Below are 60,972 nucleotides of genomic sequence, written 5' to 3' on the forward strand. Positions count from 1 at the left end.
AAAGGGCTAGTTTGTCCTGATGTTTGCTCATAGAACCTAGGACTCCAGCAAAGATTACTGTCACTGTCCTCTTGGATTTTTAGAAACCATTGTCCCCTCGATCATATTATTTTTCTTCTACTCATCTTCTTTTTTGTCACTAGTATAATACCCGTGCTAACGCTACGGCTTCATTTCAGTGATGCACATAAAAATAACTATCAATTCATCCCAAATTATAAGTTGTTTAACTTTTTTGACCTCAAGTTTAACCACTCGTCTTATTTAAAATTTAAGCACATTTGTAAACCAACGAGCAGTGTGGGTGCAAGAAAAACCAGCATAGTTTTGCATCATAAATTTGATCTTCACTGCATACAATGTAAGCAATAAAGGCATGCTTCTAAATACATTTGAAAGAACGTATATTAAAACTAACAAAGGAGAAAATTTGTTGCTTACAGTAGCCATAGCTGTATATTTTAGGTTTGGTTCCAGGCGCATATACTAAAGTACATATACATTTGAAAATTTGTTGCAGCGCCATTGTCCTCAAGTTTGAAGTCCATATGGTCAGCTCCTGGATGTTGAACCTGGTCAATTCCTAATTCATTATGACATCGAAAAAATTGAGGTTTTAAATGGCTGTTTACAAAACACATAACAATATAACTAACCTGGACAGCAACGTCTGTCTTTGATAATTTAAGCCTTGCTCGATGCACCTAACAAATATGAACCAAAATAAAACTTGGAAATTGTCTAAAAAATTAGTGAGAAAATACTTAAGGTTGTTTCCTTCTTCTTCCTGGTTAGTCAACACTTACACTTGACACCTACTCCCTCCGTCCCAAAAAGAGTGACGTTTTTGACTTTGAGACATCGCGTTTGACCGTTCGTCTTATTCAAAAATTTTATGTAAATTACAAAATAAATTAATCATGAGCAAAGTATCTCTAATGATAAAATAAGTCTTAACAAAATATATAATATTTTTGTAAAAAATTTGAATAAGACAAATGATCAAATAAGATGTCTGAAATTCTAAAACGACACTCTTTTTGGGACGGAGAAAGTATACAGTAACACTGCCGTTGCCTGCAGTGTCGCATTGCAGCTAAAGGTCGGCGTGGAAACAACTGCAGAATAGCATCACAACAGCTAAATTACCCTCATCTGGGCCAGTACTTTTGTGAGTTTGGAACAATGCAATTGTGGTGCCAACAAAAATAATGTGGCCACCAAGACTGACATCACACTTATTAGTTCCTGTAAAAAAAAATAGTTCAGAAATAGTTTAAAGGGTGAACTGTTCACCCTTCAGAAGTAATTTTGACTGAAAAAGTAAAGATGCACAATACTAACATACCACTTTGATAAGAGAACAAAGACCTGACATCCAAAGTACATGTTGTATATTTATTCCTCAAAGGTGTCCTTCTAACATACCACTTTGGCAAGCATTAGTACATGTTGTATATTCATTCATGAAAGGTTACCTTTTAACAATGTGGTAAAGCCTACCTGGGGTATATAGAGGCGCCTTGGATCTCTCAATATCACATATAGCAATGTGGAAACAAAATTCCAATAAACCAATAGCAAACTGCTATTGATATTAAAAAACCAAATATTGGGGTTGCAAATCCATGAGCACTAACAAAATCAGCTCAAGAGCTCTCTTTTGACATAGATTTGGGGAAACAAAATCTTGAATGTTTAACAGATTTACTGAAAGAACACAGATAGTAGAAAATCATTTGTCAGAAACGCTGCCCAAAGTTAAGACAGAACTTATTCTTTTTATGTGATTGTGTGCCAAACCTTCATTGCAAAAATTCTAAAAACTTGTGATTATACTATGGCCTCCAAACCTACAGGTTTGTAAACTACTTATTGTTTATCCGAAGTCATTCTTATCAGGTAAAACCAGTAGAGGAAAACACCCTCTCAACTTAGAGGAAATCACGTGACCACATATTTTCACCGCTAAAAAAAATTCATATCAGGAGTTCCAGAACTCCTCTAAAGATCTATTTTGCCAATCTAGAATATATATTTCATTGCTGCAAGTATAATATGCTTCAAAAAAAATTACAGCATGCACTCAGAAAGGAAAATAAACTAAGCATGATACAAGCAGAAGTTTACTTCTCTAATGGCAGATGGTGATCTTCCTCATCTTTATTCCTCTTTCAGCAAAGAAAGCTCCAGCTGACCTCACCTTTCCACCCCTTAACAAGCAAGCACTGTAGAGAAGAGTGCCCGTGCTACTTGAAAATGTTTATTGTCAGTTCATTTTGTTTTTCATCATTCCATGCAAGTCAATCTATGGGAACAGAGAAAAGTTTTTTGAGAAAAAAATTCCTGCAACCAATCAGTTAATTAACGAATCAGTACAGTTACCATTGACAGAATGCTAACTCCTTCAATTACCAATAGGAAAGCGATTAGAAAATTTAATCAGGCTACTTGGCAAGACACAGATGAGACCTGACAGCAACGACAAAGTATTAGTAATGAAATGGAATCGATAATCATCTAGAGATTTACAAGTCCGAGAAGTTGGTGCTGCTAAAGAACTCGAGGCCACTGCTGGTGGCCAGCAATGGGAAGGTGGGCATGGACAGCATCAAGCTGCTACGCGGGCTCGGCGCGAACGGCGCCTGGCCCAGCCTGGCTATGGCGGCACAGGTGCCGGCATTGGGGAGGAATGGGCTCAGCTCACTCAGCCACGACAAGCAGCTCGGGTTGAACGGCATCAGCGAGAAAAGCCTCGTGGAGGCCGCCGAAGGGAGCACCGCGGGAGAGAGGATACAGGGTCGGCCGGCGGCGGTCCACTACTCGCACCCTCCCTGTCATACCGAATCGGAGCTCTAGGGGATTTAGAATGGGAGTAGAGGTACCTTGGTTAGCAGCCATGGAGTAGGCTGCGCTCGCTGCAGAGGCCTCGTCTGTCATCGGTACTGTGCCCACCGCGTACCCAGCCCAGCATCGGCTCCATGGCACCGCGTGCAAGGACCTAATTCCATGCTACCAAAGCAGAACCGGGCCTTGCTTGGCAGCCAGCAACCTTGCCCTGCCCCGGCGGTCGGCGCTCACCATGCCCTGGTGCCTTGGAGCCCTGGCAGCCGGCTAGAACCTGCCATGCCCTGGTGGCCTGGCGCCCTTGGGGAGAGGAGTTGCTGAGTGTGCTGGGGAGAGGAGGAGTCGCGAGGAGGCACGCGTGTGTTGGGGAGTGGAGTCGCTGAGTGCGTGGGGAGAGGAGCCGCGCGGGGCGGGCTGAGGCCTGAGGGTGAGGGGTGAGGTGAGTGTGTTTATGACCGTTGGATGTGATTGAGTTAGTGGAATATGAGATTAGAGTTAATCTTGTTCCTTGATTTTAAAAGACACAGCTTCCTGGGTGCAATTTTTTGGGTGTAATTAGTGTAGCTTATGACTGTAATAGTAGATTATGGGGTGCATTTAGCTAAGTTTAGAACTGGTGGATTATATAGTAGTGGAGATCCTTATAATTTTTCCTTATGTACCTATCTATTAAGATGCGACAATCTCCAATCATGTGGTTACCGTGTGGATGCCATATGCGGTGCATATTCTTAATGTCGTCAAACTTCTTGGATTTGGAAAAAAGCTTCTTTGCTTATCTGTCATAGTCATCACTACTACAAAAAATCTTAACGGCAACCTTTTATTTTGGCCCTCGGAGGCGGATGGGCTGGTGAAAGGTCCTAATATGGTTAGAGGGGGGTGAGTAGCCTATTAAAAAATTCTACAAACTCACTAGAGCAAGAGGTTAGTAAAAAAAAGCGAAGCTTTTTGCTCTAGCTCTAATGGGATGTTTGCAAGCCACCTATCCAACAATTCTAGTTGATATAATCACTAGGCACACAAGAGCTATGTCACTACTTACACTAGAAAGCTACCTAAAGTTTCTATACAAGTAAGTAAGCTACTCTAGTTTGCGGGAATGTAAAAGAGATGGTTTGAACTTTATACCGCCGCGTAGAGGGGATGAACCAATCAATAAAATGAAGTCCAATCACCGGGAGAAATCCAATGAACAATCACAATGGAGACACACAATTTTTCTCTCGAGGTTCACGTGTTTGCCGGCACGCTACATCCCCGTTGTGTCGACCAACACTTGGTGGTTCGGTGGCTAAGAGGTGTAGCACGAACCTCGTCCTCACTAGGACACCACAAGAACCTACCCACAAGTGAGGTAACTCAATGACACAAGCACTTTACTAGAGTTACCTTTCGGCTCTCCGCCGGGGAAGGTACAAGACCCCTCACAATCACCGGGAGATGGCCACGAACAATCACCAACTCGTGCCAATCCTTCTCCGCTGCTTCAAGCCGTCTAGGTGGCGGCAACCACCAAGAGTAACAAGAAAACCACAGCCAAATCGATCCCCAAGTGCCACTAGATGCAATCACTCAAGCAAATGCACTTGGAATCACTCCCAATCTCACAAAGATATATAATCTATGAAGGAGATGAGTGGGAGGTGTTTGCTTAGGCTCACAAGGATGTTATGTCTGTTAGAATGCCAAGAGAGTGAGCCCCAAGCCGGCCAAACACGTATTTATAGCCCCTCAAGCAAATAGAGTCGTTGGCTCTTTCATTGGGCAAACTGCGGGGTCACCGGACGGTCTTAAAGGGGCACCGGACGCTCAACACTAGCGTCCGGTGCTCCAACGTCAGTCGCGTGTCAGAGTCTAACGGTAACCTGCAGAGCACCGGACGATGAGCAAGTTAGCACCGGACGCGTCCGGTGCACACCGGACTCATGCGCAGAGAGTTCCGCAAACCTGCGGGTCACCGGACGCTAAGCACCAGTAGCGTCCGGTGCTCACCGGACCCATGCGCAGAGAGGGTCGCAAAACGCCCGCACACCGGACGCTCAAGCCTGCGTCCGGTGCCTGTCATCCGGTGCCTTACCCTAGCTGGGCCAGGCACTGTCTGCACCGGACGCTCAGACGCAGCGTCCGGTGCTCCAGAAGCCAGCGTCCGGTGAGTGTTTTCTCAGCGAGAAACACTCCCGCGACTTCTCCAAATTTCCCACCGGCGCAATAGAGAATATGCACTTCATTTTGTCGAAAAGCGCCGAATCCCGCCGAGGAACCCATCCTCTCTCTACCCTTGAAACTCCACCTCCTTCTCAAAGTGTGCCAACACCACAACGTGTAAACCAACAAGTGCACGTGTGTTAGCATTTTCACAAACAATTTCTTTGAAGGAATTAAGTTAGCTCACTAGGTTCTAAATGCATGCACATGAACAATGACACCTAGTGGCACTTGATAACCGCTTAGCCAAAGAATTCCCCTCTTTATAGTACGGCTATCTATCCTAAATGTGATCACACCCTCTATGGTGTCTTGATCACTAAAACCAAAACCCTAAGCAATACCTTTGCCTTGAACTCCATAGGGTTTTGTTTTTCTCTTTCTTCTTTTCAAGTTGAGCACTTGATCATCTTGTGGTCATCACCATCATCACAATGACCACCACTTGCTCCTTCACTTGGCATGTACCAACCTCATTAAGTCTACACACACTTAGCATAAAGGTTAGTACTAGGGTTTCATCAATTATCCAAAACCAAACTCGGGCTTTCAGCTGGTGGCCCACCTCGATTAATCCAGGTTAGGCTATCAGCCTATCACCGCCTCAGTTAATAAGTTAACCGAGGTGGTCACTATAACATAACCGCCACAGTTAATCATATGTAGAGATGTTATGGTTTGTAAGCATCATACATGACAACATGCATGAATAAGGATGAAAACGGAACGGAAATATCCCGAACCGAACCGCACCGTTTTCTAAATTTGACCCGATCGAATTCGTATTGTCGGACAAAATACGGAATATTAAATTTGAAATCAAAATACGGAATACTAAATTCGAAATCAGAACAAATTCGGTTTAGGCTTTTTTCGACCGATTTCTACTTTTCTACATTATATTCGGAGTGTACCGTTTTATTAATTCGGTTTGAACCGAATTTGGTCCAGTATGCAAAGCACAAATTAGTAGCCCACTATGGCCCATCCCAATAACATGTTGACAACCCTAGACTGAGCCAATGCCTCCCTGACTCCTCGAGTCCTCCCCGTATGCTCCGTTGCTCCCCTCCCTATCGGATTCCTGGCGGCTGGCGGCGCCCCTTGCCCTCGCAAACGCAACTCGGCGAAGTCGACAACCAGCGCCTCCAGTGGTCCAGCCTCCAGCGGCGCCGACTCCAAGGTCGCCGGCTCACCCCGCCTCCTCTCATCCTCTCCAGTCTCCAGTCTCCACCCGTCCCCGATCCCAACAAGGCAGCGGCGCAGCACGACAGCACTGCCCCCAGGCCCCAGCCCATCGATGGCGCCCGCTGGAGGAGGTGTCTCTGCTCCTGGAACAAAGGGCAAGGGCAAGAACAAGACCAAGAGCGTGCGCCACCTTCTTGCCCCGCCAGGTAAAGGTAATTACCTATGTTATGTATTAGCCTGTGTTTCATTTGGTAGATGTATAAGACTAACTGGTGGTATAGGTTAATAACAGATGTATTAGCCTATGTAATTACCACAATCTTAATAGGTGTATAGGTTATGCATTACTCTGTACATAGAAAAGTAGGGGACCTTGTGTCTTGTGCATATCTGGATGCATTTTATAGGAATAGGAACATAGAAACTATGGAAGAATGGGAAAGCTCTGTACGAGCTTTAACCTACTGATGAATGGGAAAGCTTTAACCTCATTTTTTAACCTAGAACTTAATATATTTTCTTTTTACAATCTGAAATTTTCATTTCACTCTTGGCAGGATCAAGGGGCAAAAGGTCTGCATCTCAAAGTATTACTTCTACTGCAACTTGTGAAAGTCCAACTACAGAAGCATCAGTAGCAGCTTCAGTGTCAGTGATTGGTTCCTATGCACCAAATGTTGAAACCAGTTGCACCGGCAGTGGCGCTGGACCCGCTTGTGCACCAGCAACAACCGCAACTCCATGTACCACAACACCAATTAATGTTGACAATGATGACCGAGAGGATGGCGAGGATGAAGAGGAGGCTCACCTTTCTGGCAAGAGGTACAAGAAATGCACATCATGGGTCTGGAATTATTTCAGCAAGAAAAAAGAGTATGTAGTGGTGGAAGGAAAGCAAATTCAGGAGATTTGGGGATACTGCAATTTCTCTAGGTGTGATCAGAAGTACAGAGCCGAGGGCGTCTGTGGGACGACTGCATTCAAGAATTCTTTATGCACACTTGAAAACTTTAAAGTGTCGCTTTAGTGCAACAATGGATATGTGGACCTCATGCCAAAACAAAGGATACATGTGTGTTACAATTCATTGGATAGATGATAATTGGCATATGCAAAAGAGAATTATTGGTTTCTTCAATGTAAAAGGTAGGCATACTGGTGCAAAGTTGTCAGAGACATTCACAGAAGTTATGGTGAAATGGTACATTGAAAATAGACTGTTTGCTTTGACTTTGGATAATGCTAGTTCAAATGAAGTGGCTGTCAATGATATAATTTCAGATCTGAAAGAGAATGGTAATGGTTCCTTAGTGTGTGATGGGATGTTTTTTCATGTTAGATGTGCCTGCCATATTCTCAATTTGGTTGCTAGAGATGGGTTGAAAGTCATTTCAGGAACACTTAGCAAGGTCAAATCACTTGTACTAGCTGTGAAAGGGTCTCCATTGCAGTGGGAAGAGCTTATGAAGTGTGCCACCGAAGCTGGGTTGGATACAAAGAGGGGTATTCAAATGGATGTTTCAACAAGGTGGAATTCCACCTATCTAATGCTAAGAGATGCCTTGTACTACAAGGATGCATTTATTAGGATGAAGTCTTCAAATCGACGTAGGTATGTCAATATTTCTCCATCTTCTGATGAATGGGACAATGCATTGACAATTTATAGTTGCTTGAAGAAATTTTATGATCTCACTTAAATTCTCTCTGGCACTTCATATCCTACTGCAAACTTATTTTATAGAGGTTTTTGTGATATAAAGCTCTTGCTTGATGACTGGTGCTTTAGTGAAGATGCTACAATTAGAGAAATGGCAGTTGCTATGAGTAAAAAATTTGAGAAATATTGGGAGCAGTCCAATATTGCTCTAGCTGTGGCCTGTTTTCTTGACCCTAGGTACAAGAAAAGGCTCATAGAGTACTACATGAAGAAGTTCCATGGGGTTCGTTATGAAGCTGAACTTGATGAGTTTGTTAGTGTGGTAAAGAAACTTTACCACTTTTATGTTATTAGTTCTGCTCCTGCATCATCAAAGACACCTAGTGAAGTGGCTGCACCTGCACCTAGTAACCTAGCTGATATATTAATGGCAAATATAGACCATGACCTAGAAAAATTCTTATATGATGAGAGTGAACATGCTGTGGCTGAGTCAAATGATTTGGAGAGGTATATGTTGGAACCACTATTGAAGATTGCTGGTGAGTTTGACATCTTAGCATGGTGGAAAAACAAGAGAGAAGAGTATCCTATCCTTTCGCAAGTTGTTAGGGATGTAATGGCTGTACAAGTATCAACAGTAGCATCCGAGTCTGCTTTTAGTGCTGCTGGTCGTGTTGTTGATCCCTATCGTAGTCGTCTTGATCCCGAGATGGTAAAAGCATTAATTTGCACAAAGGATTGGGTTGCTGCAGCAAATAAAGGTACTCATTTTATCTGTTTTTTTTCAGTTACACACTTGTAATTGCAGAAGAATAATGCTTTGATTATTTTCCTTTCTATTTTTTGTTTAGATTCTAAATTGGTTGGATCAATTGTGAGTGATCTTGAGGTTGACGCTTTGACTAATGTTGTGGCTAAGCTGAAAATTGAGGTATATTTATTGACTGCTTGTTATGAAATATTCTATTTGCTAGCTCACTGCTACATCTAATTTTAATTCACTTTGTAAACTTGTAGGACAATAATGAGGAGGAAGAGGACGCCGAGGAGGACAATGAGGAAGAAAAAAACATGGAAAGTGATCCTGATAACATGGATGATGCTGATCAACTGTAGACGTTCATGTTCTGTTAATTTTTTGTTCTGGACTTGTGTATTTCATCATGCACTTGTTTAATGCTATGCACTTGAACAGTTGAAGTAGATCATGCACTTGTTAGTTGTGAACTTGTTATGTATTTGGTCGGGTACTTTCGCACTTGTTTAATGCTATATACTGTGCATCGGTATTTCGTATTGAATTTTCGTATACCGACCGTGTTCGACATAATTCCGCTCGAATTATTTCGTTTCCAAAATTCTAGATATTCCGTAAGTTCGTGTTCGTTTTTGTGTTCGGCTTGTCCGCTTTCGTTTTCGCTTTCGTATTTCAAATGTAGAAGTAGAAAACGGTTGAGGAGTTTTTCGACCGAGTTCGACCGTTTTCATCCTTATGCATGAAACCTTCTCAAATTTTTATCATAGTCTCCACATACGATATCACGGCATCTCCAAAGTTTCGTGTGTTTTTGGACTTTGTTTGATTTTTATAGAATTTAAAAACACTTTGCTTGCAATAAGTTCCTGATCATGTTTTGTGAACAAGAATGTTTGATATTTCCGGTCAGTTCCTCGATATGGCCACACACTATACTCGATACATGAATACCATTTTTTGAATCACTAGATTTCATTATTCGATGCACATATAGTTCAAAATTTGCATTTTTTTGAAAGAATTCAATGAAATAAAATAAAATTTAAAAATATAGCAAAAAGCCATAAAAAGTGCACCAGATTTGAACATATAGTTGCAAGTAATGTCGGAGGGCTACAAAAAATTTTTGGGTTCAAAAAAGAAAAAAAACTTTGGCGAGTGTCTGGACCAAGGCACTCGACAAATAAATTACTTAAAAAACAAAAAAGATATTTGGCCTGTTTTACCGAATGCTGTTCTTTGCCGAGTGCGGCACTCGACAAATAGAAGACCACAGTCAGCAAAGAGAAGCTTTGCAGAGTGCTCGATATTTGACGCTCGGCAAACCAAATTGCATTCGGCAAAGGTGCTGTGTCCGATAGTGAGAGGGAATTGCAGGGGCTAAGCAAGAAACTAGTAGGTAGAGCAAAATCATTCATACATAAGTAATAGATATCCATGCTTGTGTATGTGAGCCGTAAGATGCTATGGGCGTGCTCTGAGTATATATAGTGATATATTTCAATAGAAGGATGATATAATTTATACTAGGTACATAGTAATGGTAGTTCGTCAAATCGTGCCAATTATAATGACATATAGACCTAATAAATTAGAATGAAAGAGATTCTTTTTATATCATTTCGAACTTATAGGAATATAGGTTTGGTGAAAAAACTCGAATAACAACTTATTATGTATTTTAGATTTTTTGCGGATACAAAAGCATCGATTTTTTTCCACTTAAATGGTTCTCTAAACAATAATTTAGATCTTTAACTTTACCTTTAGGGCCTGTTTGGTTAGCTCCTCCTAAAGTTTGGTCAGCTAAATCTAGTCTCATTTAGTCACTTTTCACCTAAACATATGACTAAGTCTAAATGAGTTTTAGCCATCTAATCACCAAAATGTTGCTAAATAGGACTAAACTTCATCTTTTGGTTAGGGTGCCTCACTTTTTAGTCACTTTAGAGCCAAACACTCTGACTAAAAGGACTAAAAAGAGGCTAAAAGGCCTCTTTTAGTCTCTTTAAGTCACCCAAACCAAACATTCAGTGACTAAAGTTTAGTCCGAGTTTAGGTGACTAAAGTTTAGGAGGGGAAAACTAAACAGGGCAACTTTATAAAGACTCACATAGGGTTTAGCCTATCCCCGCAAGCTAATCCCTAGTTGTTTTGGTTGGCTATATTTTCTAGACCTAGCTAGCAAATGATGTGTTTGGTTGCCTAGTTTGTTTTAGATAGAATCACTTCTTTTTTGTGTTGGTAAGTTTCAAGTCCGCTTCAGTACCCTTCTAGGTCTGCTTTAGTACATTTCTAGACCCGTTTCAGTATCCTTCATCGCTCGGCCTTCACCGGCAGAGGGGACAGAGTGCATGCAGGAGAAGACGAGGTGTAGCCGCACTAGAGCCGTCGCCATTGAGAGTAGGAGCTTTGTCGGTGAAGAAGGACAGGAGAGAGTGACGTTGGCGAGGCCGGTTCAGCGGTGGGAGCTGCGTGAGGAGGTGACAAGAATCTCTATGAGAGCTGATTCAAACTTGGTCTCACACACTCTTCCACTGCATTTTTGTGGAGCCTAGAGGAGACCAATTTGACTTATTGAGGCCTGGCTAGAAAACATGTTCACACAACCAAACATGTCGAATTAGCTTTGTAGCTAAGGCAAGGACATAGATGCTCTAAGCTAATGACATGTCTGGCATTTGTGAAAGTCAACTTTTATAAGCAATTTCTTTTTACTTATTTTTCATTTTTTTTATTTTCTCAAAAATCAACGCTTTGTCTCGTCCTAATAACCCGAAAGGGTTTTCTTTCCTTTTTCCCCCTGATGCCAATGCCATATGGATTTCTCTATCGACACAGGAAAGAAGAGTCCCGCAAAAATAATCAGCTCGTTTCTCTCTCTCTCTCTCTCTCTCTCTCTCTGCGCCTCCGACTCCGAAGCTCCGTTCTCCTCTCCCGCATCCACCGCCGTCTCATCCCCCCAAATCCGACCACCGCCTCCCCTCGCCTCCAAAACCCTACCCCTCGCGTCACCGGCGGGGGCATGAGCCGGTGACCGCTCTCACGCGGCCTCCTCGTCTGTCTGCGCACGCACGCGCGCGGGGTCCGCGAGTGAGCATTGCGGCGGTCCGCGATCGCCATGGCGTCGGCGGCGGGGTCGGGCGGCGGGGCCGGCGCGGGGGCCGGCGGGCTGAAGACCTACTTCAAGACCCCTGAGGGGCGGCACAAGCTGCAGTACGAGAAGACGCACTCCCCCGCCGTCGTGCACTACAACCACAGCGGCAAGACCGTCTCCCAGGTAGCAACGGCGCCGTCGTTCGGGGTTAGGGTAGCGAGGGGGGTTCGATGCGCCGTATTATGGGGTTATAGATGGGTCGCTCTGTGCTGGATGGATGGGGAATTGGATGGCCGGGTTGGGTTGGGTTGGGATAGGATGTGGGTTTGACTTGACCCGATCAGGTGCGGTTTCTCGATGAGTCGTTGTAGATGCGCTGGGAATTCGATTGCTGATGCAGAAGGTATTTGGAAGTTTCTAGGCGCAGCATAGATTGGATCAGGCGCAGCATAGATTAGTGTCTGATGTTTCATGTTTGGATAGTCGTTGCATATATTTCGAGTTACCATTCTACAGAAAAAAAATTGACACAGGTTTGTCAAATAGATCAAATATTTGCTTAAGTGTTTTCAGGGCTTTGTGATTTCTTGTTCTGTTGTGTTGTGTACATTGCAAATCCTTTATACAGCTATCAATTATTTGTTGTGATGGTGCCAGATGACGGTGGCATATTTGAAGGAGAAGCCAGCAGGCCAGGGTTCCACGCCTTCAACACCAAGTGCTGGTAGTGGGATGCGGTCTGCAGCTGCAAGGCTGCTCGGCACTGGGAATGGGAGCCGGGCACTTAGCTTTGGGAACAATGGTACCAGCAGGGCTGTCTCAGGAAACAGCCGCATGGGTGGAGGCATCGGTGTGTCGACTAGTGCGAGTGCATCGCAAGCCATGGCGAACTATGATGGAAAGGGCACGTACATCATATTCAATACTGCGGATACACTTTTCATCAGTGATCTCAACTCACACGACAAAGTATTTCCTTTTCTCTTGTTGCACGCATGCATGTTAAGTTACTTGTAGCTTTGGTATCCTGTGGGTCTCTGATCACGTGCTAAATGCATCAGGATCCAATAAAGTCCATCCACTTCAGCAGCTCAAACCCGCTTTGCCATGCATTTGACCCAGAGGCCAAGGATGGGCACGATCTGCTCGTTGGGGTGTTCTCAGGAGATGGTATGTCAAATGCTTCATAATTAGGAAGCTTTATGCTTATATTAGTTAAAAAATCGTGCATAAGTTCTTTTATTCGTTCTGCAGTCTATTCAATGTCACTGAGGCAGCAGTTGCAAGATCCTGGAAAGAAGCCCGTTTCATATCAGCATTTTGTTAATAAAGACAAAGACAAAGACAAAGATCCAAGTCAAGGTGGCGCTGCCAGCAGGCATGTTTTCATTTTACTGTTTAATTTAAAAGTGACGTGTCAATTTCCTTCTTAATAAGCTGGGCAAATTTGTCTAACCGTTACCATACAAGTATTAAATATTTATTTCTTGATATGGTAGTGGTCCTGCGAGTTATCGATAAAAACTGAAGCTGGGTAGCATCATTATAATGCATGATGCAAGTATGTCCGACATGCAGTACACTGTGATCTGTTACAATTTGCTGAGATACTGGCAAAAGTAATGATGACCCATATGCATGGAAGATACTAAGTTTTCAACTTATAACTTGTAGTGCATGCATCAGCGAAGATAAACATAACACACTAGATGTGAAGTGACAACTTCATTATATTTTGGGTTAATTTTTTTTGTGGAAACTGTCATTTATGAAGTTGATCAAAATTTAAACCTAGACGATCACTGTGGTAACCTTCATTTATGAAGTTGATCAAAATTTGAACCTTCACAATCACTGCGTAGAAACATATCTACAACATAATTCAGAAATGTGTTCTTGAAATCAGTGCTGGTCAAATACTTGGAAGCTGTTTGGTCCTCTTGTACTTGTACATGTCCTAACAAGTTATCATTCATTTTAAATATTTGGAATTTGTATTTTTCCTTTAAGATTTAGACAGTTTCAAGAAGGTCCCAAATTTATTATTAAACCGCCCATTATCTTTAGATGTTAGAACGTGATCACCTAAAAGTGGGAGGAGCATGTACGATTTATGGGGTAGTCTCAGTACTGGTTACGATTGGTGGATAATGGAAATAATATTGGTGGATAATGAAAAGTAAAGGTACTGCGAATAATATTGGTGGATAATGAAAAGTATTTACATGTCTATTTAGTTAGCTACTTTTGATGAAACATCAATCAACGTCAGCAAAACATTTATCCTCCATCATCTGTGTAAATAAAAATCGTAATGCATGATCTTTCTCCATGCTGCCTGCTTTATATATTGGATAATATGGAAAAGCTGCGACCCAGGATATCCTGATTCCTCTTTATCTTGTCAGTGTTTTAAAAACCGCTAGGTCTCTGGCCACTTAAGCACTTGTTCCTCAACTGACGAGACAGGATGGGTGGTGTTGAGCACCAGTGTGCCACCTAGGCAGGCTAGGCTTCTGCTATTTTAGAGTGGTTTAGAATGTCCTCTAATGATGTGATGTGGAATTGTGGTTTCTGCGGCTACCTTTTTTTTTTGAAAAAAACCCTGGAATGTCCTTTTATGACACACTGGGGAACTGGTGTTTCCAACAGTTTCAGGACCCTCAATCCTGGAATTGTTGAGGGGGGTTTTAGCTCGGAAGGTTACCACATTATGGTTGTATCTTGATGCAGTTCCTTGGATAGCTTGCAAATTAGCTTGTTTTTCTTACTGCATGAAATGCTGAAGTCAAAAGGTGTTGTAACTTCCTTTCCTAGTTACTCCATTCTCTTTTATAAGGCACACAACGTCTGATTAATCGCGACTAATCGTCCTGGACGGTTGGAGGTACTCGACCAGGCCTCCGACTTGGCCAGAACGACCAGGAAACTGGTCGTCCGATTAGTCGTCGACCAGTCGCGATTAATCGTCCGTCCAGGTTGTCTGGCGTCCAGTCAGGAGATGGTTCAGTCAGTAGATGGGCTGCATCTTAGAGTTGGGCCTAGCTTGTTGCCTTATATTTTGACCCAAGCCCATTAGGGTTTATGTTATCTACCCCTCACTCATTTCAGCACAACACATTCACTCCTCTCCTCTCCTCCCGTCCAGCAGCAGCAGCCACCTCCATTGCTGCCCTCCTCTCCTCTCCTCCCTTCTGTCTCCCAGCTGCTGCTCCTCTCCTCTCCTCTCCTCCCTTCCGTCTCCCAGCTTCTCCTCCCTCCCTTCCTCCCTTCCAGCTGCCCTCCCTCTCTTCCTTGCGGCTGCTGCTGCAAGCGTGCAGCTGTGCAAGGGAGGAGGACTGCACGACGAAGATGCTCCCTTCAAGCGTGCAGTGTGCAGCAGCCAGCAAGACAAGAAAGGGCTCTGCAGACTGCAGCAGCCAGGTAAGTGGCCAGCTGACCTATCTAGACTCTAGAGCCTAGAACATGTATATATATATATGGTATAATGTGTATTGTATATAGCTACATAATATATATGGTATATATCAGTCCCCATATGTAGGGGACGACCAGGACGACCAGGGGGCTCATCCAGGGTCGATTAATCGTCCTAGACGACGACTAATCGTCCTGGACGACCTGGACGGTCCCCCAGCGTCCAGACACGACCAGCCGTCTTGAAAACATTGGCACACACACATATCAGAATTCAAACTTTTAAAACTTTGACCAATAATTTGATTAATAATTGTAATTATTATAATACAAACTTGATACCGTTAGATTTGCTATACAATTAAATGTACTATCCAATTATCATAAGTTTATAAGTATAAATAAAATAAAATAAATAAGTGGCCAAAGTGTAATTTGAGAGACCGTGTCATATTAAATCGGGCCTTATAAAAGAGAATGAAGGGAGTAATAAGATCTAAAGGGAAGCATTTTGGTTTGCATGCATGTATACTTGTATAGGGATCTGCTAGATTGAAATCGCTGTGGTGATTGAACTACTGGAGGATGATGATCTCGAATTCTTGATTATGTACTGGGCCTGCTGCTGTCTAGGATATTTGAATGGATTTTTTCCCTATCATTTTTTTGGGAAAGTTTACTTGAACTTATTTTCTTAGTTCAAAGGCAACAAGCTGCAGTTAAAACAGAAGATACTATTTCTATTGTGTAGATAGATTCTTCTCTTTACACAGTTATTAAACTGTAAGTATATATATTGATCTTTGGACACCAATCTATTGCAGTCGGTGCACTTGTGTGGCATGGGTTCCAGAGCGTGAAGGAATTTTTGTTGTTAGTCATGCTGATGGGAATCTGTACGTGTATGACAAAGTGAGCCCTTTCTCATGGAACTTTGTATGAAGTAATCAAACTTTGTTAAGTTTACTTTGCTAATAAGTTTACTTTTGTACATTCAGTCCAAGGATGGAAATACTGATTGGACATTTCCAACTGTAAAGGATCAAAGCCAGGTGCTGATTTCACATGCAAAGTCGAGTAAGGTATCTCAAGTCACAATGATCTCTTTTACTAAAAATTGCATTCAGATGGCTATGTATGTTCCATAATTTACTTCAGGGTATTAGTAAAATGTTTTTTCTGGAAATTTATTATTGAGACGAGTGCCTGGACTTCCTGCAACACTCTATTGCCCTTTCTTCGTAGCTGACATGTACCAAAATATCTATCATAAGTACCTGACGCAATTACAAGTGTGTGCTGGTGTTGGCTGCATTCTTGCCTCTTGGTAGTTGACATTAAAGCATAAACTTGTGTATCCTTGGTCTGGTCTTTCTATCAGCGGTCTTTACTTCTGTGATATCAGTTAATACCAACTACCAAATAGTACTGAAACCATTCCTGCAGGTCATACTGGAAATATAGAAATGTGGAAACGATTATCATTGCTGTCATTATGTCAAAATTTGCAAAATACCTATGAGAGTTAGGGTATGTTTGGTTGTATTGCACAAACTTGCCCACTTTCCTTGCTTGGCAAGGTTAGGCAAAGGCACAGCTTGCTAGGCGAGGCAATCTGGCTCTCTCTCAAAAGCAAGGGAATCCCCACCTTTCCCAAATTCAAACCAAACAAAGCTTCATGTGTTTTTCTCATCTACCTTGCTAGGCAAGGCTAGGCAGGGGTGGGCAAGAGAATTAAACATGCCCTTAATTGGAAATTCTTTAACATCATTGAGTCCTAATGTTGCGACTGCTATGATTCATTCTGCGGTTTAAAATTACACTGCAGGGTAATCCAATTGCAAGGTGGCACATCTGTCAAGGTGCAATCAATGGCATTTCCTTTTCACCAGATGGTGCTTACTTGGCAACTGTTGGGCGAGATGGTAAATTTCTCTGCCCAAGAATGAGAATCGACAGTTTTGTGCAGAACAGGTTTAGCTGTTGGAAAAGTTGTATATTGCACTAAAACAATCTGATCTTATGCAGGTTATTTAAGAGTATTTGACTTTGCGAAAGAACAACTAATATTTGGTGGGAAAAGTTACTATGGTGCACTGTTGTGTTGTTCTTGGAGGTAAGCTGCCAATGGCATGTTTTACTGCTTAGATATGGTCTGTTGCCTATTTTGCCGTATGTTTCGCAGAACTGAAGTATTTTTGCATGTCCAAGTCCGACATATGAAAACAGGACAGTTGTATTATTGTCGGATTATTAGGTTGTATATACGTTTTTAACTTGTGTAGTCCTGATGACTGATGAGTAATATGTGAATTATATAACAAACCTGTTCCAATCTTTTGGTCATCGAGTCATTTTACCTTATGAAACTTCTTAGTTCTGAGAGTTCGTCAAAACTCAAAATTAGTATTGTTGGCCAATTTTTGCATATAAAATTACATGAGCATAATGTATGGAGTTTTAGAATGGAAATTGTATAGCAGGCTAGGGGCAAGATAGTTGGTGCACCTGCTCGGCTTTTCCTATTCCTAATAATAATAAAGGAAACAATATTACAGTATAGAATCCCATACAATATGTCAGATGCAAGTTTCTGTTATTTGAAGAACATGGAAAGTCTGAAATTCTTGTAGAAAAGATAGAAATGGCAAGATGGGAACAAACAGAGTAATTATAAGTTGAAGATGAAGGAATATAAAAGGATGAAGGCGCATCTAGTACAATGTATAAATTTGAAGTGTTGTACATGGTGGAAATGTACTTGTATAGGCTATTGGCTTGTAGCAGCTGGTACAATGACACGGGACCATGGCTTCTATCTCAGCTGACAACAGACATTGCTTAGTATGATATACTGCATTAACAAACAATATTCTCAGCTCAGTGTAAAGGTGGGGGACAGTCAGTTTTTTTTTTTTTTAAAAATCATCCTGCACATGGGGTGGGGGACAGTGCTTAATACAGTTTCAGTTGTGCCCTTGAAGTTGAAGGTTTTGGGGTGGGATGGAATGAATGGGAAAGAAGGGCTTGCAATGAGGTGGGGTCGAGTGGGATTTGTGATAGGATGGTAGCAGGTGGGGTGAAGCTTTGCTAGCCATGAAGTCACTGAAACCCAGTTTCTCAGGGAGGTACTCACAAGTTGGCGATCCTCTGGTTGAGTCCAGTGGCCGTCATCTCAACTGGAGTACCAACAAACCAAGCTACTACTTGGTTCTCAATATTTGATAAATGCCTATTTGTTCAACGAGTTCATACCCAAACCTTTCCTGCTAACATCTTAGCTTTTGAATGGATAGAGATTGACTAATGTATGCATACAACCATTGCATGTTTGAATCTTGTTTTATTCTCTCTGCACTTCTGTGAATTGGAGTCTAGAAGGTGCTAATTAGTTTGCTGTGATGTGCTGTTACAGTGCGGATGGCAAATATTTGTTATCAGGTGGTGAAGATGATCTTGTGCAAGTATGGAGCATGGATGAAAGAAAGATAGTTGCATGGGGCGAAGGGCATAATTCATGGGTGATATTATCATTACAATTGTATTTGTTTATTATCACATAGGCATTTTTAATTGAAACTTGCATTTTGAGTCAAATTAATTTGCAATTATACAGGTTAGTGCAGTTTCTTTTGATCCATATTGGTCCCCACCAAATTCAGATGAAACGGAAGAAAATGTCATGTATCGCTTTGGGTCAGTTGGACAGGTACCTAGAAGTTGATATACGATTTTTTTATCTGGAGTTTTTCTTGTGGGTTTTTATTATAATATCTCTGAATCATGACTACAAGTACTAGTTACAATTTGTCCTTTTACTTTCTGAGCTTCTGAATACTGAGAAGAACTGAAAATGCTACTGGTATGAGTATCTAGAATTTTCTGCTCTTGCTAGTTGTTGGACTCTTAGCAGTTTGTGTTGCACTTGGTGCTCCTGCTGTCCTTTTTGGTCTCTTAGTGCCTATTCCTTCTCTGTATTTGTTGTAAAATTGGGTTTCAAACTATTTTTCCTTAATTTAATTAATTAATTTTTGGTATAATTTGATATTTTGTGATTGTTTCTTGAACATAGGATGTGCTATAGCCTTTACCTGGTATTGATTGTTGGACAAAATTAATACTGGCAATGATACCTTTTCACTTTGCTTGCACTTAGGATACCCAACTGCTTCTCTGGGATCTGGCATTGGAGGAGATTGCTGTCCCTCTACGCCATCCTTCAGGTGGCTCACCGACATTCAGTAGTGGAAGCCCTTCTGCACACTGGGACAATGCATGCCCTCCAACCGGTGTTCTCCAGCCTTCTCCACGGATGCGAGATGTGCCAAAGCTCTCACCTCTTGTTGCACACCGGGTACATGTAGATCCCCTATCTGGCGTGGAATTCACTAGTGAATCAATCCTCACTATATGCCGTGAGGGGCTAATCAAAATTTGGGCCCGACCCATTCATAGTGAAAACAACCAGCAGCCAGATTCTTCTGAACAGGTTGTAGGCAATGCTACTGCTAAGGATAAGATGTTAACATCATCAAATAAAGCAGGTGCTTCCAGCTCCAGCTTCAAGCAACCGCCATCTGTTCTTTTCACATGATTGAAGAGGCTAAGCTAGCATTTTTATCATGCTAGCTTGGCCATGGCCATTCATCCATCTTTTGTCACTAACCTGAGGTTAAATGGAGCGGAGTAGCTTGGGGAGGCTGGCAGGAAAGGATTGAAGAGGCTCTGCTAGCATTTTTGCTAGCTATTTTCTTTTCCTGCTTCATCGGCGACGTCTCTAGTTACAGAAGTGTCATTGTTGCCATCTATGTTGGCGAAAGAAAATAACGGAACTTACTCCTGTACATATACAGACATTGCCGTAAGATGAAATATTACAAGCTTACTGGTTTGATATCACTTGTTTTTTTTTCTCTTTTATTATAACTTTGTTGTAGTTGTAGACTAGTGTACCCATTTTTGGTGTAAGTCATGTTACCCCTGAGCGTGGGCAACCAATTGATTCCTGCATCATGACGGTAATTTTTTCCTCACTCAGAAGCAATATTTGGTTTTCGTTGGGGTACATAGTACCTGCTGTAAACGCTTACTTTATACAGCAATTCAGAATCAATTTCTTATATTTATCCAATTTCCTAAACATTTCATCACAAGTTTGTGTCCTCACGTTTCCGTTATCTGATAGGCAATGCTGGGTTTGGGTTCATGCTTCCGTGTGGTTCGCAGGAGATGTGGAACCTTTGTCAAATTTGGTCCTGAAACGCATTAATGTTTGGATGCACTTGTGACTTGTGAGAAACAAAATGTTTTGCGTTTTTTTACTTTCCAAATATCCTTGTGTTACAAGGGAAGTGTTATAATAGCATAGGGAAGCCAAAGTTAAGTTTTCTCACATGTCCGTGAAAACGTGGCAAAGGAAATCTGATGAAAACTGTATGGATATTTTTCGGATTATAGATAGGAATGAAAACGGTAGCAAAGGAAATCTGATGAAAACTGTATAGATATTTTTCGGATTATAGATAGGAATGAAAACGGTATAGATATTTTTCACTGTTTGGAGGAGTTCAAATCTGTCCATTTCTGAGTTTGAATATTCAACATTTGATACCGTATCCGTATCTAAATACTCAAATCATATATTTATAATATTAATATTCAATCATATCCTATGTGACATGACTGACACTATCCGTACTCAAATCTAAATCCGAACAAAAATATAAAAATAGAAATCTAAATCCGAACAAAAATATAAAAATAAATATGATATATGTCCGTATCTTATCTGTTTTCGTCTATAATTATAACATGTAAAAAAGTCTAATTTTGCAGGAAATGTTAAGGCCTACGATACCAATTGTGAAAAAAATAAAATAACATTTAATTATTATTTTCTGAACTTGTTTTGTATTAAAAGTAGTTTGACTTTCTATAAAGTTAGAACTAGTTATATATATTTTTCTTACAACAGTTATATATTTTTGGATGTGGGCTTGCACAAAACTAAGGGGGTGATTGGGACTCCTTCGCTCTATGTGTTTTTTAGCCAAACGGTTTTAGCTTCACGACTTGTTCGTTTGGCTGATAAGTCATGACTTAAGTTCAATATATTGCAGGACTTTTTCATAAATCTTGCATTTTTTTCATGTGAAATTCCTACTGGCCTTACCTGTTCTTTTTATTCCGTGGCACTAACAGTTCTTTTTATTGGAATGAGATATGTACTTGCGGCGTTAAGTAGCTGACCACACAAGCGAAGCTTTAGAGCTTGTTTGGAATATAGGAATTGCACAGTGTTTATTTTCACATGAAAACACCCGTGCTCTAGGATCTTTACGACATGAAGAAACATGTTGGAAACCCCAACGCATGATGAGTCAGAATCATTAGGGCGTCCCCATCAAGACTCTTGGCGCTAGCTATTTGATTACGTGGATGGGAGAGAACATGAAAAATTTCATTCACTAGCAGTGAACTCTGATTACGTGGATGGGAGAGAACATGAAAAAATTCAGTCACTAGCAGTGAACTCGTCGCTCAACTTGCACAGTCCATCTCTAACTGCAGTCCACTCGCGTATGTAGGGATGAAAAAGGTACGGATATTTTCCGACCGTATATGAGACCGAATTCGTTTAGAGGGATTCAGATATGTCCGTATTCGAGTCTGAATATTCAACATCCGATACCGTACTCGTATCCGAATACTTAAATCGTATATTTATAATGTCGACATCCAATCGTATCTTATCCGACATGATTGAGATTATCCGTATTCAAATCTGACCAAAAATATGAAAATAAATACGATATCAATGATATTCGTTTGTATCTGATCCGTTTTTATCCCTGCGTATATGTGCTGTTTGCTTGGACTTTTTTTCATTTGTTTATTCTCACACAGCAGGCTCAGGTAAAGTTTAAGTCTATGTCATATCGAATATAGAATGTTTGATATATGTATGAAGTATTTAATATAGATTATTTATAAAACTAAAACACAGTTAGAAAGTAATTTGAGAGATGAATGTTTTAAGCCTAGTTAGTTCATGATTGAACACTAATTGTCAAATAAAATAAAAATACTATAGTGTATGTTAAACTTTAATACCCTCAACTAAACATCCTCTTAAACTTTCTCGTTAAAGACGCCTTTACCAAACACAAGCCGCCTCCAAACAACATTCCAAAATAGAACGGAGGACAATATCACGCAAACCATCACACATTAGGGTAAATATATGACCCGTCGCGCCTTTGGGAACACATGACCTCCATCGTGGCATAGTTGGGCCTCACCAGAGCTCCATCGAGACTGTATTATGCCCACGACAACCTCCTTTCCCCACTCATCTTCATAGTCATGGTCTCCTGTCCTAACATTGTTCGACCGCCTCCTTTGCCGCCCACTCTGGCGGCCGCACCGCCACCCTCGCCTCGATGTCGTCTCTCTCGTTCCTACTGCTGAGCCTTTCTACCTTCTCTATGCCATTTTCTAAGCCCATCAGAGATAGAGAAGAGAGAGGTCGGTCGTGAAGTGACGTCGCATACTGATGATGGTTTCGTACTTTTTCTACCAGCTAGCACCTATTTTTTTTAGACTTGACGTATCGCGATTAGTGGCGTAATGGAGTTTGCGAATTATTAGAAATCACTGCACCGCCAATTGAAACACAAAAGCATCGACACGACAAATCCAGTTGTCAGTCAGTCAGTCAGTCAGGCGCACGTGCTCCTATTGAAACGCGAATGCCATGGTACAAAAGATGAAATCCGAGCGGTGAATGCGAGTAGCATGGTCGAGAGCGAAGAAACGCGCCATGCAGATCGAGAATGAATCCCTGGCCAATCAAAGCAAATTAATTAATCGACGCAATAAAAATCCCGGCCGGAGAAGAAAAACACGGCGGCAGGAAAAAATGTGGACGGCGAGCTGCTGACGCTCACAGTGACAAGCCGAGCAGGGCAAAGCCTCCGCCCTCCGCCCTCTGGTAGTAGTCCGGTCTCACGGAGGAGGAAAGGAAACCCACCGAGCCCCGTCAGGTCTCAGGTCAGAGCCTCAGGCAGAGGCGCAGCGCAGAGCACAGCAAGCCTCTCCCGCCCCGCCCCGGGTCTCTCCCTCCCCTGCCCCGGCTGTCCCCGCGGTCTCCTCCTATAATAAACGGGCGCCACAGCCGCGCGGCCCGCGAGCGAGGCATATCCACCCGGCCACGGCCATCTCACGGCGGAAGCAGCCAAGAAGCCGGCCGGGCGCCCCCCGTCCCGCTCCCGCTCCCGCTCCCGCCGCGCCCCGCGCCGGATGCCGCGCCGCGCCGCCTCCGCCGACGACCACCGCCGCCGCTGTCGCTGAGCATGGCCGCCGCTCCCGCGGGCGCCCAGAACCGCTGCGTCTTCGGTACGCCCCCCCACCACCCCGCTCCGCCACCCTCGGTCACCTTATACCTTCCCCCCTGACCGGCGTGATCCGGAAGCTCGGTTCGATTCGGGAGTGGGGAGCCGCATGGCGTGGCCGCTGGAGTCACCCAGGGCAGCTCAATTTGGGCCCGGGCGACTGCCGCCGAGTTTTTTTTTTCTTCCGATTTGGAGCTGATTTCCCCACCCCTCCCTCTCCTTCTCTAGTCGATGCTGTTTCCTGGAGTAATGGGAGCCCCATCTTGGTCGGCTCTGGTGGTGTTGGATTGGGAGCTCAGTTCCGTTCGTGTCGAGCTTGAGCTTGCCTAGGGTTTAGGTTTACCGCACTAGTGCTTCATTGGGCGCGCAACGCAAGATGTCTTTTTTTGTTTTGTTTTGTTGTTTCCGGATGTGGAGATGATAAGCAGGGGAATTAGGGACTCATATAGTTGTATTTATCAATCTTAATTGCAGTTGGCAACATACCATACGATGCGACGGAGGAGCAGCTCGTGCAGATTTGCGAAGAAGTCGGCCCAGTCGTATCCTTCAGGTCTGCTTCTGCTCACCCGCATCAATACTGTAATGCTATTGTGCCGTGGTAGCATGTAAAATCGTTGGTTTTACTCCAAATGCTTATGCAACACTACTTGATTTTTTAATATGCGTACCTGATGGGTTGTAGAAATTAGCCCTTACTGTCAAAATGTCTGCTTTGCCTTATTTATTCAGCTTGTTAAAAACAAGGAATATATTCAGGTTTTGGCATTACTGTTTTCAACTTGTGAATTGGATAAAATGCCGCTGAGCTATCCTTTTTGGCAACTGACTGTTAAAAATGCGCTTGCAGATTGGTGATTGACAAAGAGACTGGGAAGCCAAAAGGTTATGGCTTTTGCGAGTACAAGGATGAGGAAACTGCTCTAAGTGCACGCCGGAACCTTCAGGGTTACGAGATTAATGGTCGTCAGTTACGTGTTGATTTTGCTGAAAATGGGAGGAACACTGACAGAAATAGAGAAAAGGTCGACGATCCTCAAATTTTTCCTGTAGAAGAGCCTTTCCTACCACTTTTGGAGTTCTCTGTTAATACGAGAAGTTGTATAGTCTTCGTTCCTGTGAATGATAATAGTTGCGCCTTCTCCAACCACCTTGTGTCTCCTGTTTCAGTTTCTTGCAAGCATGTTTGTGTATGTACAGCTGCTGGACTGTACATACACACACCTGCTATACCGTCCAATTCCGTCATTGAATTATATTGTTCTGGTGTGGTGCCAATGCTTTGCGGTTGGAAAAAATGTCCCTGTTATCTCGACTTTTCCCCTTCTTGGAAGTAGTGTGCCAAAGAGGTTGGGTTATAGTCTGGCAAAATTATTGGCTTAATTTAATATATGTTATGGTCGAAAGATCCTCTTCAGAAGTTTGCTGACTGCTGAATATGAGGTTTACTTTCTAAATAGCAAAAGAAGCAAGTACTATAGTCTTATGGAAGATGTATAATCGGTCTTGGTTTTATGCGCCAGCAAGATGATTGCCACTGTTGGTAAATTGATTGCTGAAAAATAGTACATGTCCAATCGGCCTTCATATATGTTCTTAAGGACTCACAGTTTTCTTTCAGCATTGTGTTAATATTTGCCCTCACTGTAGCTTCTGCCAGCTGGCTTTGTATATCTCTACCAATGAAGTGTCTGAATACAATGAGAGTGTCTGATGCTGATACATATGTGCCACTTTTTGCCAAAATGTCTGAGTTTACATGACAGATACTGTGACTACTCACAAGTTCTGAACTAAATGCAGTTGATTTATATAAGGACACCGTTTTTTTAATACTAACGTATCTTCGAGACATGTTTTTCTCGAACTATCTTGGAGACATGTGAAATGATCTAGCATGATGTTACTGTACACAGAAGAATCTATATCTATTTGTGAACTTTGCCTTTTGGAAATTAAGTAGCTTCACAGTGGAGATGGAGTTGGCACATGTTCATTATATGAATGAAAATATAGAACACCTCAACTAACTGAAGTTGATTTAGCTTAAATTAGAACAACTTGTTGACTTATGCTGGATACATTTATGCATTTCAGGGTCGTGGTGGACCAGGAATGGCATCTAATGTTGGTTGGTTTCTTTTTTTTATTTTTTTCATTCACCATTTAGTTTATGTATATGCTTTCAATTTCTATGCATATTTTATGTTCATGGATGCTAACACTGATTTCTTGATGGACTGACACAGATAGTCAGAAACAGTTAGCTGGGACTTCTGTTGTTGGAGAGACAAACCTTCATCAGCCCGTTGGTCTCCCACCAGCAATACATGCTGCGTCTGTGATGGCTGGTGTCCTTGGTGGAGCTCAGACTGCAAATGTTCAAAACGGTTTACCTGTCCAGTATGGACTTGGAAATGACCCTCTTACTCATTATTTGGCCAGAATGTCAAGGCATCAGTTGCATGAAGTCATGGCTGAATTGAAGGTTAACTTGTAGTCTTTTATGAACTTCAATTACTTGACATTTGCAAGCGAACAAGTGCTGATTGTAGTTTCTTATGTCATTTTTTTAAAAAAAAATCGCAGTTCCTAACTACTCAAAATAAGGAACATTCCAAAACTTTGCTGCAAGGAATTCCACAGCTGCCAAAGGCCCTATTTCAGGTTAGTTTTTTTTAGTTTTTTTTGGCTAATAGTACTTGTCAATTGTGTATTCTTAATGTCATTTTATACTTGATTCAAACCTTTTGTTTTAGTCTTGTGTAGGTTGTAAAGTCTCCACATATTCTTTGGTATAAAGTTTTCAAATGTTTACTGAATCTATTTGCTTCCATTTATTTTAATTTGATAATCTTACGTGATTCGGTGCTACTATATCTATTTAAACTTTTGTTGTTTATGTTTTCCACTTTTCTTTTTAGGATTGTCCATAGAACTCTGATATCATTCATGATTATCTTGTGATCCTGGGTGGAAGAAAAGTTACATTCCTTGATCTTATTAAACACTGAGTAGTTTGGTTTACGTGTCAGAACTAAGAAAAAATTTGGCATGCTTACTTGTGGCTTAACTGTTAAGAAAAGTTGAGACTCGACTCCCTATTTCTTTATTTTATTTTTTGTATATTGCAATGAAATAAGCTTGTTTCCTTATTTGGGAAAAGCATATCATTAAGCCATTCTCTATCATAAGGATGAAAGATTAGAAACTCATGACTTCAATTTTTGCCTTGTTGTAATGCAGGCACAAATAATGCTTGGAATGGTGACACCACAGATGGTTAGTTCTTATTTGTCTTTGAGCTTTAGGCACCCACTGTTTTCTGTCTTGATATAATGGATGTATGTTCTATACAAATTGCAGATGCAGATGGCAAAGAGCCAACAGCCCTCGGGCGCCTTAGCACAATCTTCATCTCACCTCAATGAACCATACCCACAGCCAGATGCTATGATTCCAGTAGTCTCAAGACCATTAAGTTTGCCAACTAACATACTACCAAACCCAACTGAACTACATAGTTTTCCTCAGCATCAACATGCATCTCAGCCCCCAGTCAAAATGTTCCCACATGGACATCAGTCTGGGATTGCAGCACAATCTCCAATTCTACATCAGTCCCTTGGTGGTTCTTCCAGTGTTCCTACTCAATCTCTTGCGACCTCAGTAGGCTTAATCTCACAAGTTCAGCCTCCATTTGTGCCACAGCACCCTGGACCACCTGTCATGCCTACAAGTGTACAACAGCTACCTTTGACTCACCCTCATCTTGCTCAGGTAGTTTTCTTGTAAAGGGACTAATGTAATTCACTAGGGGTGTCTTAGTTTATGTATGAAAATATCAAATCAATGTTCATGATGAGTCATCTTGCTATGTGTTGGCAATGCACTAATGACTACAGATTAACTGAATTGTCCCTTTTATCTTACCAGTCACATAGGCTAACTCAACAATGTCCAATTGCAGGTAGCTGCTGCACCTGATATTCTACCAAATGAAATAAGGGTTGCTGATCAAGCAAGTCATTTGACAGAGTTTAACCATCCTTCAAAATTGAGAAAATTGGAGGATGGAACCTCGGTGCCTGGAATTGTGAACAGCAGCCATGCTGTTTACACAGCTCCACTGCAATCAGTTGGCCCTAGTGGACCATCTGGGAGCTATAGTGCTGGTGCTGTTAGTTTACAGCAGCCAGGGAACGAAGGGCAGGTACAAACCATTTAAAACCGATTTCTCTGGATTTGTTATGTTGAACCTGTTTAGGTTTGAGTTTCCAATCTCGGAGATTGGTAACTTTGGAGATCTTTAACCAGTCTAAACGTTTGCTTATTCTATGGAGTTGAATAGAATTAACATTGTGCAAAGTTTCTGAAGAAGCATTATAATTTCCATGCACTGAAATATGTGCTTGTCTCTTCTGCAGCTTACGCCTGATGTGGAGTCAGCTCTTCTGCAGCAAGTCTTGCAGCTGACACCCGAGCAACTGAGTTCGTTGCCACCAGAGCAACAGCAGCAGGTGATTGAACTCCAGAAGATGCTTTCAGCTGGTAAATAGAAGCAGCTGAGCTAGTGCAGCAAAAATGCTGGTTTTTAGAATCTGGCACATCACATAATGTTGGCAACTAACGGAAACTGGAAGTGATCCTCACACTGATTTATCAAGTCACTGCGCCGCCTGTAACCTGTCAGCATTGTGGGCATCTTGATGCCATCAGTTTTGCTCCGAAGTATCCATATGGCTTTCTTTCTTCAGATCGGAGATAAAAGAGATGTGATGGGATAAGATAGTGTGAAGAAAGGTATACGAATTATCTATCACTGCTGTATCATTATATAGGGAGAAAAATAACAATAATCTGTATCAAAAGGAGCTGTCTTTTTTTTTCCCCCACTTTTCCCAAATGGGCTGTAGCATCACACATTTTTGTCCTTTGAATGCTCTTGAAACAGTTGCAGGTAGGACATGAATTTTGTGTAAGCTTATTATGACGAATAAATTTGTTATATTTATTGCCATAGATCTCCTTAATTGTTTGAAAGCCGGTCTGGAATTCTTGGAGTTGCTTCAATCTATTGTTCTTCCAGCAGCAATCACGATTTGGAATCCCTTCAGCTCATATTGCAATGCATGTGTGCTCTGTTTTGTAAACTGTTCAGTGTTTGTTCGTTAACCGCATGCCTAGACGTGAATGTACAGGCGTACAGCCTTCCTGACCAAAACCATACAGCCTGAGCCTAGGCAGCTGTCACTGTTTTTCGATACAGCCTACCGTATCAATCAATCATCCGAAAGCTTAGGCCTTGTTTAGTTCCGAAAATTTTTTAGTTTTTTTCGTTACTGTAGTACTTTCGTTTGTTTGTGGCAAATATTATCCAATCATAAATTAACTAGAGTTAAAAGATTCGTCTCGCGATTTACAGGCAAACTGTGTAATTAGTTTTGTTTTTTTGTCTATATTTAATACTTCATGCATGCGCTGCAAGATTCGATGTGATGGAGAATCTTGAAAAAATTTTGGTTTTTAGAAGGAACTAAACAAGGCCTTAATGCATTTTGATTTGATACCCCAAATCTTCAAACAGACAGTGGTACGTACCACTGTCTGCTTGAAGATTTGGGGTATCAAATCAAAATGCATTAAGCTTTCGGATGATTGATTGATACCGTAGGCTGTATCGAAAAACAGTGCTTCACTCCGGATGCTTAAGACACCATTAAATCAAACTGAATATATTCAAATGTTAAAGTTTATTCAAATAATAGTCATTAATCATTTGTTAGAGATAGCTGCCCTCCGGAGTATATTCAAATATTAAAGTTTATATACTAGTCATTAATCATTTGTTAGAGATAGCTTTAAACAATATTATATACGTGATCCTCACAGATACGGTCAGATATGGATATAAAATCAAATAGAGAAACGTTCAGAAATGGATTCGAATACATCTAGTGAATAAAACTATTGATATTATTATCTAGCGGATAAAACTATGGATATATTATTATCGGATACTAATTCGAACAAAATGGATAACTAGACATTTATATTTCCCCGGAAAAGATTCATTTGACATGGCAGCTAGCGAAGGTGACCGTTACCCCAGAAAAAGGGAAAAAAAAAAAAAAATCCTCCGCCTGCATCCGAAATTCCGAACGCGAATGCTATATATACCAGCACGAGGGTGCGGCGGCGGCGCTTCCATTCCGGCAGTGTCCAACCAAGAACCAAAAAAAGAGGCAGTGATCGATCGATCCCACCAAGAAACCAAGAACTAGAGTGTCATCGATCTGATTCCGACCAAGAAACCAAGAGGGCGATCCGGATTCGATTCGGCCAAGAAATCAAGGGGAAGCTCTGCTCGACGAGCAATGGAGGCGCGGCGGTTCGGCTTCGGCGCGTCCATGTCGCCGGCGAACAAGTTCGACCCGACGGACGAGGACATCGTGGCGCAGTACCTCCTCCCGCGCGCCGTCGGCCTCCCGAACCCGTACGAGCACGCGGTCATCGACGCCGACCCCTGCAGCTGCCCGCCGTGGGAGCTGCTGCGGCGCCACGGCCACGCCGGGAGCGACCAGGCCTTCTTCTTCGTGCCCCCGCGCGTCATGAGCCGGAACGCCGGCCGCGTGAGCCGCGTCGTCAGCCCCGCGTCGCCCTGCGGCGTCGGCGGCGTGTGGCACGGGCAGAAGGCCGAGGACAAGGCGCTCGTCATCGTGCGCGGCGACGGCGACGGCGACGCCCGCGGCGCCCCCGAGCTGACGGTCATGTTCCGGCGGTACAACCTGTCGTACCACAGGAAGGGTGACCGGAGGTCCAGCGGGTGGGTCATGCACGAGTACCACGTCGTCCACCCGGAGCTCCGCCCCGGCGCCGTGGTCGCGCGAATCAAGATCACCGAGAAGGCCAAGAAGATGGGCAAGAGGCCGAGGGAGCAGCAGCTGCAGGAGGAGGACGCCGTTATCGCCAGGGCGGGCACGGCGGCCGCCCTCGTTCCGGGACTGGACCAGCCGGGCCCCAGCAACTACTTCGGCTCCGAGTCCGACTACGGCCATGCCGCCGGGAACGCCGTCGTGGCGAGCGTTGTTGGCGAGGGCGTCGGCGACAACTTCCTCCAATTAGACGGCAACGACGACAACTTCCTCCAAGACGAGGGCTGATACGATGCAATGCTCTGGTAGAATAGTCTGTGCAATAGGCCTCATTGGCGTTCAAGATATGGTTAACAACTGATTGATTCTTCTATTTGTGATCTATCAATCGCTGAGATTGCTTGAATAGTATGATTTGGTTTTCTGATATTAGTAACAGGATGAGTTCTTTCAGAAGAGGAACTAAAAGCTATTTTAGATTCACCTGTATGATACAGAGTATGTTTTCTTCCATCATATGCTGATTACTGCCAAAGTTTATCTATGCTCCAGTTCCAGTACCACAATTATTTGCATATCTGGACTAGCACTTGGACAGAATTAGCGGTCACGGAAATTTGCCCAAAAAAAATATGATGGGGGCATTGAGGCTGTGATAGAGATAAGTAAATGGACCCAACTCAAGAACAGTGGTACTATATGAGCGTCCAGATGCATCAAGCCGGGCACACACATTTCTGGGTATGAAAAATGTAATCTGCAGAACTGAACCTATTGACAACCACATGATTCGGCATGTCTATACTTTCTTCCTGCATGCCAATCTGCCAAAGTTAAGATGTTGTGAGTTGTGACTGCTTACAAGGGGGGAACATGCTTCCATTCCTTTCTGTGGGAACATGCTTCGTTCCTTTCTGTGTACATGCTTCCTAGATCATGCTTCAGCTTTTGTGAAGTCATGTTTGTTCATTCTGAAACCCTTTCATCTTTGCTGATGTTTGTCTTGCATGTGGCACTTGAATTGGTCCCGTTTTACAGTAAAGAACAAAGTTCTATTGTATCGTATTATGCAAATTCTAATCATCCTAGGTGTTTTAAACCTGATGATCATGAAAACATGTGTGCCCTTTAGCTCCAACATTTTTTTGGAAGGACTTAGTGTAGGCAATAGCCTGGGCATGAGAAAGCTTTGGTTTTCATAGTTTTGTATAGTGCTGATATTATATATGGTCAAAAGTCAAAACACATAAGAAAAAGTAAAACCGTCACTGGATTTGCTGCAAGCAAGAAAACACATAACTCTCTGATCCTGAAATCGCGATAAAGAAACTAATATACACCAAAAGGTATTTGTCAAAATATTTGTTTTTCTTTAATGAAGCTATTTATGTTTACAGGCATGTAGGACCAGCATACCTACATGATTAGGGGCAAAGTTTGTATGATAAAAATGCAAAGACTGCTAGCTGATAGAAGGATATGCATAACAATGAGCAAAACTAAGCTGTCAAAATACACTCCTGCAATGGAAATGGCAAAGTGAGATATATAAAAGAAAATATTGCTTTGACACAGCAACCAAACAAAAAATAAAGTGTAGAGAGAAACATTTAGTTTCTTATTTTTTCAGTAGAAAATGACAGTATTTGATTTTACTTATTGGCCGCAGCCTCCTCATGAAAGTTTGGACAAAGAATGACTTGATGTAAAAGGAGAAACTACTAAGTGCCTGTTTGGATTCCATGACTTGAAACTAATATCTAGAAAGTGCTTGCCCTTTTTTATTAGCTTACTTTTCAATTCCTCTCAATTTCTGGGAACCAAACTAGGCCCAGAAAATGTTTTTAAGTTTAGAGGCACAGGAGTGAGCTTTTGCAACTTACACTTGCAAAGGATTATTTCAAAACTGACTTCCGACTTACGAGCCAAAAAAAAAAGAAGAGGCCATAGTTCACTTGCTCCAAACAAATCCATATTTACTCTGTGGTAGATAAAATGGTTAACTATAATCACGCCAATTTTGAGTCAAATGAAATGCTGGGGTATTAAGGATGCTGGCCACAACAACAGCATCGCAAATCTGCATTTTACATTTACATTGGTATCAATCATGCATGCTGAAAACTGGAAATGCAAGTATAATATACTAAAAAGAAATAAATAACCCTAACCATGAACATTAGTACTCCACAGAACATTTAATACGAATTTATTCACAATTCTAAGTGTATAGAAATTGCTAGAGAACATTTTACATACCATATTTACAAAACAAAATAATCAAAATAAAAATGGGCCATCTTGTCAAGGCCTTCGTCGAGACGCGGCGGGCCGGCAGGAGGATTCGGCCCAACAACAACAGCATGCTTTCTTCTACGAACAGGATTCTGCTTTGCGGCATCTTCTCTGAACTTTTTGCAGGAAACGAGCTGAAGCAAGTCCGAACTCCGAACAGGAGAGCCGAAACGAGGCCGCCGACCCCGAGTCCGCGTCGTCGCAGCTCCTGCCTCTCCTGCGCTACACCTACGGCCTACATATATACCAGGAAAGGAAACGAACGCCGGCGACGAGAATTCGATCACAACTCGTCGGAAAAAAAGAAGAAGAAGAAGGAAGCAAAGACTGGTTGGAAGAACGAGACCGGATCCGAGCAGGAAACAAAGAAACCAGCAGGCTCGAGCTCCTCGAGTTAGCTAGCTAGCAATGGAGGCGTGGCGGTTCGGCTTCGACCCGTCGTTGTTCCCGCCGGCGTACAAGTTCGACCCGACCGACACCGACATCGTGGTGCACTACCTCCTCCCGCGCGCGCTGGGCGTCCCCAACCCGTACGAGCACGCCGTCATCGACGGCGACCCCTGCAGCTGCCCGCCGTGGGAGTTGATGCGCCGGAACGGCCACGCCGACAGCGACCACGCCTTCTTCTTCCCGCCCCCGCGCGACGGCGAGAAGCGGCCCGTCCGAGTAGTCTCCTCCCCAGCCCCAGCCCCAGGGGAGGACGACGGCGCCCGCGCGCGCGGCAAGTGGGACGCGCAGAAGAGCACGGAGAGCTCCGTCGTCCTCGTGCGCGGCGGCGGCCCGGGCGGCATTGGCGGTGGCGCCGAGGTGCTCGTCAAGTACAAGCGCTGCAACCTGTCGTACTACCACGGCAAAGAGCCCAGCACTAGCGGGTGGGTCATGCACGAGTACCAGATCACCGTGCCGCCGCGGCTCTCCGGCACCGTCCTGTCGCGCGTCAAGGTCACCGACAGGGGCAAGCAGCGACTGAGGAAGGCCGCCGCCGGCGGTGGTTCGCAGCAGGTTGTTGCTGTTCCGGACCCTGACGAGCCTGGCCCGAGCAACTACGACGACGGCGGCGGCGGCGATGGAAATGCCCTTGGCTCGAGCGGCGGCGAGCGGGCTGAGGTTGTCTACCTAGACGATGAAAATGGCAGTGTCATGGCGGAGATGGCTGCCTACTTCGTCGACGATGGCAACAGCTACTTGAAGGACGGCTTCGGCTACTACCAGTTCCAGGACGACGGCAGCGGCGGCGACTATGGTTTCACCGTCGGAGACGACAACGTTAACCCTTGATCGTGCTTATAGTCGTCTTTGTGAATATCAAATATTGACATTGATTTATGTAACTATTCTGATTGGTTAGTTATTTACTTATAAACTAGATACATACACGTGCGTTGCATTGAGGTCATAATTTTTTTTAGGCCGAGCCTCACTAATCAAATACGGACGCGTGAGCTCCAAGGACTTTATATCAGACATAAACAATATCAGACATAAACATGTGGGTCTGGTATTTGTATTACAATCGGGTAGGATACAAACGTGTGAGCTCCGAGTTGAGGATGATCCATATCGGACACAGATGCGTTAGCAAGAATAAAATTTGGTATCACTAGGTAGATGATGACATTAGAGTCTTTTTAGGTGTAGAGATTTACACAATCAAAATGGTTGAACTCGTGCTTCAGATAAATCTCAGAAAAAAAACAATTCTTTATAATTTATCCAGAACAAAGAAATATTGAAGTCTTTATGTACAAAGTACAATAACATTCACTGATGAATCTCTGTTTTTTTTGGGGGGAAGGGATTCATATCAACAGCCATACAATTTGAAATCTCTATATTCTCTTCTATGCTCGAACCAATATTTATTTTTTTCCTTTGCTTACTGTTATATGGTGTGGCTACTTACAAGATACAAGGGTGGAACATGCCTAGTTCCTTGCCGTGTTCCTTGATCGTGCTTCAGCTTGCTGACACATGCAGTCAGGCATGGGAAGGTTGTACATGGATTCCTGTGGTTTCCTTAATCCCAAACCTTTCATCTCACTATGCCGACGCATGTCCTCCATGTAGTGCTTGAATCGATCCCATCTACATAGATACTCCACAATTAGATGATAAGTATGAAAAAGGAAGCATAATATGTTGCATGTTCTGCCCATTGCAGGTGTTCACAACTAAAAGAGAGTAACCAGTTACAGAAGATTTAAATGCATGTCAGCGTACACATAAAACTTTCACTATATCGTACTTTGATTAGAATGAACCGAAATTATTTGAAGCAATCATGTTTGGAGAAACTTTTATGAAACAAATGGTCATCTTGGACACAAAAATGGCTACATGTGAATGAATTTCAGGCCACATTCATTGATAGTTTACGAGGATAACCGAAAATATACCTGATATTTGGATTGTCAAAGAGTTGAACTAGCTTCCGTTTATCTGGTTTTATTGTCTTTGCATGTCCTCCATACATATAACGCCTGTGCCCCATCAGAAAGTGAGGGAAATTGCTTCCTTGTGTCATCACAAACACTTCACTGTAAAGACAGACAGTATAGTCCAGCGCTGCTAGTCTTGATGAATGTCCCTATATATAGCGTAAGCAGACAAACTTATCCTTTGATACCTGGCTTCCATTTCTTGATGCAATACAAACAGGATAGAGAAGGGAGGCATACTTTCTAATATTTATTAGAGGACTGGAATAGTCAAGGAAAAAGGTACCTTGAACTGTGCAAGCTCCTCAGGAGTAACTAGACTTTCTTTTGTTTGTAGAAATGGAAACAACTGTTGAAGAGGAGCCATGTACTTTTCAGCATTATATATTTTACCGGATGCAACATAAAGGGAAGTAGTGTTGTCAAATCCCATTCCTCGCAACATCATTCCAACCTTGTATAAACTGAACTAGTAAGAAAATAGAAGTTACATAATACCTTATAAAACAAAGCAAATACAGTTCTCCTAAATTTTGATCAGAGACAAAGTCCAATCTTATAAATTAGGTGAGGATAATTATTATATTCAAGGATCTCTCTTTCTGTAATCTGCCAATATGACCTGGCACTCTCTGTCTGTGATGTAACTGTCCAACAGTAGACAGCAGCACCTCAGAAACATGGCATGAGATCTAAAAACCACGAAGCAATTCAGAAAAAGCAAGATTGCAAGGAACAAATGTTGCAACCTCCAAAGGTGTCAAAGGGCATCTCCCATTCCTTCGGTTAGCCTCAGGATTTATCACTCGACCAGGTCGGTGGAATTTCCCTCTCCAGCTCCTTTCGCGAGCATTTTCCATTGCATTATTCTCCTTTGAACCACCATCATATTTGCAGCATGAAAAAGCTACCATGTCCTAAACATAGAACACACAGTCATCACAACTTGAGAAATAAATATTAGTCCACACAAGATAAACTTTAGTAAAACCTCTTCAAAGCGAAGATGCACCGAGACGTACTTCCCACCAGTCAAAAAACTCCTCTTGATCATTCGGTCAACCATATTATCTGCAAGAGTTCTTATTGGTTCAGAAAATCTTAATGCCTCATAGTTTGTCAAACATCTCAATGCCTGGATATTCATAGGAACCGAATGGGCCAGTCTATTTGAGAAAGGGGCAATTCGCACAGCCCTGTGTCATAGAACAAGAAATAAGTGAAGACATGGTACTACGGGATGCTCAGTGCAAAGATCTGACTCTACTTCGAGGCAAGGGGAAAAAAAGGAAGGGGGCACGTACCCTAGCTCCAACAATTTTGGAAGCACCTGTTCTAGGTAGTAACTTGGGGGTGAGAAAGCTTTGGTTCTCATATTTGGTATTATGCTGATATTATGGTTGAATCGCAGAAAAACATCTTCAGGAAGATCTTTTACGACCCTTACATATTTTCTAAGTGACTCAATGAAGTGATCTTCGTCAAAGATATCACCAAATTTGCTGAAAACTTGAAAAGACATCCTCATGAAACAGCGAGAAGAAAACTAACATATATTTTAGGTATTACAGTTTTAATTCCCAAAGGGACGGAAAATGTAGAATCAGCATATTTAAATGATCAAGGGAAAACTTTATATGCTAAAGGAAATGCAGCTAACAGGATACATGGGAGCTTATAGGACCATATTCTTAACAATGACCAAAACTAAGTTGTCAAAGTGCATAACTACGTAAGAGCAAATATAGCCTCAAAGGTAGCAGGCTAGCAGCAACAAGAAAAGGCTGGTGTGCATACAAAAAAGGCCGCGTGCAATAGGAAGGGATCATAATCCATTTAACTTATTCATTCCAGCCTTGTTATGAAAGATTAACGAGAAAAACACTTGCAAAGGAGACTAATAACAGAAGTAACTGTCCCCCAACTTAGTATAGTAAAGCACTAGTAAAAAACTAGTTTCCAAGAAAAGAAAAGGAGGAAGGCATATACCACATTTCAGTTACTCAAAATACATCTCTGATTATTATGTAAACATAAACTTTTACCTAGAATCACGCCAAACGCTATTCAAATGAAATGCTGGCGTCACAAGAGTTGCATTAAGAATTTTGGCCACAGCAATAGCATCACAAATCTGTATTAAGAAATCTCAATCAGATAACCACAAAAAATGCATGCTGAAAAGAGGAAACCTAACTTGAACTTGAGGTGCTATATCAAAAAATAAAATAAAATAAAATAAAATAAAATAAAATAATCCATCAATGAAGATTGGTAAGCACATAAAATTTCATTTGTTATTGAGACATCCACGGAAGATAAGGTACAGATATGCAATAAAATGCCAACTATCATATTTATAGAAGAGTGAGGTTGAACACATGTATAGAACTGCCAATTTATGATCTGGACCACAGAATCAACTATCAGCAAACTTGACACCTTGCTGATATAAAAAAAACAAAGATATAACCAGGACATTCTTGGCTGAGATTGGATCCCTCTCTCAAAACAAAATGCAGCCATCTAGTACCTGCTAATTACCGGAGTACTGGACAATTAGTTTAAACTGAGTAAAATAGGTAATTTGGCTCCGTGAAATGCAAATAATGATAAAATTTAGCTTCTAGATCAAAATGATAAAGTCAACATATAGAATTGGACTTTTCAAATCTAGTTGGAAATGATCATACAACTTACTGAAATGCGTTGTTGATTCAAGCCACCATTTGCCTCAACTATGAGGAAACCATTTGAAGGCGGTAATTCTGAAAAGCGTAAATGTGTGCCATCAATGTCAGCTACCAAGTTATGATGTGTTTCCCAGCTTATATTGACATAGAGGTAAACAAATAAGAATTGGTTTTTGAGTTATGACTTGAATGTTTGGTTTGCAAACTACACTCTTAAGGTTCTTTTACCTGAGTGTATCAACCTCTTGCTGATACAAGGCTTCCATTGCTTTCCAGACTTTTTGTAATGAGATGTTACTAACTGTGATGGAAAGACAAAAAGGAACTATGTCACATACATGTAAGATATCCTAATTTCCTAGCATAAAGAACAAGAGTTTCATAGTCCTTATGATTAAAGAAAATTAAACAGAATCACAGTTGAACTCCAAAGGTTATTGAGATTATTAGCATAGTATAACTGATCAAAACAAAGCATTTTCATGCTCAACCATGAGCCAAAGTCACAAAGAATTGTTCTGAGTCTTTCAAAAATCACAACATAAAAAAAATAGCATATAGCCCCTAGAGATTTCTTTTGAAGAATCAATAGCCCTGAGAGTTCACAGTAATAGATATGAAACCAGAGATACCACATCAACAGGATAAAATAAATCATGTCGAACACCAAAAAAAAAATCACTTCTATAGGATTATTCTTCTGCCTCGATTGAGGTCACACAAATAAGGCACCAGAATACTACATATTTCAGGGCAATGCTGTACCTGATAGTGATATGTAACAGAATAAGCAGAAGGGTTTTTGATAACATGTAAGAAGTGGCATATAATGTGATAGCAGTAGCTAATAAGGTCCCTTGCTATGAAGCATTGAAACCTTGTGTTGGGACAGGTGGTTGTGCTCTGCTCACTGCTTAGCCTTGTGAACAAAAAATGTACTTCGCAAATTGTTTCAAATTTAAACTACAGAACATGGAAATGGAATGTCGTCATAAAAACTGCCTCCCTGAACTGTCTACGTGACTCTCGGTACTGGTTAACAACCTCCTTTTGCAAAACTGTGCCTTCTTTTGATTACTTTATCCTCTCATCTAGCATCACCAAGTTGTAGCGTATACTCTATGCCTGTCATTTATGAAGGGTCATCACCTTTCTGCCATTCAAACATGAAACGAAAAGCAGCACATGCTACAATTTTACAAGTAAATTACTACATTTAAGGTGGCAAAACATGTTTCTTTTGCCTCATGAAACGTGACTCACAGATTGTCCAAAACTCCAAATCCCCTATTTTCTTGTAGAATGAGCCTAATTTTGATTGTTTGAAGCCAAACTTTGTTGAATTCAGGTGACTGGAGGCAAATTTGTTGTCCTTTTAGCAAAAGGGTAGTAAATGATTGGGAAGAAAATTGAAACGACAAGAAAAGAACACAGAATAAGATCAATCATATAGGACGACAATTTTGATCGAATCGATCCCCTACATTGCAATTCTGAAACCTTGGATGACACATTCAACCAAGCAGGGAGGCAATCGTCCATCCCCCTCCCGAGACAAACCAGGAACTTTGGCATGCAAGAACTCAACTCGCACCCCCAACGAAATCAAGCGACAAGATCCTAGGGGGGACCCAAAAAAATGCCAACTTAGGGGCGCTCACCGGGTTCGGGCGCGAGGCGAAGGCGCGCATTTCCGGGAGGAGCCGTTCGAACACGAGGTGGCTGCGGTACACGGACCCGGGGGGCCCCAGCGCCCCCTCCACCACGCCGCTGGATCCAAACCCCTCGCCGCCGCCCATGGTCAGCATGAGCATCGCCGCCGTGTACGCCAGCGCGAGGAGCAGCACGGCGGCCCGCCGCCGGCGCCCGACCAGCACGCGGCCCAGCCGCCGCGCAGCAGGCTTCGCGCCAACAACCGTCTCGGTGCCGCGCATTGACGCCTCCGCGGCCTCCACTTGCATGTCCTGGAGCGCTCCCGCGGGACCATGCGAGGGCGAAGCTGCTTGCCGTTGCCGGTGTGGAGGAGGCGCGAGGTGGGAGGTGGTGGCGGTGGTGGAAAGGCCGGAGAGGAAAGCGTGACCAGAAATGGCAAATGCGGAAATACGAGAGAGAAAGGGGAGGGGATGCGGTCGAATTGGATTGGAATCGAATGTGGATAGAAAAAGTCAAAATCTCATTTTTCAAAAAGTAACATATTTTAAAATTTAGCTACATATATATAGAAATGTATGCATCAATGTTCATGATGAATAATAAATCTCATTAGATCGAGCATGAAATATAGTTTCATAATAAACATATATGGAGATGCAAATATCAACATTGTTTTCTATATACTTAGTTATTTTTTTTTTAAAATGACATCTTAAGAAACGAAATATATTCATTTTGGGATGGAGAAAGTATGCTTAATTTAAATCTAGATATGGATACAGATATTGTTGGATATGAATACAAAACGAATAGTTGAATTCGAATTTGCAATGTATACTTGATTTTGAAGATAATATTTAGATTTGCTTATAGATGGTTTTATAGTAAAATAAAATTGCTATACATGTTGGGATTTAAAATATGGCTGTATAGCAGCGGTAGATAAAGACAACTAAAATATATGTTCATAATTATTTCAATAATAAAATATGTAAACAATAATAAAAATGTTAGATAAAAATATTTCAATACCAATAAACATTTATCTATACATAAATTTAAATTAAACAAACTAAATTTACTTAAAGTTAACGTGATTATATATTAAAGTTAAAATGCTTCCCTCTACATGCGTGCAGAAACGCTTTCGTGTGCACGTACAAGAAGACAAAAAAGTTTGCAGACCAACTCACTTGTTGTCATAACCACCGGAGATGAAGCAGGTCGCGGCGTTAGGGTTCAAAGATTTTCCTGCTCTCCGAGATTGCTACTGTAGAGGACGTTGTTCTGGCAACGGTGGTGATCTGACGGCTAAGAAAGACGGTGGGAGTGGTTGGTGCTCCTCCCCCCCTTAGCATAAGAAAAACCAACACAGCCAGCTCATGAGTGACTTGAGTACATCCTTAAAGAGACATTCAAAACTAAGAAAACTTGAGGCTACTAAGAACTTCACCACCTGTAATAGGTGACTAATTTATCCACAGTCTTCCTTCTCGTCATTACTACTTCTCCATCACTATCTCAAATTAATTAGAAAGTCGTACCTTAGCTGCCCGATGAAAAATCAGGCATGAAGATTTTAATCCTAATTAAAACTATATTGATTGTTTGATGCTAGAAATTTTTGTTTGTTAGGAAAGATCAGTAGTAATATTATATGAGCTAAACAAGCGGACGTGAACCAATCAAGCCCGTGATTAGAATGATGAACTTTATTTCTAATTAAGAATCAATATGGTAGAGCGCTCTTTGCGTCTTAAGTTTCACATTTTTCAAGAGTAGGTGAGAATAAATTCTAAAGTGATTTTAGTAGCGATTAAACAAGGAGTAGTGGGGAGTGATGGAGAGTATAGGTTTTTTTTAACTTCCCACTTGTAGTGTAAATAGAGAAGTGATTCTCGCTGAGAAGTTGGGAGCGGAGCTCTTGCCCAACTGGCCCCAAATTATAAGGCCCATAATTTTACATAAAAAGTTAATAGGAGATTGACTTAATTTGAATAGGTCACTGTTGTATCGTTGTGAGGTTAGGAAAATATACAAAGCTAGCCATAGATTTAGACCCACGATCGACGGCTAGGCTAGGACATGAGTGGTGCAATAGTGCCAATAAAGTTTTGCAACTTGCAAGCTAAGCGAGAGATAGATGATAAACCAATGGACTAAAGAAGAATGGTACTCCCTTTATTCCAAATTATAGACTTTTCTAGGTATATTATCTTTGTTATGCATCTAGACACAGTGTATATCTAGATACGTACTGAAAATAATATATCTAAAAAAATCAAAACATTTTATAATTTAGAATGGAGGGAATACCATACATGTAGTCATTTAAAGGAAGGTGGACAAAAAAACGAAGACAATTTTTTTGGCTCTCTAATGTTAGGTATAGGTAGACATCTGAATTATGTAGCATAAAAAAACAGAGATTGATAAAAAATGAAATAAAGTTTTGTCTATTTAATGTTGGGTACAGATAGACATCTGAATTAGGTAGTAGAAAAAAGATTTATTTTTATTTGTGGATAAAAAATGAAATAAATTTTGTCTGTTTAATGTTAAGGACATAGATAGGCATCTGAATTAGGTATCAGAAAAAAATAGATTTATTTTTATTTGTGTATGATCGTAGGTAGCAGCAAAACGTTGAGATTGATAAAAAATGAAATAAAGTTTTGTCTATTTAATGTTGGGTACAGATAGACATATGAATTAGGTAGCAGAAAAAAAGATTTACTTTTATTTGTGGATAAAAAATGAAATAAGTTTTGTCTATTTAATGTTAGGGATATAGATAAACATTTGAATTAGGTAGCAGAAAAAATAGATTTATTTTTATTTATGTATGATCGTAGGTAGCAGCAAAACGCTATACACACGATGTAGTGTGTTAACGCCTCTAATCCAAGCCTATTAGGCCTCGTTTGATTTGCCCTGTTAAACTTTACCGCATGTTATATTGAATGTTTGGACATGTATATGAAGTACTAAATATAGACTAATTAAAAAACTAAAAATATAGCTGGAGAGTAATTTGAGAGACGAATCTTTTAAGTCTAATTAGTCCATAATTGGATAGTGATTATCAAATAAGACGAAACTACTACAATATCTATTAAACCCGTCACGGGTACCCGCGGGTCGCCCATGATATCAATATAATTTAAATTATTTCATAGGTATTTATTAGATATAAACATCTCATGTAGTTCAATCTTTTTGTCTTTCTAATCTAAGAAGAAAAAAATATTATAGATTTTAACTGCTTGACTAGGTATCACTAAAAAGTATAGATTCCACCACTCTCTCCTCTGGTTGGCGATATGAGACTAAAAACATCATGTTGTGAGTAATAACTAAAAACAAACACATGTCAGCTCGTTTTCCTTGTTAAAACCCAGGTAGACAACACTACCTTTTCTAATACTAACTCAAAATTGTTTCCATACCTTATTATCTAAAATTTATTTATACAAAGTGTGTGATATATAGATTAGGTGGGTAGATATAAACTACTTTGCTATCATGGACCGGGTTTACAAAACCCATGGGTTTACGGGTTTGGATGGTACATTCCCAGACCCATGCCCATAAACCCACTGGGTCTAGTTTTTTATCCATTAACAAACCCATGGATAGAGAAATTGACCCAACCCCATACCCTAATAGAGTAAAAACCCATCGGATTTCGGGTACCCGTTGCCATCTTTACATGGAGCAACCTTTTTCTTTGAACCATCATTCAAACCAACGCTACATCAACCCTGAAACTAGCCTTACCTGCAGACTAAAGGTATGGCCATCTTGCTGGATCCCATAATTATAGTTTTAATTTCTCTTCTAGGATGTACTAAATTTGGCCATCCTATAATTACAATCTATTTTGTCTTCTCCGAGTTTTGTGCTGTTTGGATATGGTCAGCAATACTTTGGGTGAGATTATTAGACGAGGTAAGGAATTGTGAAAAACGAAAGCAAGGGTCTTGGGTTGCTTTGAACAAATAAGTTCATTAGATTATGCTAAAAAAATTAGGGGAATATGATACATGGAGTTATCAATAAAGCCTATATGAGAAAACTCAAACCTCCACAATTGTAAAAGGTAACTAATTGATCCCATAATATTTCTTTTTATAAATTATTCACCTCTATCATTACCAAAGATAATGCTTTGACCCATAAGTTTAGAGTCAAATTAGCCATACCTAGCATTATGAAAGATAATGTAATGTAATATATACCTATAGAATTTCTACCTAAATTATTCATCACAACTATTACATAAAAAATTAACAAAAAATCTCTCAAATGTACATGTAAATGCAGACTAGCTTGTCCATTTGACGTGGGCCGGAGTCCACTTGACGTGTCCAATGCAGCCCAGCTGTATCCAGTACGCGTGTTGGAGCCGATACGTATCTGTTTCTCAAGACACGCCTAGGATACGTATCTGAGGCGTATCCAACATGTATATGTATCCGACACGTATCGGATACACGATACGCTGCCCCGTTGAAGTATCCGAGCATCAAAAGTATAGATTATTACATAGAATAATTCAATATAACCAATAAAGTGCAAAAAAATATCTTTCTAGATTACCAAATTTTCTTTACCTTCTCTATCAATGTATATTTTTTTTATACTTTCAATAATTATGAGACTTTTCCCTTTTGATGATATAATTATACATATGTGTATTCAAACTATATACAATCAGTACAATAATTTTATTTATATATGTAAATACCATTAATTTTATTTAGATATGTGCATACCGTGATCCTACGGTATGCCGAGAATCCATACAATAATTCTATTGTACAAAATACATGATCGTAGGTAGCAGCAAAATGCTATACACACAATGTAGTGTGTTAACGCCTCCAAGCCTATCAATCATCAATTTTCGCAATTGTGTAGTTGCTCTCCACGTTTACCACATGGTGAGTTAATGATCACGGTAATTGTTTATCATCCAGTCTGCATTTAATTCAGTGCACAAGGTGGTACTAAAGGGAACTCTGCTTAATTAATCGCCACCCGGGCGTGCACGTTTATTTCATCCAGTTGTGCCCAATAGATAGGCGAAGCCTGCTACGTTGTGCCGGATCAAAGCCTGGTGGGGGAGCCATGGGCTATTCCTCTTGAGCTGAAATTTCAAAGGCCCAACATGAACCGTGTACGTGTCCTTGTCGTAGTCTCGAGCAACAACATAGGGTCCAGGGCTCCAGGCCGAGAAGCAGAATTGTTCTAGATTCTGTTTCCTGCTTTTTTTTTTGAAAAAAAAACAGAAATCTCTGTGAGCGGAGTGTTTAGTCCAGTCTCAATGTATGTTTCATAAGAGTATCATGCACATTAAATAAGGTGTCACACAAGCAAAATTGCTTTAAATGAAGGAGTTTCATCAGATGAGAGAGGAGTTTCATCCCCATAAAACTCATGTGGCTCGGTTACCTAGTTTATAGTCTTGGTAACTGTTCTATGAAATTATACATTGAGACTGACCTTATATCAATCTGACTCTTTTGAGTCCAAAAATACTCTGTTCCTGTCTATCGCTTGCCCCTCATATTCCTTCATTGCCTTCTCAGAGTTCTCCCATTCGGACTTCAAGCTGGTGGCACCATCTTTATGATGTGCCCGTGCCCACACCCCTATAAAAGATATAGAGGGGTCTAGAATCGGAGGCGTCGTCAGCTTGCAAGCCATGTCAACAACAATGGGGCCTTGTTTAGTTCGAATTTTTTTTGTTTCGGTGCTGTAGTATTTTTATTTTTATTTGACAATTATTGTTCAATCATAGACTAATTAGACTCAAAAGATTTATTTCGTGATTTATAGATAAATTGTGTAATTAGTTTTTATTTTCGTCTATATTTAGTACTCCATGTATGTGCCGTAAGATTCGATATGATAGAGAATCTTGAAAAGTTTTTGGTTTTTCTCAAACCTTTTTTTTTCAAATGGCTCTATACTATCCAACGTGACAACAACCCTTTAGCATTTTCAAAAGCATTTTTAAAGGTTTTTACTTGCTCCCCCCGACGCCACTAGCTTGATCTACATACAACGCAAGTAAGATCTCATATAGTGGCACTAAATAACTGTTTAGCTCATAAGAAAGGCCCACTCTATAATACTGTAATGTATCCTAAACGCAGTCAAAGCACTTCTCTACTCAACTTTTGACCAGTCAAATAAAATGCCTTACAAATATAACTGTGCTTTGCGCATTACATTCCATCTTCATGTTGATAAACCCACACGAGCATCTAAACCTCCATCTCCATCAAATGATGAACATTGCTCATCCATATATATATGTAGCAACCAAGCTACCTTGTCCATTCCCCATAGCATGAAGCTCCTCAATCATTCTTCACCAAGCCACTTGATCATCAACACAAATTAACACTTGGCTTGATCTTCCATGAATGATATTGTCCACCTCATAGCTTCACATGGCATTATTGGCTCATCGATCAGGGTCTTGCTTGCTCTTCACCGTTGCCTTGATCCATTGGCACCAACCCTTCTACTCATGCTTCACTACCTATGTGGTTCATCGCACCCAAGTCTTTGCTTGCTCTTCACTCTTGCAACCCGGTCCTTCGTAGTCAAGCCTCGCCTTGACCTTCTCCACCTAGCTATACGATACTATGTTATGTCTCATATTCAATAAGCTCCTTGATCTTAATAGTAGAACACTTTCATCACATGCACAAGCCATCTCTCCACCATGGCGATCATGTTTTGCTCACCCTAGTGTTGTGTGTGGACTAAATACCTATCATCTCACATGAAACACACACATTAGTCCACCTAAGATTGACACTTAATTACCAAAACAAAACTATGATTTTCATTGGGAGAGGATAGAGTTAAGTGGGAGAGAGAGAGAGAGGTGGCAGTGCTATGAAGGAGAGAGAGCGAGTGACTCAGGTAATCAGTTATGGTTTTTAATTTGGACTATGTAATTCTGCACGCAACCCGTATAGGATGCTTACCTCTGAAAATAGATTGTAAGAGGTGGTCATCTGCCCATTCAACAGGCGGGAGGCTCTGTCAACCACTCCCTTGATAAGGTTACGCAACCGCAGTGACACTATAGGACAAGAGACTTCACCAGCTCCAGGAGAAAAGGGCTCTAGGGTCCACTTGTCAGGCCCTTGAGGTATGAGCTCCTTACGACCAAGGAAGCCCCTAGAGTGTTCAGCTAGGGAGGTCGCACTAGAGCAGACAACTCCTGATAGTCAAGGGCTAGAACGGTGGCAGCTGCATCGAGCGATGGTTGCGGCTTTGTCTACTCCCCCTTACGTGACCAATTGAGGTCCATCAATAATATAGAAGGGGCCTCCCACACCCAGCATATGTAGACCATAGACCAGAATCCAAACCAACTTGTACTTGTCCCATCCTCAAAATATAAGGGGAGTTCACTACTACAGAAAATATTAACTGAGGCAGGCAAAAGCAATTTACTGAGGCAGTTTTTGCAACCGCCTCGGATCAAAGGTCACGGTAAATGAGACCTTTTCTGAGGCGGTTGTAATGCTTACCTCGATTAGTCAAAACAAAAAAGTAAAAGCCCATAGCCCAACCGGGCCTGGACATGGGCCATCGCCACCGGGGGAGCAGGCCCGCCACACGCGCTGCCATAGCTGGGCATGCAGGTCATTAATGCTTGCTGTCGCCTAGGGATGCTGGATCCATGCCCGCAGCCACTGGATCCATGCCCTCCTAGACCCACGTGAGGGAGATCTGCTAGTGGAGCACTATTGTTGTTGGGGATGAGCTCAGCACTGTCGCCTCTAAATCCGCCGGTGGAGCGCCTTCGCCACTAGCCACCGAGGTGTGGGCAACCTCACAAGCCATGGCAGAGGATGCTGCCCGACCCTAGATCCGCATCACCACACCCTCCATCTTGGCCGCTCTGCCCTCAATCCATGTCATCCCATGTGCCACCACAGGTTGAGGACCTCAAGGGAGCAGCATGCCGCCACCAGGGAAGGATATAGCGCTGCTAGGTCACCGGCTTGGCCATGCTCGCACCTGTGCCGCCGCCTTGGGTAGGCCACTGCACCAGCTCCTCGATCCAGATGGGGGTGCACTGCTTTGGTGAGGGAGAGGGAGAGTGGGTGAGGGGAGAGAGAGGAGGGGCGTGGTTGATGGAGTAGGAGAGGGGCGTCACGGGTGAGGGAGCGACTGAGGGAGTGAGTAGGCTAGAAGGTTAGGGTTTAGACTCTGTATATATACTCGATACTAGTATTGGGCTGAGAAATGGTAGCGGGCTGGGCTAGATTTTAAGAGACTGGCCTTATAAAATAAATGCCTCGGTTAATGATTTATCGAGGTGGTTCTGTTATAATGTTTGCCTCTGTTAATAGGCCAATGAAAAAGGGGACGATTTCCAAGCTAACTAGAGAATCTCAACTAGAGAAGGCCGATTTCTTACTCACTAAAGAAGAATACCGACAAGCAGTAGGGCTCAAAAGGCCAAACTATGATAGATTGTTGTGTCCCTTGTGTTTTGAGTGTCCAAACCACCAGAGACCCACACGTCGACTTTCGACGAACAAACACAATGCTCACCACGGTTATGAACCCATAACACGTAGCATTATAAAATACGGTGCAAATTAACCTCCATGTTTGCGTCTAATTAATAACTTACAAAAGAAAATATAAACTAACAATTAATTTGTTTATAAATATCAACTCTGGCCTTACAAAAAACTAAATATTCCTCAAGTTGACGTATAATACTAATAATTGCAGAAATCGTTAGAATGAAATTAGACTAAATATAATTACTTGTATGAAGGAATAAAGTATGGATTGTATGGCATGTTGACGTTGGACAGTAAAATGATTGTGTCTCTTGATGAGGTGGATATCACAATTATATGTGCTAGTGGATTTAATTGCATATGATAATATATTACTGAGGTGGACAATTGAGATGTTAAGATACATTGGTAGCTAGTTGGGTGTCTAGGATTATAAGAGACATAGGTTACAAAGAATAATTTAAATTAACTCTTAAGTAAAATATATATTTCTAAATTACCAGTTTTTACCTCTGCTATCGACATATAAAATTTCGTACAGGTCAATAACACAATCTTATATGAAATTTGCTTTCACAATTACGACTCTTCCCATTTCATATAATTATGCATATCTGTATTCAAACTATATTCTATTGCTCGAGCATTTACTTGTGTATTTATTTAATCGTGCTTGCGATCCATAACAGATATATTTTTATTTGTGTATATATGATCCATTTGTGTGTGTGTGTATATATGATCCATTTGTGTGTGTGTGTATATATATATATACGATCGTAGGTAGCAGCAAAACAGATTTATTTTTATTTGTTGTATATATATATGATCGTAGGTAGCTGCAAAATGCTATACACACAATGTAGATGCTATACACACAATGTAGTGTGTTAACTCCCTCCTTATTAAGAACCTGGATTACATATAGTGTAGTTGCTCTCCGTGTTTACCACACGGTGAGTCGATGATCACTGTAATCCTTTATCATCCGGTTTATTTTGGTTTTAGCGGACAAGTTGGTACTAACCTCAACTCTGCTTAATTTATATCGCCCACCATGGCCCAATAGTTAGGTCGAGGCTGTTGCGTTGCGCCCGTTCAAAGGCCTGCTACCATGTCTTGAGGTTTCTCTTGATCTCAAATTTCCGGGGGCCCATGAAGCGGAATTGTTCTGGATTCTGTTTTTTCTACCGCTTTTTTCAGACAAAAACAGCAGGAATTTTCCTACGTAGTATTGTGTATACTGCTCCACCGAGGCGCAAAGTTTGTGCATCAAGTGTCAAGAACTGTCTATATATACAATATCACTCAAAGATCACAGTCGGTCACTAACCCCTTACGTTTGGAGACCCTCACTATGGATAGTTGGACACGATGCCTCCAACGAAGCTCTCATGTTACCCACTTTTGATTATGAACAAATATATAAAGTAACCTCTAAATTTGCATTTGAAATAGTCGTATTTACGATTATCAATAATAATATAAATTAGCACCATAAGAAAAAAAAATATTGCATAAAATAAAAAACGTCTGGCTTTTGATTTGGTAGGCTTCAATCATTATTGAGGTAAGGGTAGCATAACAAGCCAACTGTATTTTTTCTATTTTTTAGTTATGTAATCTTATTTATCATAGTCTTCTTTTTTTTTTTTTGAGAATTACACAAAATTGTTTGAGACCTAATTAACTTCAAAACGAGGTTAACAAGTTTAGCCAAATGAGCTGAACCAAAGTCGAAAGTCATTCAAAAACAACTCTTTATTTTAGAAGAAAAACGATCAATATCAGAGCAAATTTTAAAATGAGCCATCGAGCTATAACGACCTTCTTTTGTCCAGCCCTTTTAAGGCCACATGAAAAGGCTCCTAGTTCGTTGGCATGCTTGACTCAGCTCACCTGGACTCATTATTTTTTGAGTTCGTTGGTGCATGAGAAATGTGGCAGGGGAGAGAGCAGAGGTAGGGCAAGGTTTGATCTCAAAGAAAAAAAAGGTAGGGCAAGGTTCTTTTTAGTCACGCACTAGTGAGTCCAGTACTTCGCTCTCAGCCACTTTCCTATTCTGCTATGAAGCATTTTTTCCCTTTGCCATTGATTTTGTGTTTCAACATGTCCCCTTTCACCTACGGTTCATTTAGGGGTGTTTGGTTAGCGATGTCAGGTATTGTAGCATTTTCGTTTTATTTAATAATTAATGTTTAGTCATAGATTAATTAGGCTTAAAAATTTACCTCGCAAATTATTCTCCAGTTGTATTTTTAGTTTTGTAAATAGTCTGTATTTAACACTTTATGCATGTATCCAAACATTCGATGTGCTAGGTGTTAACGTTTAACACCCTGAACCAAACAGGGCCTTAGGCTACGCTGGCAGTTAATATGTAGCCTTAAGACTGTCTCTAACGACCATTTCCCAAAACACAAGACCCATTACAAGTTTAGGTAGGGCCATAGGCAAAGGGTTTCATACTCATTTTTGGTCTTCTCCAACAATAAGACCTAAAAGAGAACCCTTCCTTTAAATGGGTCTCAAAGAGATAGGATATTCATATTTGGGTTAGAGAAAAATTCACTGGTGGTCCCTCAACTTGGCTCAAAGTGTCATCTAGGTCCTTAAACTTTTAAAGTGATATCTATGGTTCTCTAAACTTGGCAGATGGTGTCATTCAAGTCCTTAAACTTTCAAAGTGATCATCACAGGTCTTAAAACTTGGCAAAAAGTGTCATCTAAGTCCCAAAACTTGACCGACAATATCATTCTAGTCCAAATATGATTTAACCCACTCTATCAGTTGGTATGACACGTTGATTCTATGTTAGACGTGGATCCAACAAGTGTCAATTAATCAATCATTACTTATATAATATTTATTATGAAACTATAAAATATATAAAATAATTTACAACAACAAATGGTATAAACTAAAATAGAAAAATTAATTAATTTAATATTATGTATAAATAATAGTATTAAAATAATATTAAAATTATAAAATAATAATATTTATAGTATTACTGTATAATATTATACTACTATTAATGATACTATTATTAAAAGTTTTAATACTAGTATTATAGTATTAAAAGTTTTAATGAAGGTATTATAGTATATTTGTATATTTATGGTAATTTTTTTGCCGATATAAATATTTGTTGTTGTAAATTTTTTAATACTTTACTTTATTTTTTGTTGATGTAAATTATTTTACATAAATATAGTTCCATGATAAATATTATATAAATAATGATTGATTAATTAACACATGGTGGATACACGTCTTAGTCAGTATGTCGCACCAACTTATAGAGTGAGTTGGATCATATTTGGACCGGGATGACACCGTCGGCCAAGTTTATGGATCTGCAATGATCACCTTAAAGGTTTAGGAACTTGGATGACACCCTTTGCCAAGTTTAAGAACCCGTGGTGATCATCTTGAAAGTTTAGGGACCTGAATGACATCCTCTGCCAAGTTTAGGGACCCACAGGTATCACTTTGAAAGTTCAAGGACGTGAGCCAAGTTAAAGGACTGCTGGTGAATTTTCCTCTTTGGGTTATACCTCTCATGATACTCAAAATAAGTTTTCCATATATATAGGTATCCTGTTGGAGGTTATAGGTATTATATTGGAGACCTATTTTGGATTTGGATCTCCCGATAAGTCTCCTGTTGGAGAATAGTGCATTACTCCACACAATTTCCTTTATAGTACACTTGTTGGCATGCAAGATCACATGCACACCGCTGCCTGTGCATGATCGGCATTTTGGGACTATCGCTACCCAATCTTTTTTAATGTTTTGGTACACCTTTAGATCTTGGTCGATTAATCCTCTCTCTGAGATGATTACTAGAGATTTGACTTGTAAGAGATTTTCTACAAACCTTTAGGATCTAGGTGTGGTCAATCTCCTCTTCGTTTGGATCCTTAGAATTAAATCATTCTAATAAATTATAATTTAGAAACATATTAATTAAGCTAGTATGGTTATATATGGAATATATTTATTGTTAGCAATGAAAGGGAGATGCTTATATATTGTATTTCTTCTATGAGAAAGCGAGTTGAAGAGCATGCTATATAATTTAAAGAGTAGAAACATAGCATGGTAATCTATATAATTATTTTTTATCTTTCACCTAATAAATTTACGGTAAATCTGTATGTTGCATGGGCATTTTTTTCTTTTTTGTCACCCAGATTTGTGGCCATTGGATCCATCTCTCATTTGATCTAGTCCTTCCTTTCTTCTTTGCTTCTATGCTAGAAATCCACTTTGTTTATTGTCTATATTTCAAGTAAAATGTAGATTAGTGTCCATGCTCAGCGTTTACTGCTACATGAAATTATCTAGTTAGCATGTTTTTCTTGTTCATGTGTTATTTTAATTCATGTCTTTCTCTTACAGTCTCATATTGTAATTTTTACATTGATTATGTCAGTGTAAATTTTTTTATTATTGTTGTAAATATGGTTTTTTATCTGCTCTCTGAAATTTGTATTTTTGATATATTTTCAATTTGAATTTCATCCAATTTGCCTTCCATGAATTAATTTGTCTCTGTAATTTGTGTTTTTGATATGTTTTCAATTTAACTTTCTTCTAATTTGCCTTCCATAGAATTAATTTGTCTTTGCAATTTGTGTTTTTATTTTCTTCAATTTGAATTTCTTCCAATTTACTTCCATAGAATTAATTTGTTTTTTATTTGGATCCTTTGTCTTTTATATGGTCTGTTAGATGTAGATATCGTGGTTTTCAAATTCAGGTGTTTGATTTCCACGTGTCACCTGTTTTGTAATTGATGCGAGAATCGAACATTTTAATTGTTTTTGTCACCCGAGTGACAAGAGCCTTTAAATCACCCATGTTTCCAATAGACAGATTCTAAATTTAAGATAGACTTATATGTGAACTTTGGAAAGTTGTAAAATCTTAAATTTCAAACTAAATAACCTAATTCATTAGGCAGATTCCAATCCCTAAAATGAAAGGATTCAGACAGCCCCATGGGATTACGAGGAATTTTGATTTTTAGGGAATTTATAATTTCCTTTTCAGGCTTGTTCGTTTACTCTCTAGTCTCTGGTTATTGGACTCTCTCAGTCCCTTCTAACACCCTCAGATTGGAAACTAATCAAGCTCTCAATCATCTTCAATCCTCCTCGGAATCGTCCCCAACAGCCGAACAATGTCTTACTCATTCAAAGTGTTGGGTGCCGCTGCACCCACGGAAAATTTAAAACACAGTAGAAAAGAGGTAAATTTTTACCATATTTGCACCCATATGTTATGGATCATTGCACCCACAAGGCAAGGTGTACTCCTCGTATTTGCTCTAGCTCCGCCTTTGCTTAGGAGTTAGGACTAGGGGTCGCGTGTAGAAACATAGTCTCAACTACCCGCAGAGAATCGATTAATTCAGACAGATTTTACAAGGAATTGCGCTCGCAACCAAAATTGACAGTTTGGCACACACCAGGGAGTCTTGGGGTGGTCTGATTTTCAAAACTACTAATGAAGGAAGTGGCCTTCCACTTTCAAAGGCGAGATAGAAGGACATGAGGCCGGGTGATGAATGAAGGGAATATGTGCTAATGAGAAAGTATGTGCTTGAGTGGCGCGTGAGCAAGGAAACAGAGGAAGATGAGCAGAAATCACATTTCATCACTCAGTTAACAGCTGAGTCCATTCACCGAGTTTTAGATGCCTGGCTCACAGTCACACCTGACAAGAATTCAGGACATGATCTCGTGCGTCTCCTGTCAGTGCATCTCTCAGATTCTCACACACAAACAAACTCAAATCCTCCCGAAATTTACATACAGAAATGGAAAATGAAGAAACAAATCATCCTTCCCAAGAGACAAACTACGCCAGAACACCTAGAATCATCTAAGGCCCTGTTTGAATGGAGGCGGTAAACTTTACCGCTTATAACATCCATAAAGTATTAAATATAAATTATTTATAAAACTAAAAACATGAGAATAATTTACACAGCACCAGGCACGATGACCGCCACGCCGGCGCGCGGGGGGAGGCGGCCCAAATGCACCTAGCACTAGCAGGCGACTAGCGCGGCGACGACGGCTGCTGGTGGTGGGGAGCCGGCCTGCGAGGCTGTTGCCATGGACGGGGGTGGTGGTGGTTGCCGTGCGGACAAATAGAGTCTCTTTCTTCGCTGCTCTGACTCTTTAATAAGGGAGCTTTGTTACAGTGCTTGGGAGAACCGTCGATTCCTCCACTAAAAATTATTTAGGTCCCAAAAAGTCCCAAAAAGTAATTAAGGGCAATTTAGTATTTTTTTGTCGAGTGTCTGATAGTTTGCTGAGTGTATTCTATCAAACACTCGACAAAGCGGGTCTTTACCGAGTACCAAGCAAACTATCCGGTTTGTCTCGTGCCACATAGGAACATTCGCAAAGACTCTATTTTGCTGAGTGTCAATGTTGCGGCACTCGGCAAACATACATAATGGTGAACGGCCACAAGCAACAGTTGACGGTTTGCCGAATGTCCTCCATTGATACTCAAAAAAGACACTATTTACCGAATGTCTGCACCTAGTACTTGGCAAACTGAACACTTTGCCTAATGTTTTATGTTGGCACTCGGCAAAGTGACCACTTTGTCTAGTGTTTTATGTTAACACTCGGCAAACTATTTATTTTTTCCACTTTGGCATTAAACTTTTTCTTCTCTCCTAGTACAATATGTGGTAGTCCATGTTAAAACTTAGTACACTTTTTGTTATTTTTGTTATATTTAGTTAATTTATTTCATTTAAAGGATTTCTTTGAAATAAGTTAAATTTCAACTGTAAGTGATTCGAATAATGCAATTAAATGAATGGAAAAATGATGATGTTATTGAGTCTAATGTGAGGCTGTATCCAAAAATAAACTAGAAATTTTGATCATCTTGTTCATGCAACATGACCACAAACGTGTAGCCGAATACATGGAAAATTCTAAAAAAGAAGTCCAAAAATTATGAGTTTAGATATCATGATATCAAACGTCGAGGCTGTGGAAAAAATTTAGAATGTTTCGCACAATTTATCATGATATCTCTTGTTCACACAAGTTTGCCTAGTGCCAACACTCAGCAAATTGTAAGCTTTGCCGAGTGACTCAGCTATGGCACTCCGCAAAGCCGCCATTACCGTCCTGAGCGCCGTTAGGGCCACTTTTCCATGCCGAGTATCGGTCTGACACTTGACAAAGTCTTTACTGAGTGCCCAATAAAAGACACTCGACAACAAGTGGGCCCCGCCGTCTCTAGTAGTGCACTTATCTGAACCAGTATAAAGTATAAACTGTCTCGTGTGCTACCCATTTGAATTCCTACTTGTGATATGGTGATATATATTGCTGGAGTAAATAATTCTGACACATCTGTCTTCTAAGAATCCTGTCTAAGGATATATGTTATGTGCCTATCATTCTGTGTTCTAAGATGCCTAATGGTGTCTGTTTTCTGCATGTCGTTGTGTTCTAAGATGCATGATAATATCTATTACTTTTCTATGTTTTATTTAAGAGATGTCCGATGGTATATTGACCTTATTGTGTTGTTGCCTCAAACAAAACATCTCAAAATCAAAATGCGCTAGATGATGCTTGATATTGATAGTTAAGTTTGTATTTGATTTTGGATTGATTGGGTGAACAATCAAATTTGTTGTACAAGTGAAGCAATCACTACATGAAAAAGCGTTAAATTCACACCACCTATACAGACGCCATTATATACGCGCGTCTATAGTAGTATTACTACAGATGCGTTATACTGACGAGCGTCTATAGTAACTGGCCAGTGGGGGTCGCTAGTCTGGCGAGATCAACACGTGTCTATTATAAGATGTTATTACAGACACGTGTGTTGTTTTCTGAGTCTGGGATAGTGGAGTCAAAAGCTATGGACGCGTTTGTGGTATATGCGTCGGTAGTAACATCTCTTATTGCAGACGCGTGTTGACGCAACTCATCTGAGATATAGCTTCAGACGTGTGTTCATGAAAGACGTATGTATATGCAGTAGTTAGTACAAACACATGTTATGATTCCCGAGGCCAAGGATAGTGGTAGCAAATTCTATGGATGCACGTACAACATGTGCATCTACAATAGTATGTCTTACTGAAGGCATCTTGGGGTAGTTGCAGACGTGAGTTTCTCAAGCACGTCTGTAGTATCTTGGATGCTTTAGCTGACCTCATATGCGGGAAGAGTGAGGGTATCAGTACAACTCTCATGGCGAGGACATCTTGGGTGCTTTAACTAGATGTCTCAGTGGGCTCTTGCGTGGGTCTCATGGCGGTGGTACCTACCGTCGTCACGCACAGTATAAACCTCTAGCTTTGAGCCTCGTGGGAAGAGGGTTGACATGTGGGGGCGCGCTACTGCCATTAGCGAGGGGCGCTCTGCTGTGGTGAGCGATAGGCTGGAGGGGCTAGCTATACTGCAGTTTTGAAAAGAGGGGTGCGTTGGTGTGGGCAGGTCTGTTTTACTGTCATCCAGAACACCGATGGCTAGCAGGTCGTGCTCTTTGGTCGCATAGGCAAGCTCTCGAGCCACCGGTGCTCCTCTATTTTCCTCTTCTCTACTGGAGCTAAAGATGGCAATGGGTACAAATTACCCGCATTTCTGCAGGTACCGGTAGGGTGAGGGTACGGGTGCAACTTTGTGCTCGCGGGTGTGGGTGCGGGTTTATAGTTGAACACAATGGGTAAAAACTTGTGGGCATAGAAAACTTATACACATGCCCGTTGCACCCGCAAACCCGCTCCAACCTCATGATATGCAGGTCTCTTCTTATACTATATATAAAGGGAGCAACATAGTTTTATGATTTCCTCCCTCGTATCTATTTATATATAAGAGAACCATTTTTATGTTGGTATATGCTAGGTAGTTTTGATTTTTATACTTAAACTCCTTTCTATAATCTATGTATGTATTATTAATTTATTATTATGCGGTTTCACGGGTACACCCGTGGGTATTTTGTACATGTGGGTACGGGCGTGGGTGTAGACTTCTACCCATGGCGGGTTGCGGGTGCGGGTTTGGGATTCAACCCGTGAGTGCTGGTCTATATGTCTCCTACCCACGGATAATGTGCACGATGCCATCTATAGCCGGAGCTGCTGTATGTAGCTTAGTAAGGTTGCGGTTGAGTCTAGCTAACTAACTCGTTGCCTTCTGCAGTGTGCTCGATCTTGTCCTCCGATTGTGCTTTGCCATCTCTCGAGCAGCTATAGGGGATCGCCGGTGGTGTGCTCAGCTCTCCTCCTTGCTCTCATCTTCGGCCTCCTATTCTCTGGCCTGTGCCCTTCTCTCTGTGAGCAGTGTGGTGAGCTTATGTGAAATAGTTATAAATGATTGCAATGTAAAACTAATAGTCTACTGAGATGTATATTGTTTATATTATTCAATTTTCAATCCCTTTTATAGACGATGGATGATTGCCGCTACTGGATATATGTTAAAAATCGTACTTCTGATGAGTACTTGAAAGGACTCGATAATTTCATAGCTATTGCAGAGGACATGAGGAACAGAGATAAGACATCTATGTTATTGCCCATGTGCTGACTGTAAGAATGGCAAGCAGATCACGAATAAGTGGACAGTCTAGGGCCACCTAATTCTTCGAGGATTCATGGATGACTACATATGTTGGAACAAACATGAAGAAGAAGAAGAATGTGGGGGCATAGACCCCTATACCCTTACGGCTAGACTTCGGCCAGGAGGCTTGGCCCATTACGAGACGAGTTCAAGGCTTGATCCGACAACCTGGAGTTTCGCGCAAGGAAACAAGATGTGGAGATCAAGCAGGATTCTAGTCGGTTAGAATAGGAATTGATATCGAATTATCCATGGCAATTGTAACCGACTAGGATTAGTTTCCAGATCTGTAACCCTGCCCTTCAGACTATATAAGGAGAGGCAAGGGACCCCCCTAGGACATACGATTCTCTCAACACAAATCAATACAACCAGACGCAGGACGTAGGTATTACGCCAACTCGGCGGCCGAACCTGGATAAAAAGCTTGTCCGTGTCTTGCGTCACCATCGAGTTCGTAGTTTGCGCACCGTCTACCGATAAACTACTACCGTGGGTATACCCCAAGGTAGACTGCCGACTAGCTTTCGTCGATAGTGGCGTGCCAGGTAGGGGGTGTGCGTGCAACTTTTCCGGCGAACAAGATGGTCACGATCCCAGCTTCCGCGACCGTGCCTGAAGGCCTCACGTTCGCCGTTGGCCAGATCACGTGGACGACGTGCAGCGGCGGCCTCACGACCACGGTTTCGAAAGAGACCCAGATCCAATCTGAGATCACGCCGTCTCCGACCACACACGTGGCGGCACCGAGCGCCCGACCACCGTTCCCGCTCTACAAGGGAAAGAAGATCGACAGCTCGGACCTTCTCCAAGCGCTTGATCGCGCTGACTCCAAGCTACTCGAAGTTTCCCAACTAGTAGACGGAGTTCTGCGTCGGCCCGACCAAGCTGCTCCAGCGGATTTTTTCAAATCCCGCCGGCCAACTCGTGTCACCACACACGAACGGCTGGGAACGTCTCTGACGATAACCTCAACACCCTCAGGACGATCCGTCGAGCTCAAGAAGGAAGATTATCCTTGCGGCCTGAACAACTCGGCCTCTGTTTACTCACAGCACACCCAATCCGTTTTCAGCAAGGCGGGTTGGTCGCCGACAAGGAACGATCGTCACTACGTCAACATGGTGACAATCCGAGAACTACGGGACGGCCAGGTTTCCAGCACCAACTCAAGCACCGGTTCCGTCCCCACCGAGGTTATAAACACCGAAGACGAGGACTACGACCTGGATTTTCCTTCACACCCTCCGGGTTTCAACCGATTCCAGATATTTCCCCCCCGGCGAGGAGATATTGTGTTCAATGTCAGCGCCGACGAACCGGTCGTCGATGGAGAAACAGATGACCAGAGGCAACTCCGCGAACAGCGCAACGCCGATCGCGCCCGACGACGCGCAGACGAGCAACAACAAATGCCACCAAATAATCTCAACGATGCCTTTGACATGGTCGGGGACCAGCCAGTCTACAAAACGCCAAGCGCCAACGTGGCTGTCACCATGGCTAACCTAGATCGGCTTCCTGATACCCCCGAGTGCCAGGGAGTCCGGACCAGCATCCGAGCACACCTGATCGCTGCAATGGGACAGACAGCCACTCTGCTCAAGAGAGTCCAGGACGTCTCTTATACGGAAGCCGCCTCCGACCAGACTAATCGTAGCCGGGCCTCACCGTCTCCCAGCAGGCGTCACCGCAGCCACTCTCCCGACAACCGTCGAAAGGACTCACGGCGCGACGATGGTGGTCGGGACGCCGACGGTCGCCGCAAGCAGAACCGCGTACGCGGCCAAGAAGTAAACCAGCACAGGGATCTCCGCCACAACATCCCTCCCAAAGATGCCCGGGACCGCATCAACAGGCGCACCACAGAGAGAGCAGTCCACGAAAACCTGCGCCGCATCGAGTACGATGCAACGCACGGTCCTCCGGGCCTAAGACAGTTCTCCTCACACCTCCGCCAGGTCGTGTGGCCCCGCAATTTCAAGCTCGAAAAACTTAAAAAATACGACGGCAAGGAAAATCCAGAGAACTGGATCACCCTCTATGAAATCGCCATCCGATCAGCGGCAGGGGATGAGCACGTCATGGCTAACTACTTCCCCGTAGTCCTCGACCAGGCTGGTCATCAGTGGCTTCTTGGCTTGCCCGAGGACTCCTTCGACTCTTGGGAAGAGCTACGCCAGGCTTTCATCGACAACTTCATCGCCACATGCGAGCAGCCTGGAAACAAGTACGACCTTGAAAGGATAAGGGACAGGAAGAACGAACCTCTGCGCGATTACATCCGACGATTCTCGGATATGCGCCTCAAAATCCCGAAGATTTCCCACGACGAGGCCATCTCAGCCTTCATCAAGGTCCTGCATTTCCACGAAGCGCTGAGGAACAAGCTGTTGCGTAAACGTCCAACAACGGTAGCAGAGCTCCTCGCCACGGCCAAAAATTACGCCGATGCCGACGACGTAGAAAAACTAATTCGAGACGATGCGAGAGGTCCCGACCAGCCTCCCCGGCGAGATGACGGTCGTGGTCGCTACGACAGCAGAAACCACCGCCGCTCCGACAACCGCGATCACCGAGAGGGTTGGGATCGGCGGCGCGACAACCGCGACGATTTCAGAGGAAAGCGCCCTCGCGACTACGACCACGAAGTAAACACGGTCAAGCGTCCCAACGGACGACGGGACTACCAAGAAGACTACAACAAAACGTTGAAGGGACCATGGCAACTGCACCCAAAGTCTAATCATACCATGGAAGAGTGCCGCGTCCTCAGAAGCATCTATACACGGCGGGCCGCCCAAGACGACTCCGCCAAGAAAAACAACAAGCGAGACGGGCACGACCACGAAGATGAGGACGAGGACCAAGATAGGGACCCCCGACACCAGTACGTCAGCCCCACCGACGTGGTCCACTCCATTTTCGGGGGCAAGGTCTCCATTGAATCCAAGCGAGAAAGAAAGCTGTTAAAGAGAGCCTGCCTCAACATAGACAGCACGGACGGGCTGATCGCAGACCCAAAATTCCCCCCGTGGTCCCACAGGGAGATCTCGTTCAACAGGAAGGACCAGTGGGCCGCTATCCCAGAGCCGGGTCGTTTCCCCCTGATTCTGGACCCTTGCATCAACAGCATCAGATTCGAGCGCGTGCTCGTGGACGGGGGAAGCTCCATTGACATCCTCTTTCGCAACAGCCTGCCCGCCCTCAAGATATCTCCTGCACAACTA

At 41.9% G+C, this 60,972-nt stretch overlaps 5 protein-coding genes across 6 annotated transcripts; 4 read left to right on the forward strand and 1 right to left on the reverse strand.

The window, feature by feature from the left end:
* LOC8079717 (WD repeat-containing protein 20 homolog) lies at positions 11,492–20,311 on the forward strand. Its single transcript, XM_002449051.2, has 11 exons — positions 11,492–11,946; positions 12,421–12,732; positions 12,825–12,933; positions 13,018–13,141; positions 16,005–16,092; positions 16,179–16,262; positions 17,009–17,105; positions 17,209–17,296; positions 18,596–18,701; positions 18,797–18,889; positions 19,337–20,311. Exons 1-11 carry the CDS (start codon positions 11,788–11,790, stop codon positions 19,772–19,774), a joined length of 1,698 nt encoding a protein of 565 aa, XP_002449096.1. The 5' UTR covers positions 11,492–11,787; the 3' UTR covers positions 19,775–20,311.
* LOC8072756 (cleavage stimulating factor 64) lies at positions 23,239–28,601 on the forward strand. Of its 2 annotated transcripts, XM_021461557.1 has the most exons (10): positions 23,270–23,577; positions 24,048–24,126; positions 24,424–24,598; positions 25,671–25,704; positions 25,823–26,061; positions 26,163–26,240; positions 26,820–26,855; positions 26,940–27,353; positions 27,544–27,786; positions 28,001–28,601. In XM_021461557.1, the coding sequence occupies exons 1-10, from the start codon at positions 23,535–23,537 to the stop codon at positions 28,130–28,132; spliced, it is 1,473 nt and encodes a 490-aa protein (XP_021317232.1). In that variant the 5' UTR covers positions 23,270–23,534; the 3' UTR covers positions 28,133–28,601. The 2 variants fall into 2 exon arrangements, with proteins under 2 accessions (XP_021317233.1, XP_021317232.1); XM_021461558.1 differs by lacking the exon at positions 26,940–27,353 and having other exon boundaries at positions 23,239–23,577.
* LOC8072757 (NAC domain-containing protein 41) lies at positions 29,951–30,736 on the forward strand. The gene has a single exon (XM_002449053.1). The coding sequence runs from the start codon at positions 29,951–29,953 to the stop codon at positions 30,734–30,736; it is 786 nt and encodes a 261-aa protein (XP_002449098.1).
* LOC8072758 (NAC transcription factor NAM-2) lies at positions 33,152–34,021 on the forward strand. Its single transcript, XM_002449054.1, has one exon. It carries the CDS (start codon positions 33,152–33,154, stop codon positions 34,019–34,021), a length of 870 nt encoding a protein of 289 aa, XP_002449099.1.
* LOC8072759 (uncharacterized protein At1g04910) lies at positions 34,421–39,995 on the reverse strand. Its single transcript, XM_021460904.1, has 10 exons — positions 39,536–39,995; positions 38,103–38,175; positions 37,882–37,949; positions 37,227–37,315; positions 36,486–36,683; positions 36,173–36,377; positions 35,931–36,098; positions 35,468–35,635; positions 35,140–35,330; positions 34,421–34,828 (listed from the first exon to the last, which is right to left on the reverse strand). Exons 1-10 carry the CDS (start codon positions 39,833–39,835, stop codon positions 34,669–34,671), a joined length of 1,620 nt encoding a protein of 539 aa, XP_021316579.1. The 5' UTR covers positions 39,836–39,995; the 3' UTR covers positions 34,421–34,668.

The sequence above is a fragment of the Sorghum bicolor genome, chromosome 5 (genome assembly GCF_000003195.3).
Source record: "Sorghum bicolor cultivar BTx623 chromosome 5, Sorghum_bicolor_NCBIv3, whole genome shotgun sequence".
In the NCBI taxonomy this organism is placed as follows: domain Eukaryota; kingdom Viridiplantae; phylum Streptophyta; class Magnoliopsida; order Poales; family Poaceae; genus Sorghum; species Sorghum bicolor.

Excerpts from the sequence above, each read along its gene's own strand:
- LOC8079717 (XM_002449051.2), top strand. The coding sequence starts at position 11,788 with ATGGCGTCGGCGGCGGGGTCGGGCGGCGGGGCCGGCGCGGGGGCCGGC. Across the intron at positions 16,263-17,008 it reads CACATGCAAAGTCGAGTAAG|GGTAATCCAATTGCAAGGTG; the intron begins GTATCTCAAGTC and ends ATTACACTGCAG. Across the intron at positions 18,890-19,336 it reads GCTTTGGGTCAGTTGGACAG|GATACCCAACTGCTTCTCTG; the intron begins GTACCTAGAAGT and ends GCTTGCACTTAG.
- LOC8072756 (XM_021461557.1), top strand. The coding sequence starts at position 23,535 with ATGGCCGCCGCTCCCGCGGGCGCCCAGAACCGCTGCGTCTTCG. Across the intron at positions 25,705-25,822 it reads AGGAATGGCATCTAATGTTG|ATAGTCAGAAACAGTTAGCT; the intron begins GTTGGTTTCTTT and ends GGACTGACACAG. Across the intron at positions 26,856-26,939 it reads GAATGGTGACACCACAGATG|ATGCAGATGGCAAAGAGCCA; the intron begins GTTAGTTCTTAT and ends TACAAATTGCAG.
- LOC8072757 (XM_002449053.1), top strand. The coding sequence starts at position 29,951 with ATGGAGGCGCGGCGGTTCGGCTTCGGCGCGTCCATGTCGCCGGCGAAC.
- LOC8072758 (XM_002449054.1), top strand. The coding sequence starts at position 33,152 with ATGGAGGCGTGGCGGTTCGGCTTCGACCCGTCGTTGTTCCCGCCGGCG.
- LOC8072759 (XM_021460904.1), bottom strand. The coding sequence starts at position 39,835 with ATGCAAGTGGAGGCCGCGGAGGCGTCAATGCGCGGCACCGAGACGGTT. Across the intron at positions 38,176-39,535 it reads TCGCCTCGCGCCCGAACCCG|TTAGTAACATCTCATTACAA; the intron begins GTGAGCGCCCCT and ends TTTCCATCACAG. Across the intron at positions 35,636-35,930 it reads GCCCTTTGACACCTTTGGAG|GTTGGAATGATGTTGCGAGG; the intron begins GTTGCAACATTT and ends AGTTTATACAAG.